At 41.8% G+C, this 72089-nt stretch overlaps 2 non-coding genes across 2 annotated transcripts; one reads left to right on the top strand and one right to left on the bottom strand.

Moving 5' to 3' along the window:
- Positions 1 to 53354: 53354 nt before the first annotated feature.
- Positions 53355 to 53545, bottom strand: LOC119930330. The gene has a single exon (XR_005451808.1). It is a non-coding gene; the product is annotated as a U2 spliceosomal RNA (small nuclear RNA).
- Positions 53546 to 53652: 107 nt separating this feature from the next.
- LOC119930206 lies at positions 53653 to 53786 on the top strand. The gene has a single exon (XR_005451694.1). It is a non-coding gene; the product is annotated as a small nucleolar RNA SNORA7 (small nucleolar RNA).
- Positions 53787 to 72089: the final 18303 nt, after the last annotated feature.

Here is a 72089-nt window from a genome sequence, read left to right as displayed (position 1 = left end):
ACCCGAGGGAAATAAGAAACTGAACTTATGGGGAAAAAAAAAAATCTCCAATACCCTAGCCGATGAGATGTAAAGCTGTGGGCTAATATGCCTTTGAGCTCTGCCCCCATTTAAAATAACAGCAGCAAAAACACAAAGCATCAGTTGCCGGGCAGCCTGCCACCTGCCTGGGCCTATCTTAGTGAAGCTAAACATTCCCCGGTGGCCAATGGATCCCATGTTATCTCCCTGACCACCTAATGGGTTAACCAGCCATCTGTGTCCGCTGCCATCACTAATCTACAGATCTATTGTCCTTGTGCATCTGAGCCTGCCTGCTCAGAGGGCGGGAATGCTTCTGTTACATCAATGCTGCGCTTGGCTTTGGCTCATTTCTCATCTGAAGCTGTGCTGATTTATCTGAACTTTCCAAAACACTCCCTCCGTGACCCTGCCCTGAAAGCTTCTCAGCTTCCCTCCAGTGGCCTCCCATTTTGGTTTCCATTTAACCATTAAAAACATCACAATGGGTCAAGGCAGCCTTTCCGGGACTCCATCTGCTTCCAATTTCAAAATTTCACATGTTCAGGAACTAGGCATACATACAAATCCTGTCATCTCCAGCCGGGAACCCTTGAAATCCACAATCATTTGGATTATCAAAAGGAGATACCAGAGCACTGAGTTCCTCGAGTGGAAGATTTAAGGGGAAAGGCCAGCGGCTGCGGGGGAGGAGAAGCGAAGAGATTGCGGGGAGGGGAGGAGGAAAATAAATGTTATCAAGCAAATTAGAAAATACATTTCTGGATGAGGAAATGATGCAGATTGTTCTAGGTAAGGTCACTAGAAAAGGATCGTGATATTCCTCACTAATAGAAAGTGCTTAGGGTGAAACGGCATAGAGTAGGCTCAATCCTATATTAGCTATAACTAGGGTTGTTGCCTCCAATGCAAGAATATAAAACATAATAATAATAATAATCGTGGCATCTGTTAAGCACTTACTATGTCTTAGATACTGTACTAAGTGCTGGGTTACATACAAGGTAATTGGGTTGGACTTAGTCCCTGTCCCACAGAGGGCTCTTTGACTTAATCCTCATTTTCCAGATGAGGTAACTGAAGCCCAGAGAAGTGAAGTGACTTGCCCAAGGTCACATAGCGGACATGTGGCAGAGCCGGAATCTGAATCCGGGTCTTTCTGATCCCCAGGTCCTTGCTCTATCCACTAAGCCACATGGTCTAATGAGTGGGGTTGTTTAGAGAAGCAGCGTGGCTCAATGGAAAGAGCACGGGCTTGGGAGTCAGAGGTCATGGGTTCTAATCCCAACTCCGCTACTTATCAGTTTTGTGACTTTGAGCAAGTCACTTAACTACTCTGTGCCTCAGTTACCTCATCTGTAAAATGGGGATTAAGACCCTGAGCCCCACATGGGACAACCTGATTACCTTGTATCTCCCCCAGCACTTAGAACATTGCTTGGCACATAGTAAGCACTTAACAAATACAAAAATTATTATTATTATTATTATTATTATTATTATTATTATTATTATTATTATTATTATTCATGACTGAGACAACAGTTTACCACCCTGATATCCATCCTGTGGGTGGGAATGTAGTAACATCTCTAAGGTTTTCCTCTATGCCCCATGCTTTCCTAGTATCCCATTAAGGACAGCTTCCCCATACTTGCCCATGCTTGTATTACTCCCTCTTGAAACTACTGATATCCTCAATCAATCAATTTACTTTCCTATGCTTAGGCTGTGAAGAAAGATTTTATTTTCCTTGTCTTACATTATCTTCAAGCTTCCTCTTCCTGTTACTGCAAAATCTGGTGAACAACAAGTTCTGCTTGTTGTCCTTCCCATTCCCATCCCAATTCTGTATATATTAATAATGCCTTTTCCTAGTCTTTATCTTTCCAGACTGAGAAGACTCAATATTTTCAGTCTATCCTCATATTCAGTCTTAGTTACCCTCCGCTCTACCTTCTCTGGAGGCTTCTGATTTCACTGGAAAACTCTCCCAATTCAGGAGGCTCTAAAGCATTATCAAAAATCCTACAGATGGTGACTCAGAAGCTGTTATATGTAAAGTGTGTGAGGGCACACACTTCAGAAGACAAGCAACTCCCCAAAGTCTCTTCCCCCCTTTCTCCAACCCCCCGGCTCTCAACACTCTCTGCTACTCTCCCATCCTTCCCAGCGGTATCCTCAGAGGAACTCTCCTCCCTCCTCTCAAGTGCTACTCCGGCCACCTGTGCTTCTGACCCCATTCCCTCTCATCTTATGAAATCTCTCGCTCCATCCCTTCTCCCCTCCTTAACTTCCATCTTCAACCGCTCACTCTCCACTGGTTCCTTCCCCTCTGCCTTCAAACATGCCCATGTCTCTCCCATCCTAAAAAAACCCTCTCTTGACCTCACCTCACCTTCTAGTTATCGTCCCATATCCCTCCTACCATTCCTTTCCAAACTCCTTGAACGAGTTGTCTACACGCGCTGCCTAGAATTCCTCAACAACAACTCTCTCCTCGACCCCCTCCAGTCTGGCTTCCGTCCCCTTCATTCCACGGAAACTGCGCTCTCAAAGGTCACCAATGACCTCCTGCTTGCCAAATCCAACGGCTCCTACTCTGTCCTAATCCTCCTCGACCTCTCAGCTGCCTTTGACACTGTGGACCACCCCCTTCTCCTCAACACGTTATCTGACCTTGGCTTCACAGACTCCGTCCTCTCCTGGTTCTCCTCTTATCTCTCCGGTCGTTCTTTCTCAGTCTCTTTTGCAGGCTCCTCCTCCCCCTCCCATCCTCTTACGGTGGGGGTTCCCCAAGGTTCAGTGCTTGGTCCCCTTCTGTTCTCAATATACACTCACTCCCTTGGTGACCTCATTCGCTCCCACGGCTTCAACTATCATCTCTACGCTGATGACACCCAGATCTCCATCTCTGCCCCTGCTCTCTCCCCCTCCCTCCAGGCTCGCATCTCCTCCTGCCTTCAGGACATCTCCATCTGGATGTCCGCCCACCACCTAAAGCTCAACATGTCGAAGACTGAGCTCCTTGTCTTCCCTCCCAAACCTTGTCCTCTCCCTGACTTTCCCATCTCTGTTGACGGCACTACCATCCTTCCCGTCTCACAAGCCCGCAACCTTGGTGTCATCCTCGACTCTGCTCTCTCATTCACCCCTCACATCCAAGCCGTCACCAAAACCTGCCGGTCTCAGCTCCGCAACATTGCCAAGATCCGCCCTTTCCTCTCCATCCAAACTGCTACCCTGCTCATTCAAGCTCTCATCCTATCCCGTCTGGACTACTGCACTAGCCTTCTCTCTGATCTCCCATCCTCGTGTCTCTCTCCACTTCAATCCATACTTCATGCTGCTGCCCGGATTATCTTTGTCCAGAAACGCTCTGTACATATTACTCCCCTCCTCAAAAACCTCCAATGGCTACCGATCAATCTGCGCATCAGGCAGAAACTCCTCACCCTGGGCTTCAAGGCTCTCCATCACCTCGCCCCCTCCTACCTCACCTCCCTTCTCTCCTTCTACTGCCCAGCCCGCACCCTCCGCTCCTCCACCACTAATCTCCTCACTGTACCTCGCTCTCGCCTGTCCCGCCATCGACCCCCGGCCCACGTCATCCCCCGGGCCTGGAATGCCCTCCCTCTGCCCATCCGCCAAGCTAGCTCTCTTCCTCCCTTCAAGGCCCTGCTGAGAGCTCACCTCCTCCAGGAGGCCTTCCCAGACTGAGCCCCTTCTTTCCTCTCCCCCTCGTCCCCCTCTCCATCCCCCCGTCTTACCTCCTTCCCTTCCCCACAGCACCTGTATATATGTATATATGGTTGTACATATTTATTACTCTATTTATTTATTTATTTATTTGACTTGTACATTTCTATCCTACTTATTTTATTTTGTTGGTATGTTTGGTTCTGTTCTCTGTCTCCCCCTTTTAGACTGTGAGCCCACTGTTGGGTAGGGACTGTCTCTATGTGATGCCAATTTGTACTTCCCAAGCGCTTAGTACAGTGCTCTGCACATAGTAAGCGCTCAATAAATACGATTGATTGATTGATTGATTGATTGATTGATTTGTGAACTGCCTTGCAGAGTTACCTCAGCAGATGACACGGGTAACAAATCCGAAGGAAGCCAAGGTAACCTATCACCTTGCACAAAGAAAATAGTATACACACCCAAATAACATCACGGGCATCAAGGAGCCAAATGCCACTGTAAAATTATTCTAATCAATCACTATATTGTCCAATGATGATCATCATCTATCTGGATTGGAGTGTCTACAGTGGGGCGAATATTGACTAGGTACTGCGAGACAGACGATAAGAGAATAAGGATTTCACAATCCAAAGGGGGACACAGATTGTCCTAAATTGCAAAGATGCAATAGAAATAAGAATAAGAGCACAGATAATAATAATAATAATAATGGTATTTGTTAAGCGCTTACTACGTGCCAAGCACTGTTCTAAGCTCTGGGGTAGAAACAAAGTAATTAGACTGTCCCACGTGGGGTTTACAGTCTTAATCCCATTTTACAGATGAGGTAACAGGCACAGAGAGGTTAAGTGACTGACCCAAAGTCACACAGCTGACAAGCGGCAGATTTGGGATTAGAACCCATGACCTCTGACTCCCAAGCCCTGCTCTTTGCACTAAACCACTCTGCTTCTCTGATACAAAAAATAGAAACAAAGGTAGGCAATTAAAAAAGTACACAAGGGGACTGATCAAATGATATAACTGGGATGGTGGGGATTAATTAGAAATTCCCTCTGGAGGAGGTCGGGGGGTTGTAGAGAAGGGGAGAAACACAGTTGGTGGATACGAGAAGAAATGGAATTGCGTGTAGGAGGAAAGGTGTGAACAAAGGATCAGAAACTGGAAAGCTGTGAGTGATGTACAGTTACAAGACTAGTGAGTGATGTACAGTTACAAGACTAGCTTTGGAGGAGTGCAGCATGTGGGTAACAGAGGTTAAGAGAAAAAAGAAATAGCTGATCAAGAGCCTGGTTCAGAGTATTTGTTTAATTAAAAGAGATGGGTAGCCACTGAAGGGTTTTGAGGAGTAGACTGATGCATCCTGAAGACTGTTTTGGGAAGATAATAATAATAATAATAGTATTTATTAAGTACTTATTATGTTCCAGGCACTGTACTGAGCACTGGGGTAGGTATAAGATAATCAGGTTGGACACAGTCTATGCCACATGAGGCGCTCAATCATCATCATCATTATCAATTGTATTTATAGAGCGCTTACTATGTGCAGAGCACTGTACTAAGCGCTTAGAAATAATAATGGCATTTATTAAGCGCTTACTATGTACTAAGCACTGTTCTAAGCGCTGGGGAGGTTACAAGGTGATCAGGTTGTTCCTCGTGGGGCTCACAGTCTTAATCCCCATTTTACAGATGAGGGAACTGAGGCACAGAGAAGTGAAGTGACTTGCCCAAGGTCACACAGCTGACAATTGGCAGAGCCTGGATTTGAACCCATGACCTCTGACTCCAAAGCCCGTGCTCTTTCCTACTGAGCCACGCGCTCAATCTTAATCCCCATTTTATAGATGAGGTAACTGAGGCCCAAAGAAGTGAAGTGACTTGCCCAAGGTCACACACAGACAAGTGGCAGACCGGGATTAGAATCCATGACCTTCTGACCCCCAGGCCCGAGTTCTATCCATGAGGCCAGAAGATAATCTGGGCAGTAAAATGTAAAAGATACTGAAGAAGGGAGAGGCTGGAGGACAGGATGGGGGGGCCAGTTAGTAGGCCGAGGTTGCTGTCCAACTGGGAGGATAATTAGAGCTTGAACCTTAATGGTGCAAATGGATGAAAGGAACCGAGAAATGCTGTGGAGGAAGAACTGGCAGGATTTGGAGGCAAAGCAGCCGAGAGGAGAAATGTCCAGGATGCCAATGGGGTTGCAAGCTTCTGGGAGAGAAGGATGGTGGTTTATCTGCATGTGAGCCCGTCTTCTAGACTGTGAGCCTGTTGTTGGGTAGGGACTGTCTCTATATGTTGCCGACTTGTACTTCCCGAGTGCTTAGCAAAGTGCTCTGCACACAGTAAGCGCTCAATAATACGATTGAATGAATGAAAAGAGAAGCAGCAGGCTTAGTGGACAGAGCATAGGCTTGGCAGTCAGATAACCTGAGTGCTAAACCCCTATCTGCCACTTGTCTTCTGTGTGACCCTGAGCAAGTCACTTAACTTCTCTGGGCCTCAGTTTTCTCAACAGCAAAATGGTGATTAAGTCCTACACTTTCCTACATAGAATGTGAGCCATACATGGGACAAGGACTGGATGCATCCTAATTAACCTCTATCTATCCCAATTCTTAGTCCAGTGCCTGGCCTGTACTAAGTTGTCTGAAGCCAGCCCTGCATGCAGGTGCCCAAAGGGAAATTTTATTTTAGTAGCACCATCCTAACTCAGCCCTATGATTTTTCTCTATCGTTCATTCATTGATTCAATCATATTTATTGAGCGCTTACTGTGTGCAGAGCACACCCAACACAACATGGTTGCCATTATTCTTTCCTTGCAATGAAAAACTCTGCCTGTGATTCTTCTGAATCCCTTTCCCAAACTTGAAATAACTTTATTCATTTTAAAATGATCTCAGATGCAGGTTCTTTTAACTACCTTAATGCCGCTTTCTTGCACAGAGAAAAGTGGTGTAAATATGGAACAAACTTCCTTCAAAAGACAGAGAAAATACAGTTATTGATGATAGTGATCTTTAGTCTTTCATTAGTCCTTTCAACAATTTTACCTCTCCTCCTCAATCCAAAATTCAGAATGTGAGTAAGCAATCTTAATTACCAGTTGCTATAAACCTACAATACATGGGAACTAGTTGACTACTGTGCCTCTTAACCACTTAACTTCTCTGTGCCTCAGTTACCTCATCTGTAAAATGGGGATTAAGACTGTGAGCCCCACGTGGGACAACCTGATTACCCTGTACTTACCCAGCGCTTAGAACAATGCTTGGCACATAGTAAGCGCTTAACAAATACCATAATTGTTAGCATCCAATGGCAGCATCACTATCAATGAGGTCCTGGATGAAATCAGTTTACCAGCACTGAGACGATGTTCATCACAGCTCAGCTTTGCTTAATGGGACAACAGAAGGGAATGTAACACTGTAGGATAAATTATACGTATATATGTATATATACATAGACATATTACATATACCTATGAATATACATATAAACACACACACACACACACACACACACACACACACACACAGTTGTTCTTCATTTTTGACAAAGACACCAGTCGATGGTGAAATTCCCCAGTGAGCATGTGTGTGGTAAAAGGCCAATGTGGAGCCCACGCTCCCAGCTGCAACTGCTGAAAGGTGAATTACAATAGGGAATTTACAACTGGATAAAGCAGAGGAACATGAAGACATAATTAAGCACTTTATATTGATTCTTCACTTCTATAGCCTTGTCTGAATTCACAGCAGGTTAGTGGCTGAGCTGAGACTAGAATCCATGTCTTTCAGGCCTATTGTCTTTCTCTTGGGTTAAGCATAATGTTAAACATGGTATTAAACAATCCAATGGAAAATTACCTAACAGCAAAGCAACTTTCACTGTGTCATTGGGCAAGGCAGGTAGAAAATAGCCTCTTGTTGAGGTATGTAAACTCAGCTATATCCTCCCCAAGCGTGTCCCATCAGCAAAGTCATTATATCAAGCAGGAATCAAGGGGTGTTCTCCATGATCAGAAAATTGGGAGGCCAAAGGGCAGACAAAAATAACAGCAGCCACTACGAGGGGTATCGCATCCATCCATGTGACAATAATCTCAACATGGAGCCTGGAGAGACAGTCCTGCAAAGGACTTTTCAGCCACTCCTAAATATATGAATCAAATTTCACTGTGAGAAGCAATATCTCTGAGTATGAAAGATAGAGATACACACACACACACACACACACACACACGTGTGCCTATATATGGGTAGTGCCTATTCATATAGTCATTACTAAAACACTCACTGAAGAACAGAGAGACCTTCATGGCGGTAAATTAGGTTTAAGCTCAACTAGGAATGCTGTTTTGGACAGATGAGTGGAACCCATTTCAGTCTAGCATTAGCATTTCCAAGCAAACCAGTTTTATGATGGTATTTTCTTTTTTTAAAAAAATGATGTTATTTGTTAAGGGTTTTCTGTATGCTAAGCATTGTTGCGTCTTTAAAATTATTACCTTATTAGTAATTGACTTTAAGCACTAAGGAGTGGCTCTTTATGAGATGGTAATGATCACTGATGAGCTTCAGAGAAAAAGTAAAGTTTAAAGGTCAAGTTTTAAAGGACTAAAACATAGTTAAAAAAGTTTGACTTATTAAATTTCACCGGATGTAACAGAAGCCATCAATTATTTTCAAAATCATTTCCTCAACCCCCTGTCCTCATTTGAAGCACTTGACTGCTCAATCTAATTTGGGGGTAAAGGGGGAGGTGGCAGGATGCAACCACTAAGCTGCAGGAAAAAGGACCAAATAAAATCAATCCATGTCTATCTGTACTGTGGTAAAACTGGACACTGACTAAATCAGTACTTTTGATACTATCAAAAATGGCTAGGTCATCTGAAAAGGGGTGAGATCAACCTAAACAACAGAAACAGTGTAGGTGGAGGCTGAGTAGCTACTACTTATTAATTAGGATGTTACTGCTGAAGACAATAACAACAATTGTTGAAGGAAAAAACAGTCATTTCCTGAGGCCACTGGGACCAATTGGACAAAATAAAAACCTCAAATGTGTCTTTGACTCATCTGAAAACCTCTCTTCCTGTCATTTGTACAGCTCCATCTAAACTATAAGATCCCAGTAGGCAGGGAAGCAGCATGGCTCAGTAGGGAAGCAGTGTGGCTCAGTGGAAAGAGCACGGGCTTGGGAGTCAGAGGTCATGGGTTCAAATCCCGGCTCCGTCACTTGTCAGCTGTGTGACTTTGTGCAAGCCACTTAACTTCTCTGGGCCTCAGTTACCTCATCTGTAAAATGGGGATGAAGACTGTGAGCCCCCCGTGGGACAACCTGATCACCTTGTATCCCCCCTCAGTGCTTAGAATCAATCAATCATATTTATTGAGCACTTACTGTGTGCACAGCACTGTACTAAGCGCTTGGGAAGTACAAATTGGCAACATGTAGAGACAGTCCCTACCCAACAGTGGGCTCACAGTCTAGAACAGTGCTTTGCACATAGTAAGCGTTTAACAAATGCCATTATTATTATTATTATGTCTACACATTCTGTTGCATTATACTCCACCAAGCATTTAGTACAGTGCTCTACACAAAGTAAGCACACAAATACCTTTGATTAATTGTTTGATTGGTTACATTTGTTCAGATAATACAGAAAAATGTTCCTTGGCTATCTGGGACAGTTCCTTGCCCAGTTGATTTGGGTTTTCAGGCTTGTTTTACATTTAATCTGAGTTAACCCCAAATGGGGTGTCTGTCTGGTTCAGATAACAGGCATATACATTATAATTCTACTAATAGTAGATTAACACACTTGAGCCTCTGTATCTGCCTTAGGGGAATTATTTGTTCTGTAACTGTGTATATATCTGTTTGACATAAAAACAAAACAATTTCTCTGATGAAACCCTATCTTCCTCACCTAGATTTATAAAAATCAGCATGCTGCCGTAATTCTGAAACATATCCAGGAATTTCCAGCGGAAATGTTCATCATCTGTTTGGAATATCAGTGAGTTTTAAAGATCAGGTCAGTCAACTACATGACTGCTCAATAGATACTTATTTAATTTAAAAATAATCTCCACCTTTAAGACTCTATTGGTCATATTTCTATTTGGAATGCAATATCTTTTTTTCCCCTCTAGCCAATCTATCTACTTTCTATTGTCCCCAACATTTCTCCATTGTTGCCATTTAAAATCTGTGTTTACTTGTAGCTAGTTTTAAAAAGTCAGACATATCAGAATCTATGACCCTTTGTTCTTATATTTACGTCATTTGTGGCCCAGTGAAAAGTATTTTATAAATCATACCCTATCAAATTGCTAGGAAGAAATACGGCAGCTTATTTGAAAACCTTTTAAAGTGCCATTTCTTCCACTCCCTTGGTATTCTCTATTCATCTTGTTCTACCAGTGACTTAGTGGCACTTAACTTGATGGGCACCGAACACCCCTGGCAACACTAATTTGAGAAGTTGCTCTGGAAGGATTTGGGTTAAATTACTGGGGGATTAAATGAGACTATTCTCACTCACCTCTAAATGTGTGCTTGAATCCAAAAGAGGAAATTTTAACCGCCTGCTATGGACAGAGAGCTATCCTGAAGATGACCAGGGAAGCCTCTATAAAATGCCAACCAAAGCATCTCCACAAACAGCAATCTTTGAGTGGAATTTACTTTAACCTTCTGCCCCTTTAGCTGGCTGTGGAAACTCTGTCAGATGCCTGGAACTGGGCAATAGAAGCACATTCAAGGGAAGATGAGCAAATTGCTCTGCAGACCGAATCCAGCACTATGAACTTACAGTAAGAAAACTGGAGTCTTAAACTCACCAAGACCCAGGATAACTGAGGTTTTTCATCGGAATTGTAACACAGAACTCAAAACAGTCATCTAAGTCTGCTACCTAAGCAATACAGTGTTTAATAATGCAGAGGAAGAGGCAGAGAACCAAATTAAAAAGCCCACCAGTGCCTTTGAAAAATGGCAAGACAGAATTAGGAAGCTCCTTGTGGGTAGGAAATGGGAGTACCAAGTCTGACACTGTACAGAGAAGCAGCATGGCATGGCGGATAGAGCATGGGCCTGGTAAGCAGAAGGTAGTGAGCTCTAATTCTGGCTCTGCCACTTATCTGCTGTGTGACCTTGGACAAGTCACTTTGCTTCTCTGTGCCTCAGTTACCTCAATCTGTAAAATGGGGATTGAGACTGGGGGCCTAATGTGGGACAGGAACTGTGTCCAACCCGAAGGGCTTGTATCCACCCCAACGCTTAGTAAGTTCTTAAAAGATATCATAATTATTATTAGCATTATTATTATTACTCTACAGAGGTCTTAGTAGAGAAGGAGTATGGCTTAGTGGAAAGAGCACGGGCTTGGGAGTCTAAGGATGTGGGTTCTAATCACAGTTCTGCCAATTGCCTGCTGTTTGACTTAGGCAAGCCCCTTAACTTCTCTGTGCCTCAGTTACTTATGAACATCTTGTATCTACCCCAGTGCTTAGAACAGTGCTTGGCACATAATAAGCTCTTAACCAAAACCAAAACTATTAGAATTTTTACAATTACAGTGATCTGCACAGAGCAAGCGCTCAATAAATAGTGCTGACTCTTCAATTCCAGTTTCTCTTCCCTACTATGCTACAAACTCCTTAAGGCCAGGATTCAGATCTGATTGTATTACACTCTCTCAAGTGCTTAGGAGAGGGATTTGCATTCAGAAGTTAGGTAATAAGTACCATTCATGGATTAATTGCTAGTCTCCCCCTCAAGACTGCAAGCTCACTGTGGTCAGGGACCGTGTTTACTAATCTATTCTGTTATATTGTACTCTCCCAAGCGCTTAGTACAGTACTCTGCACACAGTAAGAGCTCAATAAATATGATTGAATGAATGAATACAACTGATTGACAGATGTGTATTGTTTCTCTTAGATGATTTTGCATGTTTACAGACAATATGTATGATGGTGTTTTTTCCTGCCTTTTTGAAGCAGGAAATTTCAGGTCTGCTGCTATATGCCGAGGTGACAGATCACCCTGCAGTTCTGAGAGGGCATGAGGAACCACATTTTCCAGGAGTCAATCCAGAAGGACTCTAGCCAGGATTGGAGTTCAATGAAATATCATAAGTTTTCACAGTTTGGCTTCCCATCTGCCTACCTGAAATTGATGCAAATGCTGAAATCTTTGAAATCCTGTAGTGCCTGCTCTAGGTGCAGAGGAGAAGCTTACAGGTACTTGGAAAATATGCCCCTTCCTGCTTGTAGGTCCCAACAAGTACAGCACCATATTAGGTCTTTATGATTTTTTATGGCCTAGCTGGTGAAGTGACTCTCAATGTTCAAAATTATGGCCATGCCTGCTATGTTGCTAAGTGTTTGATTTTCTGATGGGCTTCATTTTGGATGAAGTAAGTGCTTTTGCTAGATCCAAGATATTGCTCTTGACCATGATGACAGGGGAGGCATTTACCCTCTTTGATTAGGCTGTGATAGTATTGGACCAATCCGGATTGCTCACCAAAGCCCTTAATTTGTCTATAAGTCAGATAATAATAATAATAATAATGGCATTTATTAAGCGCTTACTATGTGCAAGGCACTGTTCTAAGCGCTGGGGAGGTTACAAGGTGATGAGGTTGTCCCACGTGGGGCTCACAGTCTTCATCCCCATTTTACAGATGAGGGAACTGGGATCCCAGTGGTCTCCAAAGGCGAGCACTTTGGGGTTGCTTCATAGAGCACAGCAGCCTTCAGAGGATCCCCGTGCTAATCCCACCTCACTAAAAGGGTGCTTGGTGCCTAGTAAGTGCTTAGCAAATACCATAATAATAATTATTATGATTATGAAAATGACTATCTGGAGCCTGAGAAGGAGGCTACATTAGTTTGGGGGTGGGAAGGAGTGGTCAGGGAGAGCTGGCCCAGTCAGCACTTGAGATCCTATGGTTTATTCCTTTGAATTGAGTGTATGAGTTCTCAGGTGCCTTCAACACTATCCTTAGGCAGCCCTCTTACCCCAGTAGGACAGATGGCTAATGGGAGTGACAAACGTAACTGCAGAAAATCCAGGAACTACCCCTCTCAAATTGTACCTCACCTCATTCCTTCCAGAGCCTGCTTTAACAAAGGGCTCCCCACACCAGCTTGGAGAGGTCATAAATGGGTGGCTCAAGGTTGCTGCTCTCTGCTTGAAATGAAGACGAGACAGATCCCTTTGAGACACCTTCCTGATCGCAGACTCTGACAATGGCAATTTAGAATGATTATGGTATTTATTGAGCATTTACTATGTGCCAAGCACTGTACTAAGTGCTGAGGTAGATACAAGCAAATTGGGTTCGACACAGCCTTTGACCCTCATGGAGCTCATAGACTCAATCCCCATTTTACAGATGAGATAATTGAGGAACAGAGAAGTAAAGTGACTTGCCTAAGGTCATACAACAGACAAGTGGCGGAGCTGGGATTAGAACCCATGACCTCTGACACTCAGGCCCATGGTCTATCCACTAGGCCGTTCATTTTGTTCAGGTATGATTTCTTAATTATTCTTGGATATTGTTATTGCACAACCCGGCACTTAGAACAGTGCTTTGCACATAGTAATCGCTTAACAAATACCATCATTATTATTATTATTATTATTATTATTATCCCTATTGCCATTAGGGTTAAAGACCTCTGCAGCATTATATGTGATCACCTGACAATCATATGTATATATGTTTGTACATATTTATTACTCTACTTATTTATTTATTTTACTTGTACATATCTATTCTATTTATTTTATTTTGTTAGTATGTTTGGTTTTGTCTCCCCCTTTTAGACTGTGAGCCCACTGTTGGGTAGGGACTGTCTCTATATGTTGCCAATTTGTACTTCCCAAGCGCTTAGTACAGTGCTCTGCACACAGCAAGCGCTCAATAAATACAATTGATTGATTGATTGATTGATTTGGTGAGAGGATTAAGGAACAACCAGCACTTTCAACCAGTAGTTTGAATTTAATATTTTCAGATAACTTAATATAAGGCCTATCAATTCCCAGTAGAGCTTTGAGGAACATTCTTGGTTTGTGAATCACATTGCACTCATCTTATCATACATCCTGTCATACTGGGATATTTAGTCCTCGCGGTTACTTGACTTCCAAATTTATGTGGCGCTACAGTCGATCTGCACATCTGTAGTTTACAGCAGGGGTTGGTTTAATAGTAGCAAGTAATGTAAACTTTGTGTAACTTTATAAAGTAAAATAAAATGATTATGCCCATGCTGTGTCTTCAACTGTTTTATGGGTATATTATAAGAGCTTTTTATGCCCGGCTATTTAAAAGGAGGATTAAAACTGAGAGCACTGTTTTCTGATTCAGTTAGATGAATGCTCTGAGAGCCACCAGTTTTGAAGATGGGCAAACTGGATTAAGAAAAAGGCATTCAGAGAAACTAGAAAACTAGGCCAAAAATCCACGAAAATAATCATTTCTATCCAAAGAAATTGATCCAGTTTTTTCTGAGACACACAGATTTCTCAGTGTTTTGGAAGACTGATTCTTTGGAAAGAAGACTTTCGTACCCCTAAGTTGACTCTATCTAAATCCCAGAAGCTTGTAGAATATGATGTTGAGTCATTTTTGGCTATTAGTATGAGACCACTTAAATAGTCTCCATGCAACACTGTTTACAATCACAAATGAAATTATGTTGACATACTATCATTATCAGTGCCCTTTATTCAAAACAGATCAGGCAGTCTGAGTGAAGAAAACGCTGATATTGGTCTTCTCTCAGATATCATTTAGTGACGTGTTCTGTGGTGTAATAGCCTCATTCTTTCTAGAGTACTATAGGCTCAGTCCGAGATATTTCAAGTGCAGAAATTGACAATAATTGAAGCGAGATCAATTTTGCCAATGTTCATGAAGAACCCCTAAGGAAAATGTCAAATTCAGGATAAATGTAGTAGCGTAGAACGGGATTGTCTCTCATTGCAACTCTAGCCTCAAGTATATATCCACATATACCAATTCCTTCTGAACCACTACTTGACCAAGTGGAAATGGTGAATTGCTGAGAGCCATTCTGTCCCACCAGAATGGGAGAAGTCTATCCAGAAACTGTCTGACTTCCTGTTACTCTAGACTAAAAGCTTGTGGGCAGAATACAATATATATTGCTATATTGTACTCTCTCAAACACTTAGTACAGTACTCTGCACACAGTAAGCACTCAAATACAACTGACTATTTTTGACTCACAAATCTTCACGAGGGCCCCAGATGTTCAAACTGAATCACGTAAAAACAGGAGTAAGGTGCAAGAGGGCAGTCCATGGATGGGGATCAGTGGTATCTTCTCTCTCCTCTCTAAGCCTAAGGAAAGTGATCTTGCCAATGTCGTCCCTGTGGTGATAATCATCACCTGTAATAATGTGAGACTTTTAATAATGTGAGACTTTTTCCTTTTAGACTGTGAGCCCACTGTTGGGTAGGGACTTTCTCTATATGTTGCCAATTTGTACTTCCCAAGTGTTTAGTACAGTGCTCTGCACATAGTAAGCGCTCAATAAATACGATTGATGATGATGATGATGATGATAACAATGGCGAGGGGAGGGGGAAACTTAAGAACACTCAGTGCAAACCAGAGGACCCTCAGTGCAAACCAATCCAACTTGAACTGCGCTGCTGTCAGTGGGCTGGCTAAGATCTTCAAAAATTGGTTTTGGCAAGGTAAAAAATTGAACAGTATTACAAATAGTAAATCATGAACTCAAAACAATGGCCACATTTTCTTTTTTCTCTCTAAGGCAGCTTTCAAAGCAGCAGGTTGTCCTCTGCCCCGTCATAGAAAGAGGCTTCTAAAGCACTGTAGAGCAACAAGACTAGCCTCTGTGCTTCTTAAAATCACCACTGATTGACTGATAAAGAGAGGCTCAGGTTTTTCTTTTGTTGTTGTTTGTTTATTCTTATACTATTTGCGAAGCACTTACTAATACCATGGACTGCCTGAAAAACAAACAAATAGACTGTGGAGCAAATTGAACCAAAGTGGTCTTGGGAAGGCCAAATGACTCCACTTAGATTAGCATATTTTGGACACATAATCAAGAGGACTAATTCTCTGGAGAAGACACTAATGCTAGGAAAAGTCCAGGGAAAATGTGGAAGAGGCAGGCTAGCAGCTGGATGGATGGAGACCATAAGAACGATAATAGAATAACCATTAGAAAAGTTGTGGATTATGGCAGAAAACAGGACGTTCTGGAGAAAGTATATCCATGAAGTCGCTATGAATCGGAAATGACTCGATGACCGTTAATAGTAATGATAATAATGTGTCATGCACTTTTCTAAGCACTGGGGTAGATAGATATTAATCAGTCTAGATACGGTCCCTGTCCTACATGGAGCTTACAGTCTAAGTAGGTGGGAGGACAGCTATTGGATCCCCATTTTGCAGTTGAAGTAACAGGCACAGAGACTGGCCCAAGGTCACACAGCAGGGAAGAGGCAGAGCTGGGATTAAAACCCAGTCTCTAACTCCCAGGCCTGTGCTCTTCCGTTCATTCAATCCTATTTATTGAGTGCTTACTGTGTGCACAACACTGTACTAAGAGCTTGGGAAGTACAAGTTGGCAATATACAGAGACAGTCCCTACCCAACAGTGGGCTCACAGTCTAGAAGGGACTTTCCACTATGCCATGTTGATTCCTTTAGTTCTAACTCATGAACATTAGTAATTCATTTGTTTTATCATTATTATTATTAATAATAATGATAACAACTATAATAATAATAATGGCATTTATTAAGTGTTTACTATGTTCAAAACTGTTCTAAGCACTGGGGAGGTTACAAGGTGAAAAGGTTGTCCCATAGGGGGCTCACAGTCTTAATCCCCATTTTACAGATGAGGTAACTGCGGCACAGAGAAGTTAAGTGACTTGCCCCAAGTCACACAGCTGGCAATTGGTGGAGCGGGGATTTGAACCCATGAGCTCTGACTCCAAAGCCCATGCTCTTTTCCACTGAGCCACGCACAATAATAATGGTATTTATTCAGCGCCTACTGTGTGCCAGGCACTGTTCCAAGTACTGGGGGAGATACAAGTTAAGCAAGATTTATTTTGGACAGAAAGGTCATAGGTTGGGGAGGTGGATAAGGAGACTGGCTGGGGACATAGGAAATGAGGATTTGGGGAGGGGAGGCCTTGCTTTAAGATGCTAGCAATTTCACTTCTCATCCTCAGTGACATCAGAATACAGATCGAGACTTGATCTCCATGTCACCTCTGTGCCATCCTGAGTTCAAAAGGATGGGAATAAGATTAGTTTGAAATTGGAGAGCAATTTTAGCAGAAAAAATAACCCAATAGGAGGGTTCCAGAAGTGGTCCAGAAAATTTGGGTAGGGTTGGCGATGAAAGGAAATCCCCTCTCCCCACAACTCTTAGGACTCATTCTTAATTTAATCAAAGCTAGGTGGGAGGTACGAAGGGCTAGATATTTTCTTGGTGTAGGCTCATATGGAAGCTGCTCTGGCTGGGACTTTGCTGGACCTAATGGAGATGTGTTTTCTCTAGGTCCCTTCCTATCTCACTCTCACCTGGGGTAAAGGCCTCCCTAATCTCAGAAACCTCAAGGAAGCACAGGTATTACATAGCGATAGACCATAATGTGGAGGAGAAGTGAAAAAATATTTAACTTGTGGCCCCTATCACTTAATTATGGGCCTCTTGTCTTTATTATATTTCATCCTTTTTTATGGTATTTGATAGGTGCTTACTATGTGTCAATCACTCTACAGGGGCAGATATGAGATAATCAGACTGGACACGGTCCCTTGTCCTTGTCAGGAAGCAGCGTGGCTCAGTGGAAAGAGCCCGGGCTTTGGAGTCAGAGTTCACGGGTTCGAATCCTGGCTCTGCCAATTGTCAGCTGTGTGACTTTGGGCAAGTCACAACTTCTCTGTGCCTCAATTACCTCATCTGTAAAATGGAGATTAAGATTGTGAGCCCCCCGAGGGACAACCTGATCACCTTGTAACCTCCCCAGCACTTACAACAGGCCCTACTGAGAGCTCACCTCCTCCAGGAGGCCTTCAGACTGAGCCCCTTCTTTCCTCTCCCCCTCGTCCCCCTCTCCATCCCCCCATCTTACCTCCTTCCCTTCCCCACAGCACCTGTATATATGTTTATATGTTTGTACATATTTATTACTCTATTTATTTATTTATTTATTTTACTTGTACATATCTATTCTATTTATTTTATTTTGTTAGTATATTTGGTTTTGTTCTCCATCTCCCCCTTTTAGACTGTGAGCCCACTGTTGGGTAGGGACTGTCTCTATATGTTGCCAACTTGTACTTCCCAAGCGCTTAGTACAGTGCTCTGCACACAGTACGCGCTCAATAAATACGACTGAGTGATTGCTTTGCACATAGTAAGCACTTAATAAATGCCATCATCATTATTATTATTATTATTGTCCCACATGGGGCTAAACAGTGTAAGTTGGGAGTAGGAGGATTTAATGCCCATTTTACAGATGGGGTAACTGGCACAGAGAACTTCAGTGACTTGCCCAAGGGCACACAGCAGGCAGGTGGCACAGAGCTTGCCCAGGTCTTCTGATTCCCAGGCCTGTGCTCTTTCCATTAGGCCATACTATTTCTACTGCATATGTTCTCCACTGTTGAGAGTTTCAATCAGTCCTTAGTATTTCATTCATTCATTCAATCATATTTATTGAGTGCTTACTGTGCGGAGCACTACGTGCCAAGAGGCGAATCCAGTTTATCAATCAATCAATGATACTTATTGAGTGCTAACAATGTGCAGAGCACTCTAATAGGTCCTTGGGAGAGAACAATAAAACGGAATTAGCAGACACATTCCCTGCCCATAATAAGCTTACAGTCTAGATGTGATACCTTCCCTCAAGAAGCTTACAATCTAGTAGGGAATACACTCGTTGAAATGCATTGCAGGTAGGGAGAAGCAACATTGTTTAAAGATATGCACAAAAGTGCTACCAGCAAGGGGAGGCTGGGAGTCAATGTTCAGAGACCTGGGAAGGAACACAGTATTTCTGGAGCAAGTGGGAGGGGATGGACAGGAATGTTACCAAAGAAATTATCTAAATTCAGAAGACCTTGGCATAATTGCACAAAATGGCACCTATGTCATCGTGTTACACTTTGCGCTTGGCGCAATGCAGATGAACCTATGTGCATGTCTGTACACCCTCCAGTACAACCAGTGGCCACTCTACTCACAGGCGCGACAATTTGTGTTTCTCCCGTGAAAGCTGTTCCTTCTCATTACAGAAGTTAATAATAATAATAATGGCATTTATTAAGTGCTTACTGTGTGCTTCGCACTGGGGAGGTTACAAGGTGATCAGGTTGTCCCACGGCGGGCTCACAGTCTTCATCCCCATTTTACCGATGAGGGAACTGAGGCCCAGAGAAGTTAAGTGACTTGCCCAAAGTCACACAGCTGACAAGTGGCGGAGCTGGGATTTGAACACATGACCTCTGACTCCAAAGCCCGGGCTCTTTCCACTGAGCCACGCTGCTTCTCAAGTTACAGGGTAGCTAACAATTGAGGACCTCCCTCAGAATTTTTTTATGGTGTATTTTATGTTGACGTGGAGCAAGAATAATCCGCTGAAGGATCAGTTATGAAGACCACAAGACACCGTTTCCATTTGTGACTCTGCTCATGTAAACACTACTAAGTTGAAGAGCTAGCGGTTTAAAGGCTCAAACCACTTTCAAAAGCACACCCATCAACCCAAACCTCACCCCAGGTAGTCCGGACGTCATTGCTTGTGTTTTCCAACCCATACACCTTCCTGCTGCCCGTTAGAACTGTCTGATTTAGGTGATACAATTTGCATAGAACAATTTCCACGGGAAAAAAAACCCCCACAAAAGTAATTTTGTAGATAAGTTTTCCCTATTAGGGAGATCTGATAATGGGTAAAAGTTGTGAAACATTTTTCTGCCTAAGAAAATATACCCTACCAGTATTTTCATTTGCCGCAGAAAAGGTCTCACTCTAATGTTTTGTCCTTTACTTTGGGAGCTCCATTTTAAAGATCCTACAAAAATACTAACGCTCCTTGCCAGTTTAAGCAGGTCACAGCTTAAATGAGCTGAGATCAAGTCTCCCCGGGGAATGAGACTGTGTCACGCTTTACCTGTTTTCAACACATATAAATTCAAATATTCTGAAACTGAGCATTGTTCACTGGAAATGGTACTGACAATAACATAAAGATTGAGGAAAGAGTTTATTAGCATCAGGTGGCTTTATATGGTCGTTTATTGTATTCCAGTCAGGAGCTACAGACCAAAAGCAGGCATAAGATGGAGTTTTTAGTTTTTACAGTGGATCACGAACCGCATTCATTAAAGAAAGTAAGGCAGAGAGAGCTAGTGATTTCTCCACAAAACCTCACAGTCATCTCCTTTTCTGTCAGAAGGAAGGCTCATCATCAGATGCTTCTTGATTCATTGGTAGAAGTGGGCTTTATAGGGTGTTCCACTAGCTCTCTTCCTGACAGGAAGAAATTCTAACCTAGTTAAATTGGTCATATTCAAAAACAGCCAAAAGGGCAATTCATGACATCTCTGGGGGTCAATACAAAAAATTAGAACCATAGAAACCATAGGGAAACTCACTCCACCTATACAAATCTATTTCATCAGATTGTATTTCAGTAGAATTCCATGTCTGTAATATGATGATAATAATAATAATTGTGGTATTTGTTCAGCGCTTACTATATGCCAGGAACTATACTAAGAGCTGGGGTATATACAAGCAAATTAATGTGGGCACAATCCCTGTCCCACATGGGGCTATCAGTCCTAATCTCCATTTTAGAGATGAGATAAAAGGCACAGAGAGGTTGAATGACTTGCCCAAGGTCACACAGCAAGGAGGTGGCAGAGCTGGGATTAGAACCCAGGCCCATGCTCTTTCCACTAGAGCACACTGCTCTGTGTGCTCCTGATCAAGTGTTCCTAAATCCTTTCTGAATTGTCCCAAAATGATGGTCATCTCAGGAGGAGCTTCTCTAGGGACATAGGGAAAGACAATTAAACAGTCTAAACCAAACTGCAAAAACTCCAAACACTAGTATTTACTGAGCATTTACTGTGTCAAGCACTTAGTACAGTCCTCTGCACATAGTAAGCGCTCAATAAGTATGATTGAATGAATGAATAGAGCATTATTCTGCATGCTTAGCACTGACACCTAAATAATGGGGACAAAAAGTAGAGAAAGTTCTGTTTGAGAGAGGGAGTTCCAATACTCACAGCTGTATTATGCTTCCCAAAAGGAGAACACATACACTCCCTCTTCAAAGAGGCAAAAACTGTACTCGGAGTGACGGTAAATATGCATTTTTCTAAAAGAATTCTTAACAGGAAACATTTACTATGAAATCTGCAGTGGAAGTCCTTTTTAAACAATAGCCAGCTGTAGTTATTTCACGAGTGTGAATGCAGAGGAACGGAACTGCTACCGACAGGCTGGAAATCTTCACGAGGCAGACCTTCCACTGAGAGCCAGGGAGGATACAAGCACATGCTAAAACATATGCTTGCTTTAAATTAAAAAGATATCTGGCAGCCTCCGGGGGATAGAATTCCTTAAATTTTGGGATACCTACTGGAGAGCAGTATTCATTCACTCATTCATTCATTTATTCATTCAATTATATTTATTGAGGGCTTACTGTGTGCAGAGCACTGTACTAAGTGCCTCGAAAGTACAATTCAGCAGTAGAGAGAGAGACAATCCCTTCCCATAACGGCCTAGACTTCTACTAATGGAGAGCTACTAGAAAATAATAATAATAATGATGGCATTTGTTAAGTGCTTACTGTGTGCAACACACTGGTCTAAGCACTGGGGGAATAATAATAATAATAACAGTAGCATTTATTAAACGCTTACTATGTGCAAAGCACTGTTCTAAGCACTGGGGGGGATACAAAGTGATCAAGTTGTCCCACGTGGGGCTCACTGTCATCATCCCCATTTTACAGATGAGGTAACTGGGGCACAGAAAAGTTAAGTGACTTGTCCAAGGTCACACAGCAGACAAGGGGCAGAGCCGGGATTAGAACCCATGACCTCTGACTCCCAAGCCCGTGCTCTTTCCACTGAGCCACGCAGCGTAGCATAGTAGAGAGAGTATCGACCTGGGTTCTTATCCCAGTGCCGCCATTTGTCTGCTGAGTGGCTTAACTTCTCTGTGCCTCATTTTCCTCATCTGTAAAATGGGAATTAAATCCTACTCCCCCTTCCTCTTACGTCCAACCTAATTATGTTGCATTTATTCCAGCCCTTAATATAGTGTGTGGCACATAGTAAGTGCCGAACAAATACCACCATTATTATTAGAGGGGAGACAGAGAGACCTACACCCTGAAATTACCCCTTCCCCTGAACAGGAACCCCATGGCTAAACTGAGGCCTCACCTCTGGTAGTACCCAAGATGCACCAGTGTCATTGCCAAGCAACAGATATGTGAGGAGAGCCTGTGCAACCTATGCTTCAATCAATCAATGGTATTTATTGAGCATTTACTTTGTGCAGAGCACTGTACTAAGTACTTGGGAAAGTACGTTATAAGAGAGTTGGTAGACATGCTCGTTGCCCACAACGAGCTCCAATGCAGAAATGCAGGACCACCTCACAGTGTGGTTGTTGCCTAAGATGCAACTGTCCCAGCACCTCGGTATTAAGAGGATACATTAAGAGCCCATCATCCCTATCTGTCCACACACCAGAGGAGCCTCCAGTTGTCTGCAATACCGGGATATGCATACTTTGCTCCTTTAGGAATCTTTACATACATTCCTGCCTGCCTCTTCCTCCACGCCTCCCTCCCAGTGTCCTTCGTCGACTGGGGAAGTACAAGTTGATGCATTCAATCCCAAGCGCTTAGTACAGTGCTCTGAACACAGAAAGTGCTCAATAAATACGATTGAATGAATGAATGAATGAATGAATACACACCCAGCATCATCCACTAGCCATCTAGGAGCCTGCCAGTGTGGTAATAATGTGGGGTTTTTAATGTACTAGGCACACTTTCTAGACAATAACAGCATGGCTCAGTGGAAAGAGCCCGGGCTTTGGAGTCAGAGGTCATGGGTTCAAATTCCAGCTCCACCGCTTGTCAGCTGTGTGACTTTGGGCAAGTCACTTCACTTCTCTGAGCCTCAGTTACCTCATCTGTCAGATGGGGATGAAGACTGTGAACCCCCCGTGGGACAACTTGATCACCTTGTAACCTCCCCAGCGCTTAGAACAGTGCTTTGCGCAAAGTAAGTGCTTAATAAATGCCATCATTATTATTATTATTATCAGGGCAGCAGCGGCATGGGTCGAGAGTCGGGGGTGGAGACTCGAGTTTACTGTGCGGAAGGAGTCAAGGATAAACCACTTCCATAGTTTTACCAAGAAAACTGTCTGGATACACTGCGAGAGGGACTGCAGATGGAGAGCCGAGATTTCTGGGAGAGATGTGTCTGTGGTATCGCTATGGGTCAGAGATGATGTGACATCATAAGACAAGAGCAGATATGAACTCACAAAGCAGATACTTTTAGGGGGAAAATGAAGCCAGAGAGCTGAAAGGTACTCAAAGAGGTCATCTGAAACAGCCCCCTGAGAAGGAGCGTGGCTCAGTGGAAAGACCACGGGCTTTGGAGTCAGAGGTCATGGGTTCAAATCCCCACTCCGTCAATTATCAGCTGTGTGACTCTGGGCAAGTCACTTAACTTCTCTGTGCCTCAGTTGCCTCATCTGTCAAATAGGGATTAGAACTGTGAGTCCCCCGTGGGACAACCTGATCACCTTGTAACCTCCCCAGCACTCAGAACAGTGCTCAATATGTCGAAGACTGAGCTCCTTGTCTTCTCTCCCAAACCTTGCCCTCTCCCTGACTTTCCCATCTCTGTTGACGGCACTACCATCCTTCCCGTCTCACAAGCCTGCAACCTTGGTGTCATCCTCGACTCCGCTCTCTCATTCACCCCTCACATCCAAGCAGTCACCAAAACCTGCCGGTCTCAGCTCCGCAACATTGCCAAGATCCGCCCTTTCCTTTCCATCCAAACTGCTACCCTGCTCATTCAAGCTCTCATCCTATCCCGTCTGGACTACTGCACCAGCCTTCTCTCTGATCTCCCATCCTCGTGTCTCTCTCCACTTCAATCCATACTTCATGCTGCTGCCCGGATTATCTTTGTCCAGAAACGCTCTGGGCATATTACTCCCCTCCTCAAAAATCTCCAGTGGCTACCAATCTGCGCATCAGGCAGAAACTCCTCACCCTGGGCTTCAAGGCTCTCCATCACCTCACCCCCTCCTACCTCACCTCCCTTCTCTCCTTCTACTGCCCAGCCCGCAACCTCCGCTCCTCTGCCACCGCTAATCTCCTCACCGTACCTCGTTCTCGCCTGTCCCGCCGTCGACCCCCGGCCCACGTCCTCCCCCTGGCCTGGAATGCCCTCCCTCTGCCCCTCCGCCAAGCTAGCTCTCTTCCTCCCTTCAAGGCCCTGCTGAGAGCTCACCTCCTCCAGGAGGCCTTCCCAGACTGAGCCCCTTCCTTCCTCTCCCCCTCGTCCCCCTCTCCATCCCCCCATCTTACCTCCTTCCCTTCCCCACAGCCCCTGTATATATGTATATATGGTTGTACATATTTATTACTCTATTTATTTATTTATTTATTTTACTTGTACATTTCTATCCTATTTATTTTATTCTGTTGGTATGTTTGGTTCTGTTCTCTGTCTCCCCCTTTTAGACTGTGAGCCCACTGTTGGGTAGGGACTGTCTCTATGTGTTGCCAATTTGTACTTCCCAAGCGCTTAGTACAGTGCTCTGCACATAGTAAGTGCTCAATAAATACAATTGATTGATTGATTGCTTTGCACATAGTAAGCGCTTAACAAATACCATGATTATTATCATTAGACCACAATGTGTGTGGCCTAATGCAAAGAACACAGGCCTGGGAGTTGGAGAACCTGAGTTCTAATCCTGGCTATGCCACTTGCCTGCTGTGTGACCTCAGGCAAGTCAATTAACTTCTCTGGGCCTCAGTTACCACAACACTAAAATGGGGATTCAATACCCATATTCTCTCCAGTTTAGACTGTGAGTCCCTTGTGGAACAGGGACTGTGTCAAACTTGATTGAGTTGTCTCTACACTCCAGCATTTGGAACAGTGCTTGACACATTTGAAAAAAAGCTAAGTGAATGAAGCATGATTCTGGGATTGAGGAATAAATGTCTAGAAGAGGTTGGGAACCACCTTTCCCTCTTTGTTATAATACTCTGTTGAGTTTTAAATCCCACAGCTGACTCCAAGAAGAATCTCATTAAATTAAGCAAGTCTGAAATGGGGAAATGCATTCATTAAATGGTGTAGGTTAAGATGCGAGAAATATATTGGCTCCAATGAATCCAGCACCAGACTTCATAGTTACTACACTGGAGCAGTGGGAAGGATGTAACAGTTTGTACGGGTGATGATACAGCAACTCAGAAGAGGAGTCTTCTGGACCTTGAGCCCATTTCTGGGTAGGGGCCATCTCTACATGGTGCTGACTTGTACTTCCCAAGTGCTTAGTCCAGTGCTCTGCACACAGTAAGCGCTCAATAAATACGACTGAACGAATGAATGAATGAGTCTATCAAATGAGAGATCAAATAATCAAGAGGAGCGAAACTTCGATACTGGCCTAAATTCTCATTACTTTCAATGAACTCACCACCACAACCTTTCTCATCTGTTTTCCACGTTTGTAGATAAGCTTACCACCTTTCTTATCAAAGACATGTTTAGAAGTGAGAGAATACATGAAAAGGGCAGCTCATTCTTGTTACACCACATCCAATTTATGCTCAAAGCTCTTCTGTTTTAAGGCCACGTCTCATCTCCACTAGCATATGATAAATGACAGTTTGAGGTGAGAATACAGTATGCACCACTCTCTGTGTCGTTAGACAAGCGGTTTTAACAAAAACCTCCTAATGAATTTTGCTGGCGAACCCCCTAGGCTCGTTCATCTTTGCTAAACATCTTAGGCTCTTAGCTGAAAAACTAAGAGAATACCTAGTATTCATACTTGATGCGATTTCCTTGTTATATAAAGGATGGAAATTAGAACATTAGTTTCAGAGTTGCTGTGATTTAGGATTTGGGTGTTTTAGTTTGTTTATCCTTATACATATTCTTTTATTTATTCTTGCAAAGATAGTTAAGGCACTAGAAAACTCATTTGTGGGGTCCAAACTTCTCTATGACTGTGAGACCAAGAGCAAGACTGTGAGCCTGTTGTGGGCAGGGGTTGTCTCTCTATTGCTGTATTGTACTTAGCTTAGTACAGTGCTCTGCATACAGTAAGTACTCAGTACATATGATTGAATAAATACATAGGGGTGACTTCCAGCTCCTCAAACAGTTCCACCAGCATCACTTATTGACCAGACTCAATATCAAATGGCAAGATCATCATCATCAATCGTATTTATTGAGCACTTACTGTGTGCAGAGCACTGTACTGAGTGCTTGGGAAGTACAAATTTGCAACATATAAATTCGCAAACAGTGACACTCTGCAATGCAGGCAGCAGTGCACTGGGCATGATTAAAAGTGGCTCAATACCCCATGAATTAATCAGAAAAGTGAGTCTTAATTATGGCATTTCATTAAATGCTTACTATATGCTTAGCACTGTATTCAGCACTAGGGTAGATACAAGATAATCAGTTGGAAGCAGTCCCTGCCCCACAAGGGGCTTAGCGTCTAAGTCAGAGGGAGGGGGATTCAATACCCATTTTACAAATGAGGAAAGTTAACAGAGAAATTACAGTGACTTGCCCAAGGTCACACAGCAGACAAGTGGCAGAGTTGGGATCAGAACCCAGAAACTCTGACTCCAATGCTCATGCTCTTTCCACTAGGCAGCACTACACTTGCTTTTTTCTCATTTGGGATCGAAGAGAGATAATAATAATGAGAATAATAATGATGATGATGGTATTTGTTAAGCGCTTACTATGTGCAAAGCACTGTTCTAAGCGCTGGGGGGATATAAGGTGATCAGGTTGTCCCACGTGGGGCTCACAGTCTTAATCCCCATTTTACAGATGAGGTAACTGAGGCACAGAGAAGTTGTGACTCGCCCAAAGTCACACAGCCGATGAGCGGCAGAGCCGGGATTAGAACCCATTACCTCTGACTCCCAAGCCCGTGCTCTTTTCACTGAGCCACGCTGCTTCTCTAAGATGAGCTTTTTCCCATAGTTCAGGTCAATCACGCAATGGCATTTAGGCATTTAGACATTTACAGGTATATCTAGGTACTCTACTATTGGTTAACTTATCCTTTCTCTTATCCATTTTGTTATAACTAGTTGGGCCTCTGTTTTTGCTCTTAATAGTAAACTGTGTGGCCTAGTGGAAAACGGGGAGACTGGGGAGTTAGGAGACCCAATTTCTACTCCTGGCATCTCTACTTGCCTGCCTCGCGACCTTGGGCAATCAGCCTTGTTTCCTCATCTGTAAAATGGGGATGAAATTATATATGCTGCTTTGTCCTTAGACTGAGAGTCTCAAGTGGGATAGAGTGCTCAGCACACGAGGAAATGTTCGCTAGAGACTGTCGATGGACTGAATGGGTTTGATTTGATTGTAATGTCTTTAGTGCTTAACAAATACCATGATTTCATTATCATTGTTATTTATATTTATGTGTGTTCTGCACTGCATTGTAAAATCTTTGAGGGCAGGGATCAAGCCTTTTTTCTTGTCTTAAGCCATCAAGTCATCTCCGACCCATAGCGACCTCCGTTATAAACACCTGAGTATTTATTACAGCACTTTGCATACTGTAGCATTCAATACATACCATCGATGGATTGATTGATGCATTCCTTTAGTTCTTTAAGTCTCTGTCAGGGGCTGTTTATTAGTCAAATTATAGTCTCCAGTTTGGAAGTGATTTCGTATGTAGCTCACTTTGTATAATATCTAGAACAGTTTCTGATGTAGACAGGAGCTTTGAGAATGATTGAATATAGAAACTCTCTACTGCACTTTTTCACTTTTCTGTTCTGAAGTTCTCCCCGAAGGAACACATATATCTTATATTATTGCATAATACTTACCCTCCTAACGGGATGAATGTGTTCACACATTCCTACACAGTTTCACTGAGTTTTCTAGTGGAGTCCAAATGTGACATATTAGCGAAGCTATCCAAAATCAGGTGAAAATAGTCCTATGTGTTGCAGCAGTGAGAAGAAATTGTGGCTCTCGTCCCCACAGCTCTAAAGAGAAGGAATAAGAAAAGGACTCAACCTTACAGCTTCCTGTTCTCTCAGGCTGTTTGACACTCTATTTTAATTCTAAAAGACAAATTTTTGTTCAAGAGCACAATTTCTTCTGTGAGAATCTGCCTGCAGTAGAGTAGGAACTTAAGGAAGGCACATTGACCTGGTGTCCTCACTGTATCACCCTGTGCTTAGTACAGTGCTCAGTAAGTACCATTATTGGTGACCCCTCTATGGAAAGAGATTTATGGTGCTTCACTCTTAATTTGATGGAAGGAAGAGGATTGGCCCTTCCCACTCATCCCTAAACCGTGGAAGACTGCAAAACACTCCTTCACTCTTAATTTGATGGAAGGAAGAGGATTGGCCCTTCCCACTCATCCCTAAACCATGGAAGACTGCAAAACACTCCATCTTCTAGCACAGTCAGTTCTGGTAAAGTGCAGGAGTTGTGTCTCCATAGAAGCCCTCATTTATGGCCACCCTGTCTTTCATTCATTCAATCATTCATTCAATCATATTTATTGAGTGCTTACTGTGTGCAGAGCACTGCACTAAGCGTTGAGGTAGATACAAGCAAATCGGGTTGAACACAGTCCCTGCCCCAAATGGGGCTCACAGTCTTAATCCCCATTTTACAGATGAGGTAACAAGCACAGAGAAGTTAACTGATTTGCCCAAGGCCACATAGCAGACAAGTGGCAGAGCCAGGATTAGAACTCATGACCTTCTAACTCCAAGGCCTGGTTTCTATCCACTACACCATGCTGCTTCCCCTAATTCTTTCTGCAAACAATCCTGAAGACTAGGATGGAAAACTGAGAACCAGCAATAAACAACTTGGCCCGTGTCTGGCAGTGGAAAAGCTGGGGTGCAAATTCATAACCCCTGAGCTTTCAACTAACTGCTGAGGCTACTACACTTTCCCCTACTTACCTCCTAAGTAGAACAGTTTAGAGACATTTCTCAATATCGAAGTTGACAACCTTGTCATTCACAAAGAAGAGTTGTTAGAAAATGAAAATAAAATGGTTCAGGTGCGTTAAGCCTTAGTCCTTCATACCAACATGTCTCATTTAATGGAATAAAAACTCAGTTACCAAGAGACCAAATGAAATCCTGTAAATGGGCACTGACACTCCAACTGAACACAAATTAGTGAGAAAAGATCCAATGTGGAGATGTGTTTGCAGAACCTTCCCGGCTGACTTTTTGCAACAACTGTGACTGAAGGTAGATATAAGAATATTGATCTAAGAAGAGCCCCAGCAAAAGTGAAAACTGAAGATTAAATAACATTTCTTTAATCCAAAGTGGGACTTCAAAAGGAAAATCACATTTTTTTTCTAAATGGTACCTCTTTACATTCTAACCTGTAAACTTGACTGTAAGCTCCTTATAGGCAGGAAATGTGTTTACCAATTCTGTTGTATTGTACTCTCCCAAGTGCTTAGTACAGTGCTCGACACACAGTGAGTGCTCAATAACTACCACTGATGGATTGATAACTGTCCAGAAATAACAAGTGTCCAAAAGGCAGAACATACTTGCAGGTATTGACTAAGGCTATTAGATATGGACACCAAGGGATGTTTTCACCCTCTGATGGGTGTAAAAGATTAATGGAGACCACTGCTGTACTATCATTATAACCCCAAGATGTACTGGGCCTGTTTGTGACTGGATGCAATTTTTCAGGAGGTAGATGGGCTACCCCACAGACACACCTCTGATCATGGTCACTTATCTGTGATGAAACTTTCAATTTACACAACTTCTATTACTTCCTATGGTTAGTCCTTGAATTTGAAAGACAAGGTAGATAACCAGGGAGAAATAAAAGTGGCGGACTTTGTGGGAGCATATTCAATTTTAAAACGATTCGGCTTTGAGTTTTTATTGGAAATTATTTGGTGAAGAAAGAAACTGAATCAGCTATGTCTGTCTAGATAATTCCATTTTTCTGGTTCTTTTGGATTTTGCTTTCCAGAATCCTGGAAGTAGGGAAGACGTTTTTTAACAACATTACATGATTGGACAGTTTGATTCTAGCTGTCACTGACATATGAGTCATTAACTTTTCCCCATTTTAGACTTGCTACACATTCCTTAGATTCTCCTGTAGATGGTATACATTCTTTTTCTTTCTAATGTGTTTAAGTTGAGGAGTCAGAGTTCAGTCACTTTTAATGGAGTTACTTGTTTTGTTTTGTTATCTGTCTCCCCCTTTCTAGACTGTGAGCCTGTTGTTGAGAGTCAGAGTTCAGTCACTTTAATGGAGTTGATTGTTTTGTTTTGTTGTCTCTCTCCCCCTTTCTAGACTGTAAGCCCGTTGTTGAGTAGGGATTCTCTCTATCTGTTGCCGAATTGTACTTTCCAAGTGCTTAGTACAGTGCTCTGCTCACAGCAAGCGCTTGATAAATATGACTGAATTAAATGAAATCAGGTGTGTTCCTTTAAGCAAGAGGGAGAGACATTATCCTCTCATGGATCTTCTCATCTCTCTGGACACTCATTCTTATTCACCACCTCCTCCTCTGACTCCCACCCTCTGAGAGTGGGGAGTTCCTCAAGGTTCAGTACTTACTAAGTACTTACTACGTGCCAGGCACTGTACTAATTGCTGGGGTATATACAAACTAATCAGGCTGGATACAGTCCATGTCCCATATCGGGCTCAAAGTCTACATCTCCTTTTTACAGATGAGGTAACTGAGGCACAAAGAACTTAAGTGACTTGCCCAAGGTCACACTACAGACAATGGTGGAGCCAGGATTGGAACCCAGGTCCTCCTGACTCCTAGTCTCTTGCTCTATAATTATGCAACACAGCTTAGCAATGGTGTTCTCTGCTTTGCTTTCATAATCATCCTGGGAATCCTGAAAACTGAGGTAAAGTCCAGGAAGGATGAGATGATGCCCTCCAACTATAAAATTTAAGGCCATGGGGCTCTGTGGTCAACCCTTTAATTTGGGTTTTTTTTTTATTTTGAGGCAGATACAGAGAGCCAGACATCCATCACTTTGCTGATACTGTCCCTCCTTCCCTTCCTAAATTTGGCAGATTACAGCCCTTCCCTTTTTGAAAGAGCTCCTGAAAGCCCATATCCTCTAACGTCCCTTCCCTGAACGTAATTTCCATAATCCCAAGCCATCTTCTAGACTGTAAGCCCTCTGTTGGGTAGGGACCATCTCTATATGTTGCCAACTTGTACTTCCTAAGTGCTTAGTCCAGTGCTCTGCACATAGTAAGCGCTCAATAAATACAATTGAATGAATGAATGAATATAAACCCACCAGTCAACTCCAGTACATATGTAATTATTTATAACCATATTCAGTATTGGGTCAATCATATTTGAGTGCTTACTTTGGGCAAAACACTTTACTAAGCACTTAAGAGAGAACAACGAACAGACACATTCCCTGCCCACAACAAGCTCACACTTATGCATTTACATCTATTCGATTGTAAATTCAATTAGAAAACCTGTATGCCCAAGTGGGAAAAAAATGGGATTGGGAGTCAGAGGAGCAGGATTTTAACCCCAGCTCAGCTGCTTGCCTGCTGTGTGACGATATGCAATCATTTCATCTCCCTGTGCCTCGGTTTCTTCGTCTCTACAACTAAAATGGGGATTACAATACCTGTCTCCCTTCCCCTCAGACCGTTAAATGCATGAAGCACAGGGATTGTGATCTGATTGTCTTGACCAAAGGCATTTATTGAGTGCTATGTGCAGAACAATGGAATAAATACTAGGGAGAATATGATACAGAGTTGGTAGACACAGTCCCAGCTCACAAGGAATTTTATCTACCCCAGAAGTATAGCACAATGTTTGGACTTGCTAAGCGCTCAACAAATGTGAAAATATTAATTGTAATTGGGGTCTGTGTATGGCTTTACTACCAATCGATTGTATTCATTGAGTGCTTACTGTGTACAGAGCACTCTAAGAAGCAGTTGGAAGAGTAGAGTATAACAGAGTTGCTAGACAGATGCTCTGCTCATGTTTTGTTTTGTTGTCTGTCTCCCCCCTCTAGACTGTGAGCCCGTTGTTGGGTAGGGACCGTCTATATGTTGCCAACTTGTACTTCCCAAGTGCTTAGTACAGTGCTCTGCACACAGTAAGCACTCAATAAATATGATTGAATGAATGAACAAGCATACAGTCTAGAACCGAAAAGCACTGTGCCATACACTGGGGTAGATCCAAGCTTCTGCTGCAGCACCAAACTTCACACTGACAGGAAAAGGGAATCAAAGGCTCTGGGTTAAGTGGAAGCTTGGAGGTGGAAAAATCTGCATCCATTTTCCAGAAAGTGCACCTGTGACATTCCCATGCAATATTCCGTGCCTGGCCGAACGCACCAGGACACAAGCATCTCTAGGTCTTAGAGGAGTGAAAATGAGACAAACAGAAGTGTTGGGAAGGATGAAAAGGGAGGCAAACTGGCATACATCGAGGTGTATGGAGACATGCCAAAACTTATTTATTTATTTATTTTATTTGTACATATTTATTCTATTTACTTTATTTTGTTAATGTGTTTTGTTTTGTTTTATTCTCCGTCTCCCCCTTCTAGACTGTGAGCCCACTGTTGGGTAGGGACCATCTCCATATGCTGCCAACTTGTACTTCCCAAGCACTTAGTACAGTGCTCTGCACACAGTAAGCGCTCAATAAATATGATTGAATGAATTGGAGTGCTGCAGCCCATGGGTGACTCCATCCAGAACCTGGTGCCCGGCAAAGTCTCGTTAGCTTATGGCCATTCTAAAATTGCTCAAGTTGGTGGGAGAATGATATTTAAGACTACACTTCCATCCAGTCCCTGTAGCTTACTGCAGTTAGTTGGTATTTTAAATCTTGAGGCTTCAGAGGGTTGAAATTACCAGCCATCTCATTAAACCCTTCTTTGGGGAATTTGTGTTGATGGGCATTCAGGGAGCACTTATTCTCACCCACAACACAATATTTCATAAAGAGACTTTTAAAAATTCCTCCTCTGGTATCCTGTGGATAGTCATTCAGCATTCATCCATGCATCATGCATATTTAAAGCATTCAACACGTTTGATTCACGTAATTTGACAAACACGAAATTCACTCTCCCAATGCCGATGCTCACAATGAAATAAGGTATACGGTCAGCAACAGTACACAAACAGCTTCTGAGTACTCTCAAAGAGTCTGGGTTCCTCCCAAAGTGGCTACACTACAAACAAGCGGACATTTTAAGCACCTGGAGAATCATGCTCAGTGTGACTAATTTGGAACACATTCTTGTCTTATTTGACATCGTGATATTAAATGGCTTTTAGCTGAGCACAGTACAAGGACAAACCCTCTGTTCCTTTCAGGTTGAAAATTGGAAAAAAAGAATTGAACATGAAAGCTCTAAGAATCTTTCCTCACGTGTCTCCACCAGAGATTTTCTTTTCAAGAACATGTTTAAAAACATGTGAAGACCTACTTAATATCTGTAAAGTACATTAGAATAGAATGAGAAAAAGTGATGAAGTAACGGCTTGCGTTTGTGTTTTGGAAAAGGCAACACATCAAATACTGACACTCTGAAATTTGTGAAAAATAACAATGATTCTAGCAAGAATGAACACAGGCAAAGATATTCATTAGTCCAAATCTGTTAGTCATTTCCTCAAAGCAATAGTTTCATTTAAACCAAGAAGAAAATGGTAATCTACTTTCCTGATCCCTCTTGAGAAAGGACCACCCATTACGTTATTACTAACAGTAATTGATAATGATGGTATTTATTAAAGCACTTACAGTCCCTATGCTTGTAGGACTTCACAATCTAAGGGAAAGAAAAGGAGAACAGGTGTTTAATTCCCATTTTACCGATGGGAAAACTGAGGCACAGAGAAGCCAAGTGAGTTACCCAACTAGAATATGTAATATATTCATTAAGTGCTTACCATGTGCAGAGTTACCCAACTAGTAGATGTAATATATTCATTAAGTGCTTACTGTGTGCAGAGCATTGAATTTGGCCCTGGGAAAAAGTAAATAGATGGGAATTATTCACAGACCCTGAACTTCAAGGCCTCACGAGCAGCGTGGGTCAATGGAAAGAGCACGGGCTTTGGAGTCAGAGGTCATGGGTTTAAATCCCGGCTCTGCCAATTGTCAGCTGTCTGACTTTGGGCAAGTCACTTCACTTCTCTGTGCCTCAGTTACCTCATCTGTAAAATGGGGATTAAGACTTTGAGCCCCCCGTGGGACAACCTGATCCCGTTGTAACCTCCCCTGTGCTTAGAACAGTGCTTTGCACATAGTAAGTGCTTAATAAATGCCATCATTAATTAATTCATTAAAATGGTTACACAGCAGCAACTGGTGGAGCCAGGATTAGAAGCCATTAGATCATGCTGCTTCCCAATGTACCTCTAGATTTAGTCTTTGAATAATGCAGAACACCACTTTGGCTGACACCTCCACTTTTCGTTATCCTCCATCTGCTACCTGGTATTGTTGGAATTAGTGCTTCTGGAGGGAGATAGCAGGGGTGGTAGCCGAAAGTCAGATTGCTTGATTTCCACTGAGCTCTATATTAGTGCTTGGAGAACATGCAGAAGGAATTCAAAATTTGTTACTTTTCCTTGAAGAGCTTAAAACTATGGAATAGATAACAATGGGAGACATTTAGGATTGTTAAAAGAACAATTTGATTACAGGAACTTCAGGTTGATTAGCCGCAGTTTGAGGAAGGTCTTTATGAGCTCAAAATATGGTGTGGGATGGATTGTCTTATTTGACATCGTGATATTAAATGGCTTTTAGCTGAGCACAGTACAAGGACAAACCCTCTGTTCCTTTCAGGTTGAAAAGTCTTTTAGACTGTGAGCCCACTGTTGGGTAGGGACTGTCTCTATATGTTGCCAACTTGTACTTCCCAAGCGCTTAGTACAGTGTTTTGCACACAGTAAGTGCTCAATTAATACAACTGATTGATTGATTGATTGTCTAATGGGTAGCTCTTTACCACACCCACAGTCATAAATAACTTCTTGTCACCAATACTATCACCTCTGGAATTCATATTCATATAGATTCACAGATAAATCTTTAGCTTATGCATCGATGGAATTTTCAGGGGTTAAAAGATAACCCTGATTTCTGGATTGAGCTGCCACTTATCATTAAGTTGTATTCATGGAGTGCTTATTGTGTGCAGACCCCTGTGCTATGCACTTGGGAGAGTACAATATAACAGAGACACATTCCCTGCCGACAAGGAGCTCAGAGTCCCACCAAATGGAAAGAACATGAGCCTGGGATTCAAGAGCCCTGGGTTCAAATCCTGGCAACTCCACTTGCCCTTTCTGTGACCTTTAGTAAGTCACTAAATTACTCTATGTCTCAGTTTCTTCATCTATAAAATGGGGTTGAGATACGGGTTTTCCCTCCTGCTTACACTGAGAGCCCCATGTAGGGTAGGGACAATGTCTGACCTGATTATCTTGTATCTAACCCAGTGCTTGGTATAGTGCATGTACATTGTAAACCCTTAACAAATGCCATAATAATAACTCAGAGGTAGTTGTTATAATTATTATTATTCCTATTTCCAGGATAATAGCTGTGACTCTGAGGCCCAGGTGGGACAGAGACTGAGTCCCACCTAATTCACTTGTATCTACGCCAGAGCTTAGACCAGTGTTTGACACACAGTAAACTCTTAATACCATAAAAAAAGCTAAAGCTCACCCACCACATAGTGAACTCTGAAAATCTGTACTTTATCTTCCACAAAAATTTTCAAGCCTAAAAAGCAATATTTCACAGTTCAGATAGATTTTTCTACTACAGTTCAAAAAATAAATCCCTCATGGGCCAAGACAGTACATGGAAAATTTCAGCTTAGAAGCACATATCCTTGGAAAATTTGTTCTGTTGTAGCAAACCCCTACAATAGAAATTGATTTGCATTCTGCAATATTGATATGGCAATTCAACATCTCGTAATGATTTCTTCTCCTGCATGGAATACTTTCATCTGAGCATCTTGACAATTTAGGAATAGTAGTGAAATAAATTCACTTAAATCATCACTATGAACAAATATTTACTAACCTTCCACTTCAGCAAGTCCCTGTACTGAAAGGGGTGGTAATGTTCATTAGAATTAGGATGATTTAGCAGGTTGAGAAACTGAGAAATAAAGAGTTTTCTAATGTTACCCCATAGGGCTGATCTCTCCCCTCATGCAACTGAGAAAAGGAATTTCCCTGCATAAATCTATAGATGTGGCTTTGTACTTCCCCACCCAATTGTGAGTAAAGAAGCACATCTCCCGTGATCTGGACGTTCAAATGCAGGGAAAGAAAAAAACAAAAACAGAAAGAACATGGGCTTGGGAGTCAGAAGGACTTGGGTCCTAATCTTGGCTCCACCACTTGTTTGCTGTGTGACCTTGGGAAAGACATTTAACTTCTCTGTGCCTCAGTTACCTCATCTCTAAATTGGATGTTAATATTGTTAGCCCTACGTGGAACATGGACTGCGTCCAACTTGATTAGCTTGTATCAACCTCAGTACAGTGCAGTGCCTGTCATATAGCAAGAGCTAAACAAATACCACAAAAAAAACAAACAAACAACCTCCAAGAGCCCCTTCCCCACTAATCCCCATCTCCCCAATCAGGGCATCTCACATACACACATACATTGGTTAGTTCCATTTTTAAAAGGTGTTTGCTTTCTGTTTTTTCCAACTGTGACTTTTCCCTCTGTTGTCACTGAAGGTATACTATTCATACTCTTTGCCTTCTCCAATAAGATTTTAAGCTCCTGGAACAAGGTGTCATATCTTCCACTTTACTGCATGCTCACATGACCTTAATGCAGTGCTCTGCACACAGAAAGCCAAAAAAATATTGACAAGGAGAATTCAGACCTGCCACATCATTTTAATTAGACTTCTTGGGAAAGCCCACAGAAAAAAAGAGTTTCTGTTTTCAGTCTCCTGGGATGTGGTTTGATTCACGTCCGAGTGAAGAACAAACTTTTCACAAGAGAAAGATTCTAATAAGATGTGGAGAGAAGGGATACTAAGTTTGAGATCAAAATCTTGTTTTGGGGCTTTTATGAGTCCTCTACTGAGTCTTGTTCATTCCCGCTGGTCAAGACTAGGAACACTACTGAAATTTCGATGCCAGCAGAACTTCAAGTAGAAGGCACAGCGAGCCTCCTAAAAAATGAAAATAAAGCTGTGAAAACGGGCTAGGAGAACATGGAACACTCTCCTAACTTTGAACTCTGCTCCCATAGTTCCCAGACTTACAAACAGCTGGGAGGTCAAGCAATACGCTGACAGAATGCTTCCATCAGCATACATACATAAATCACAGCCGACCCTGGGAAGAAAAGTGCTTTGCAATGACAAGGTCAGAAATCTGATTGAAATTCTCATCGAGGGCATTAATCTCCAAATGATTCTGCTGCGGACGGACAGGGCTATTTTTCCCAGAGTCAGAAAAAACACATTTCTAAACTAATCAAGATGTGAATTTCGTGCTCCACAAGCCTTTTCTTTTGTATTTTTTTCCACCCTATAACAATTGTGGTAGTCTCTCTTTCTAGTTTACAGAAGTGACAAATCCATTTCTGGGCATAGAAGCAAGGCTCCTGTGGGATATGAAGAGGTGTCTTCATGTGACTGGCAGGACTGAAATTATCAGCATTTTAGAAGGTTAATAATGCCAAAAAATTATGGCTTCTTCATAACCATATAAGTTACAGAGTTTAAAGTATTAATGACAGAGTGCACCAACTCTATCATGTCCGTGGATTTTATTCTTAGAGGTAAAGTTTGACCATCATTAAACATTTCTTGTTTTGGAAGGTGCTTTTGACAGCCGAACAGTTTTCTTACTCCTCAATTTTAATCCAAGCTATAATGAATCAAACAATAGTAGTTCTTGAGTGCTTACTCTGTGCAGAACATTTGACTAAAGGCTTGTGGGAGCTCTATAGAGTTAGCAGACATGATCCCTGACATTGAGGGATTTGCGAACTAAAGATTATATGTATATTATGCCACACAAGCTACAGTTTTGCTAGATTTCATTTCTTACTCAAAAATGACAGATCAAGCTGATGCTCTCACAAAAATGGCTTTCTTCACATGGTCCTCATGACAAACATACAATTCTAATTCCTGGGCAACAATTTATTTATTTAATAATAAGAAGAATTAATAATCATGGTATTTGTTAAGTGCTTACTATGTGCCAAGCACTGGGGGAGATACAAGGTAATTAGGTTGTCCCATGTAGGGCTCACAGTCTTAATCCCCATTTTACAGATGAGGTAACTGAGGCACAGAGAAGTTAAGTGGCTTACCCAAGGTCAAACAGCAGTCAAGTGGAGGAGCCGGGATTAGAACCCACATCCTCTGACCCCCAAGTCCATGCCCTTTCCATTAAGCCACGCTGCTTCTCTGGGCTTGTTTTCCCCTCTAGACTGTAAACTTGTGGGCAGGGAACGTATCTAAAACTCTGTTTAATGGCTTAGCACACTGCTCCGAACACAGTAAATGCTCAATAAATTCCCGCGTTGAAGAGGAGGATCAACAACTTTGCCAGAAACTAATCTTATTATTCTCTGGGTCACAGAGGAAGGAAAAAGAATAGGAAATGTAAGGGAAAAAGAAGTATAAAACTGTAAAACACAAAATGAGAAAATCTTTGTGTCCCTGTGTACAGTTAGGTTTCAGAAAAAGTGAATAAAAAATAGTGTCTATGTGCCAGTGGAAAATACTTTGTGATTCATCTGAGATTGTTAATCAATGGCAAAGCAGAGAAGTTTTTTGATGGTTTGTTTGTTTGCTTTAAGATCACCCAGAGACTAATATTGAGAGCTTTGGTCTGCATCACCAGGAACTATCACATTCAGTTTGACCTTCATCCAGAAAATTCTATACTTCCTCCCTTATGGACTCTAATATTTGTGTGTCTTTGTATACCTAAATGTGTAATTTCTAAGTATTTTTATTTCTCTTCCCTGCATCCTTTACAATATCATGTTTAAATAAATTACATGTATCTCGGGAAAATTCCCAACAACCCCAGACTTATGAAACCAATTTCATGCTCAGTTTTTTTTCTTTTGATGGTTTATTCCTTTGAAAGATGCTTTTTCCCCTCATTAGCCTTCACTCAATTGTCATGATATAGCCAAGGTCCAAATATATTTTTCATTAGAAAACTCAGAAAAAGAAAGCAACTGCTTCCCCATTCCAGTAACTGAGAATTAAAGTAATGTTTATCAATTTACTTCTCAAAGTTGTCTTTTCATTGCACGAATATAAATTTTATCTATGTGTACACATACATATTTATGCACACATATATAGATAACATGGAGAGAGAGAAAAGTATTGATAATTATCACTAAACCTATTCTATTTTGGAAAGAAGAAATGACTAGGAAAGCTTTTTATCTGTTAAAATGTGCAAAAATGAAAAACAATCATTCCTTAAATTCAACATTAATCTGGTCCTGGGCACAAACAATGAACATCCCTAAAACAAGGATCCTAATAACATTATATATCCTCTCAGTATTTCTCCCCTTTTTATAGCCTTCTTACTGGCTCTGACATTTTCACACACATAAAATACAGAATCATCAAGTTGTTTGTAACCAGGCGTACAGAGGGAAAAATCTTTCAGTAGTAAGGGGCTGGTAAACACTAGAAGCCAATATTTGTTTGGGATTGAGTATTTTCTGTTTCATTTTGATTAAAACTGCATGCACTGATGAATCTGAGGGATATTTCCTTGCATTAAGGAGCATATAAAGACATTGGGAGTAGAAGAGTCATGTAAATAACTGGTCATCATGTAAATAACAGGTCTTATATCATGAGCCCCTTGTGGGAGCGGGACTGTGTCTTATCGAGTTATCTTGTATCGATTCTAGCACTCAGCCCAGTGCCCAGCACTGAGTGAGCACTTAATAAATACTATAATAAAGGTCAACCTAGGTGATCGGAAAATTCCCTTGGAAAGGTAAACTGTTTTCTGTAATGGCTTGAGGACTGGTAGAGGTAAAGCGCTAACTGCTCTGATTTGGCTTTCCACCACTTCCAGCTTCTTCTTAAGGAAATGGCAGCAGGACATTATCATATTATTATTAAGTACCATCGAGTCATTTCCGATTCATAGCGACTCCATGGATATACTTTTTCCAGAACGTCCTGTCCTCCGCCATAATCTGCAACCTCTCTAATGGTTCTTCCATTATCACTGTTACGGTCTCTATCCATCTAGCTGTCGGGCTGCCTCTTCCATGTTTTCCCTGGACTTCTCCTAGCATTAGTGTCTTTGCCAGAGAATTAGTCCTCCTGATTATGTGTCCATAATATGCTAATCTAAGTCGAGTCATTCAGCCTTCCAAAGACCACTTTGACACGCTCAGTTCTTTATCCTTTCCGGTAACAGAAGAGACAGTGTAAGCTATTGAAGAAACAGCAACAGCACTGCAGAGTTTTATGAGATTTCCACTGAAGCAATGCTCGCATTCTTTAACCTACTGGAAATCTGCAACATTCGCTGATATTTTATCGAAGGGACCGTTACCATGCATCACTGAGTTCCTTTGCATTGAGTGTTCTTTGGGAGATGGATGTGATGCTTGGCCACAGTGGGGCATCCAGATTCAACTCCAGTTCACACAGTACAAAACTGTAGTTTTGTAGTTTTGTTTTGTTTTGTAGTTTTGTAGTCCACATAGTGACTGAGCCTTTGATCTATGGAAGGAGGTGCGTTGGTTTCTGAACATTTTCCCCAGTGAAGCAGTGCGGCCAAGGTGGAAAGAGCACAGGCCGGGATGTCAGAGGACGTGGGTTCTAATTCCATCTTCGTTACTTGGCTGCTGTAAGATCTTGGGCAAATCACTAGACACAGCATGGCCTAGTGGAAAGAGCCTGGGATTAGGAGTCAGAGGATCTGGGTTCTAATTCCAGCTCCACCCCTTGTCTACTGTGTGATCTGGAGCAAGTCACTTCACTTCTCTGTGCTTCAGTTACCTCCTCTGTAAAATAGGGGTTAAAACTATGATCCCTATATGGGACAGGGACTGTGTCCAACCCGATTAGCTTGCATCTCCCCAACACTTAGTACAGTGCCTTCAGAGCAAATAAGCACTTAGCAAATAGCACGTTATATTACTGTCTTTAATAATAAGCTCAGAGGACATGGGTTCTAATCCTACATGTCTGCTTTATGCTTCAGTTGCCTCACTTGTAAATGGGGATCAAGACTGTAAACCCTATGTGGGACAGAGACTGTGCCTAATCTAATTACCTTACACCAGCACTTGGAACAGTCCTTGGCACATAGTAAGTGCCCGAATACCATTATAATTATTATTACCAATAATAATAATAATTTGCCTGAGTTTCCTCACCTACAAAATGAGGATTTAATACCTGTTCTCCCTCCTACTTAGACTGTAAGCCCCACGTGGGACAGGGACTGTATCTAACCTTGTTATTTGTATCTACCCCAGCACTTAATGCAATGTTTGACCCATAGTAAGTGCTTAATACTGAATTAATATTATTAACAATGCCACCTGTGAGTCACACTGGATAGAGAAGCAATGTGGCTTAGTGGAAAGAGCACGGACTTGAGAGTCAGAGGATGCGGGGTTTTTTAATGGCATTTATTAAGCGCTTACTATGTGCAAAGCACTGTTCTAAGCGCTAGGGTGATTACAAGGTGATCAGGTTGTCCCACGGGGGACTCACAGACTTAATCCACATTTTACAGATGAGGGAACTGAGGCGCAGAGAAGTTAAGTGACTTGCCCAAAGTCACACAACTGGAAATTGGTGGGTCGGGATTTGAACCCATGACCTCTGACTCCAAAGCCCGTGCTCTTCCCACTGAGCCATGCTGCTGCTCTAATCCCGGATGGATGTAATTCATCTAATTTTCTAACTCATCTAATTCTCTAATCCTGGATGAAGGTTCTAGTCCCGGCTTCTCCACTTGTCTGCTGTGTGACTTTGGGCAGGTCACTTAACGTCTCTATGCCTCAGTTACCTCATCTGTAAAATGGGGATTAAGAATGTGAGCCCCCCGTGGGACAACCTGATCACCTTGTTACCTCCCCAGAGCTTAGAATAGTGCTTTGCACATAGTAAGCGCTTAATAAATGCCATCATTATTATTACTCTTTACCTCAGTTACCTCATCTGTCAAATGGGGATTAAAAGTGTGAGCCCCATGTGGGACAACCTGATTGTCCTGTATCTACCTCAGCATTTAGAACAGTGCTTGGCACATAGTAAGCGCTTAAATACCATAATTATTATTACTACTATTATATTGGCTCAGAGATGTTTCAAAGTAAGAGTAGCAGCAGACTATTGGAAGAAAGTTTCACAGGGTAGAAAAGTCTGACAACAATTAGGAGAGGAATTGCTTCAGACACACTCAAAAACAGCAAGGGACTCAGAAAGCTGCAAATACATCAGCCAAGCCAAGGCCAAGCTCTACAGATGCACCTTGTCCAATGAGGTTATCAATTCATCCAAGTTTTCCAGTTGCAATAGGTCATCTGTTTTTTCTCTCATCTCACAGTAATGATGATGATAATGGTATTTGTTGAGCACTTACTATGTGCCAAGCACTGTTCTAAGCGCTGAAGAAGGTTACCTATTCATTTAATTTCAATATTTTCTTTCCTCTGTGTCTCTTTTCACGTCTTCCATACACAGCAATGAAATTATAGACTGGAAGCAAAGTAGAGGGGTTTTGGTGCAGGGTGACAATTGTGGGTTACTGAAGTTGCTGTAGGTAACATACACTTTTGGAACTATTTATTCTTGTTAGACTTTGATACTTCTTCCCTATTCAGTGATTCTTTATCCTCTCCATATTCTTTAGTCAGAGTTGATGGACTAGGAGTACTATATTCCTTCAATCATATTTATTCAGCGCTTACTGAATGCGGAGCACTGTACTAAGCACTTGGAGAGTACAATTCAGCAACAGAGATGATCCCTGCCCACAGTGGGCTCACACTCTAGAAACTATATAATACTCAGCAAAACTGCAATGGTAACTGTTGGGAATTTAAATGTCTTTCTAATTATCTGAATCTCTTGAGTTTAGCAAACTGGTCTGAGAATTTGCTCAATAATAATAATAACGATAATATTAAGCACTTATGTGTGAATCACTGTAAATCTGGAGTAGATACAAGATAACCAGGTCTCTCGTGGGGTTCACAGTCTAAGTAGATGAGATAACAGGCATTTAAACTTCATTTTGTGGGTGAGGGAACTGAGGCTCAGAGAAGTTAAGTGATTTGCCCAAGGTTGCACAGCAGGTAAGTGGTGGAGACATGATTAGAAGCCAGGTCCTCTGATCCCCAGGTCCATGCTCTTTCCACTAGGCCACACTGCTCCCTATGGCCTAAGCCCATCTCTCTCTTACTCCCCATCGTAATTCTTTTCATTATCCATTTCCAGTATGAACTTTTTAGGCATGGCTAGGGGAATATGACATTGGAATCATTTAGTAATTGCTGAAGCCACAAAATGCATAGATGCACAAAATAATGCACAAAAGTTGCTTGCATAATTAAATGTAATTCTGGTCTAACTTAAAATGAAATATTGAAATATTGTCACCTGAAACAATGGTCCGCAGATTCCAAACACTGCTTTTGACCACTTCTAAAATTCAGAGTGGAAAAAAGTTTGGATCACATCTCACTATTAAAACTATTCTAATTAAACAAGTAGTTCAGAGTTTTAGAAGCTTCACACACAATTTATTTCAAAAACAAAGCAATCCAGACCATCTCTTAACCCTAAATCTATTTTATGCTAAATCATTCTAACTAAGGGGATTCCCTCTGGAGCTTGCCAAAATTGTTCAATTCCCAAAACAGACCAATTGCAGGCCTCATTATACTTACTGGAATGTAAACTGGAGACTATGTCTTCTAAAATTATCAACTTAGATGGGTGGATGAGCATGGTTTCAAGACAGATGGTGTTGGGAGCACACTATTTCTCATTTCCAAGAAACTCACCCTCAAAATACATAAAAAAAATTAGAACTGTCCTTGTAGACTTCCTGACTATAGGGTCTAAAACCACTCTTAAAGCCTAACCCACAACCCTGTCCATCCCCCAAAAAATTGTTAAGCAAAGAAGACTTTGACCTCTTTGAATTTTGCAGACAAATTAAAATTGTCAAGATCTTTGAATCAGCTGTCTTTGCAAAGGAATTCAATAGACATTGTAAAAAATGCTCTGCTATCCCACTGTGAAATCCTGTGGAGCAGAATGAATAGGGACCACATCAATAATAAGGATTTCTCAGATGAGACATGAGAGAGATTCTTCAACACATACAGTAGAACCAGGAGAAAAGAATCCCTTTTTCTTTGGCTTTTAAAGTATTCTGTCTTTCTTTTCTTTCATATGAAGTCAATTACCCACAGTAAAAGAACAGCTCTAGCAAGGTAGGTAAGAAATGTCCTATAATTGTGGCATTATTGCCAATTGGGCACGGAATATGAATTAAGACCACAACTGTATTTTTTTACAACAATGAGCTCAAGAAATTAAGGTAGTTTAAAGGTAATGGTCCTCAAACTAAGAGAGGTTTCACTTTTTTTCATCTCTAGCTCACTGACTCTTCTCAAATGATTAACATGTGCTAATACACAAATTTTTTAGAGCCAAACCTGCTTTTGTCGATGCATGGTATTTTGTAAAAAAAATGACATTCTGTCCCATTTTGCTAGCTCTTGCACATGTACTAGGCCAGATGGATTCTATTGGTTTTTAGTTAATTTTCATGTGTTCAAGTTTTCAAAAAACTCAGTCACTAGGAGTCACCTAGACAGTAGCTCTACAGCTTGAAGGTTTTCCCAACATTGATGCCAGATGGATTCTATTGGTTTTTGGTTAATTTTCATGTGTTCAAGTATCAATGTTGGGAAAACCTTCAAGCTGTAGAGCTACTGTCTAGGTGACTCCTAGTGACTGAGTTTTTTTTTCCAGCTCTACCTTTTCTAAGTCCCCCTCTATCCCATTTCTTCCTATAAAAAGCAGGACTCCCCATTCTCTTGAAGAGCCAAGCCAAATGTGAAAAGCTGTAGCCCCTGAGCTTTGAACTGAAACTCTTTGGTACATACTGACTCTCAGGCTGTTTGAGAACCTGATTAGAGAGGGATAAAGAGGGGTGAGGTATAGTGGAGACTGCCCAGACTTGGGAAGGGTAAATATAGCTGACTCTGCCGGGGACACCTGGATGAATCCCGATTAGCTCATCTCTCTGTTCCTCCTGCTCAACTTCCTTATGGGCTGCAGCCGGCTTTCAAGACTCCCCTCCAAGAACCACCAGTGAGTCGATCGGGATTTGAAAGAGTTTTAGGGGAGTCATGCATGAAGAGAGTTGACCCATGCTCAGTCCCTGATAACCAGACACTCATCAGATCCACGCTTAGATGAAATTCTCGTAAGGGTGTGGCTGAACATAGAGGGATGCAAAAATTTCAAATTCAGTCAACACGCCAATGTTTTCTTCTGCCTGCACTTCTTGGCCGAGTCCTAAAACTCCACTGAGTTGTCATAGAATGTGAAAACCCATTTGAAAGCACACAGGGTTTTGGCAGAGTTTCTTGACTGTCTGCCTCTCCAGCCGATCTGTTCTTTCCCTGACAGCAGGGCAGTCACAGCCCATGTAGTGAAGATGGACTGCATGTCCTGTGTCCAGCAGACAACTCTGCTTTTACTAAATTAAAGCCTTAGGAAAGGAGAAATGAAGAACAGGAAGAGAGTGAGAGACACAGAGACACACTCTTTACCTTTCATAATAAATGAACACTCATCAGGCCACAGAGATTCTTCAAGTATCCAAGGGCACCTTCCACGAAGTTGTGCCAAGACTTGCAAAACCGATTAAGGAACATTCTCGAGAAGAGGTGAGCTGTCCAAGTAGAAGAGATCCAGGGCTATGCAGAACTCGGCGAAACTGAAAACTATTAGACATCGCTGATTTGTCCATGCCTTCATGATACCTCTAAAGATGGAAGATAGTTTCTGTGTAATCACAGACAAGGAGGGGATTCTGAAAGGATGGCAAGAACACCTTTTACGATTGAAGATGGGGCTCAGCTAAATCTACATGACAGTCACCGCGACAGTCATGAAAAATGGAAAAAATACCCAGACCCTGTGGCATACCAGCTGAGATATGGAAACGTGGAGAACTCCCCATTTACTCAAGCTCTCTCACACATATGGATCCCTGAGAAATGCCACAGGATCTCAAAGATGTCAACACCATTCCACCCTCAAAAAGAAAGATCAGTTCATGACAATTAAAGCTGCATTGCATTGCACTTCATTGCAAGCAAGACTCTAGTTCGACTATTCCCAGATCAGCTACTAAAGGCTACTATTGACTGAATGTGGCTGAAGCCAAAATGTGACTTTGATCCACAAAAAGACCCAATGGACATGATCTTTGCTGGGCATCCGATATTGGAAACATGCAAAGGACAGCACCCAAGATCTCTATACAATTTTCATTAAACCTGACAAAAGCATTTCATCCCATTAGGAAATCTGGAAAAGATTTAGGAAAATTGGTTTCCCTAAAAAGTTCACCAAGGTAAATTTATGAAGACTTGGCTGTCCAGGACAGAGCCAAGGTGCTCTGTCTGACCTATTCCCACTGACAATGGAGTAAGCCACACCCTTAAGAAAATTTCATTGCTTTGGCTATGGGTATACCATGACTCTGAATCACGAGGAGCCTGAAATTCAGCTCCTCTAGCCAGAGCTCCCTACTGACTTTTGTTTGTATTTTGTATATTGTGTATTTTTCCTTGTCCTTATGCTGCTTTAATTTTTTCAACAAAAAATGGTATTTGAGGATTTACTGTGTGCAGAGCAGTGTACTAAATGCTTGGGAAGGTACAATAAAATAGCTGAGAGACATCATCCCTGCACACAAGGGGCTTTAATTACTCCCTATGTGTCTGTCTACAGGACCACTTCATTCATTCATTCGTTCAATCATATTTATTGAGCGCTTACTGTGTGCAGACCACTGTACTAAGCATTACTTCCCCACCTGTATTCATAGATTATGGTCCTTTGAAGGACAGGGTCCATGAGAAACAGAGTGGCTTAGTGGAAAGAGCCCAGGCTGGGAGTCAGAAGGTCCTGGGTTCTAATCCTGACTCTGCCACTTATCTGCTGTGTGACCTTGGGCAGTCACTTAACTTCTCTATGCCTCAGTTACCTCATCTGTAAAATGGGGATTTAAAGTGTGAGCCCCAAGTGGGAGAATCTGATTACCCTGTATCTACCAGCACTTAGAAGAGTGCTTGGCACATAGTAAGCACTCAACAAATACCATCATTATTATTATTATGTCTAATTTCCACCCATGTACTCTTTCCCAGAATTTAGGTCAGTGCTCTACACAGTATTTATTTTTATTAATGTCTGTTCATTCATTCAGTCTACTGCAATTTTTGATCACTTACTGTAGCCAGAGCACTCTATGCAGCACTTGGAAGAGTACTATATAACCATTAACAGACACTTTCCATCTCACCCTCTACAGCGCCAGCTCGATGTGGGTTGGGAATCTGTCTGTTTATTGTTATAGTGTATTCTCCCAAGCGCTAAGTACAGTGCTCTGCACACAATAAGCACTCAATTTGATTGACAGACAGTAAATCCCTAAATACTATTGCTACTAGTACTACACAAACCACTTGATTTTATTTGCTAAAAAAAATGGTCCAAGTCCTATTTATTCACAATGTGTTCCTTATAATTAAAGGTAAGACTGTGGGTTTTTTTTTCATTCTATGAATCTGATCCTTCTGGATGGCTACATCAGCATGGATTCACAAACCAGTTTTGTTTCATTATTGAATTTCACATTAGTGGAAGGGATCTGCTTGGCAGATCCCGAGAAACCTTATTTCTCGGCAAAACACCAGACACCCCCCTTCTCCCTCTTCCAACTTAAAGTCCTTTAGTTTTGACCCCTTAGGGACACCTCTAAAAATCCCTTTCTTTCTCAATTGCCCAGTCAATTCTTGGCCTTTCTGCTTAGACTGTCAAGAGTTTGGGCTTCAGCTTTCTGTGGCCTGGACTTTCCTAGTTTTTAATCATTCTAATTGCCAGGCTTCCTGCTTTGGCATTATTATAATTGCTTTAGTTTTTACATTTCATGTTCCTCTGCACGAATCTTTGATAGATTACCTTCTTGCCTGCATATATGGAGGTAAAGAAATGCCAGGAGCAGATGTATAATATCTGCTTCATGGGAGATTAACACGCTTTCTGATCCTTTAAATCACTATTTTTATCTATCTATATAATTATTCATTTATATAAATAATATATTAATATAGAATATATTAATAGACTTTAATATACGATAGAAAGACAGATACACACATACAAAGTATATAGGGTTTGTACTAAATACTATTTTTTTTTATTAGGTTACAGAACTCATTGATTATTTCTCATTTTTTATCTACTATAACATATTTAATTTCTACTTATATGGCCTTATTTATCATGGTTTGAATTTTATAATTTTTTTTTACTTTAATAAACCTGCTTCCTAACCTTCCACATTCCTTTCTCCTCACTGTTTTTAAATCTAGTAAGATTATATATTTACCATAATCACTTGGCAAGCTTCTTCATCAATCTTTATCAATTTTCATACAGCAGGTTATTTTTACCCATGCCATCCTTGTTACTAATTGGAAAACACAAGCTTTGGGCTGTAGGTGTATTTGTTTGTATTGGTTTGCCCTCTATTTCTCCTCTGCTTCTCTTTTTCCCCCATGAACCTCATCATCCTGTATGATTTTCATATTTATCAAAGTTTGTCATTTCAGAGGTAAACGTTTTCGTCCTTTCTACCTTTGACGTTCACATCAGTCACAACATTGTCAAGCCAGAATCATTTTTTTAATCCATAAATATTATGCACATGGTTGAGAGGAGTTCATAAATATTCAAAACACACACGCGCGCGCGCACGCACACATCAGTGAAAATATTAGGTGAGTGTTTAATCAGCAGCCCAACCAGACTCCACTGAATCACAAACACAAAAGGTCTTGGGCAGCAAAGTAAACACAAACTTCCAGTCTACCTTTAAACAATGCAAAACTTAGCAAATTAGGGGCATCCAATTAAACCTAAGGCCAGCATTAACAGATAGGATGAGTAAAAACTACTGGGAAATTATATCCATGCAAAAGGCTTAAAATTACTCATCTGAAATGTTATGTAAGACACCAGCAATGCAAGATTGATGAGGCTGGCTGGGAGACTGTATATTTTTTTTACTTTGAGGGAAGTTGGTGGACAGAGAATGTGTCTGTTTGATGTTACATTGTGGTTTCCCAAGCGCCTAATACAGTGCTCTGCACACAGGAAGTGCTCAATAAATATGACTGAATGACTGAATGAATGAACACCGCAGTGCTCCTGTAAGAGTTGGCTACTCAGGACGGAAATTCAAGTAGTCAGAGAAGAGCTGAAATCCTGCACATTGAATCTTTTTATCAAATGCCCCTAACGAAAGAACTATTTTGGTGATATTTATGCCCATCCATGAGTTATCCCATCACCCTCCCAAATGTGCCATGGGCAATCACTTAATAATAATAATGATGGCATATATTAAGCACTTACTATGTGCAAAGCACTGTTCTAAGTGCTGGGGAGGTTACAAGGTCATCAGGTTGTCCCATGGGGGGCTCACAGTCTTAATCCCCATTTTATAGATGAGGTAACTGAGGCACAGAGAAGTTAAGTGACTTGCCCAACATCACACAGCTGACAAGTGGCGGAGCCGGGATTTGAACCCATGACCTCTGACTCCAAAGCCCGGGCTCTTTCCACTGAGCCACGCTGCTTCTCTGTGCCTCAATTCCCTCATCTGTAAAATGGGGATTAAGACTGTGAGCCCTCCATGGGACAACCTGATCACCTTGTAACCTCCCCAGTGCTTGGAACAGTGCTTTGCACATAGTAATTGCTTTATAAATGCCATTAATATCATTATTATTATTATTATAGATTTATGAGATCCTCAGAATATGGAGGCCTTTTGCAGGGCAAATGTCCATAACCCCAGATATCCAGAGGCAGAGAAAATAGAGGGAACCAATCACAAACTGTCCACTCAGCACAATTAATTAGAGCTCCAACTTGAGTTACTTCCCTATTGTCATCTTCATTGATTGACCTAATTACTTCCTCCCGAGTCTGAAAGAATTACTTCTGGAGGTGACACCCTTTCAGGATTAAAGAATCAGAACCTTTTATGAAGTGCAAGAAGAGAATTCATGAAACTATCGAGTCTTCCAAAGCAGCATTTAAAATGCAGCCTGATTGTTGAAGTCATTCAGAGGCAATTATAAGATCCATCTTGGGAGTACATGTGGATTTGGAAAAGTGTATCGGTAGCAGACTGCTAAAGCTGAGGAAATTAAACTGATTTTGACTACTATTGCATCAACCTCCTCACTGACTTCCATGAGTCCAGTCTCACCCCTCTCCAGTCCGTACTCTGAGACTTTATGTTTTGAAAAAAAATATTCTCCACCCCTCTCTCCACCTCTCAAAAACCTCCAATGATTGCCCATCCATCTCCACATCTCCTCACCATTGATTTTAGGGCAATCATCTCTTTTCCCCCTCAACCTAAGTTCACACGTCTTGCTCCTCTAAAACCAACTGATTCACCGTGCCTTGCTCTGGTCTCTTACTACCAAAACCTCGCCAATGCCCTCCCTCCTGAAACTCTTGCTTCCTTCAAGTTTGGTTCATCACCATTCTCCCCATCTTCAAAGTCCTGCTAAAATTAAATCTCCTCCAGGAACCCATCCCTTACAAATCATTTTCCTTCCCTTCTGCATCAACTATGAAATTGAGTCCACATCCCCCAAAGCACTTTGGTACTTGCCCCACTACACCACTTTTATAGGTAGTATTATATTTGGTGGCTTCCCCTATGGGTAGCTCATTTTAATGTCTGTGACCCTGACTAGATGGTAGGACTAGTAATTATTTTACTGAGGGCAGGGATCACGCCTCCTCACTTTAGAGAAGCAGCATGGCTCAGTGGAAAGAGCAAAGGCTTTGGAGTCAGAGTTCAAGGGTTAATATCCCGGCTCTGCCAATTGTCAGCTGTGTGACTTGGGGTAAGTCACTTAACTTCTTTGTGCCTCAGTCACCTCATCTATAAAATGGAGATTAAGACTGTGAGCCCCCCATGGGACAACCTGATCACCTTGTAACCTCCTCAACGCTTAGAACAGTGCTTTGCACATAGTAAGCACTTAATAAATGCCATCATTATTATTTATTATTCTCATTTAAACCCATAACATGGTGGTCTCCTTGTGAGCCCGCCTCCTGGACTGTGAGCCCACTGTTGGGTAGGAACCATCTCTATTTGTTGCCAACTTGTACTTCCCAAGCGCTTAGTACAGTGCTCTGCACATAGTCAGCGCTCAATAAATATGATTGAATGAATGGTAAATGGATTACAACTCAAGTCTTCTGACTCCCAAACCCATGTTCTTTCCACTGCTGTTTCCCTGAGGCAGTGAAAGAAGAGGCTTCTCTGATACAGTGCAGGACATTAACTGGTGCTTTTTTTCATGGTATTTCATGGCATTTGCTTACTATGTCCCAGGCAGTGTACTAAACACTGGAGTAGATACAAGGCAATAATGGGTTCACAGTCTTAATCCCCATTTTGCAGTTCAGGTAAGTTGAGTAACTTGCCCAAGGACACACAGCAGACATGTTGCAGAGCTGGAATTAGAACCCAGCTCCTCTGATTCCTAGACCTGTGCTTCATCCACAGTGCCAAGCTGCTTCTCCCCCTTCTAGACTGTGAGCCCGCTGTTGGGTAGGGACCATCTCTATATGTTGCAAACTTGTACTTCCCAAGCACTTACTACAGTGCTCTGCACACAGTAAGCACTCAATAAATATGATTGAATGAATCTAAACCCACACCAGGTCATCACGAATGAGAAGGAACTTCGCAGAACTTGTAGCAATGCTTCCGTGATGCTAACTTCCTGTCCAATGGCACAGGAACTTTAGAAACATCAGGAATGGCACAGAGAAGTCTTTAGCTTCTCAGTCCCTAAGGTCTGCACTGATTATAAGAGTAGGCACAGTGAGGGAAACATTAATTCTTTTAGTCCACTAGAGGTTTTGTTGTTACCAACATTGTGTATCTCATTAAACAAATCATTTACTGGTATCATTTAAGGACCTACCTGGGAGTCAGTGCCTCATGTGCATTTTTTTTGGCCGCTTTCTGCAGCTAGTGATAACACTTCTTACCCCCTCTGAAACTTTTCAATCTAAAAATTAAACCAGAGTACTTAGGTAACAACAGATCTCACATAGAAGGTTGACCACAATGTGAAAACATAATTGCATTCCATCTCTTGATGGAGTCAGTACTGTGACCATTAAAGATGTGAAACTTCTGCACTTCTTGGTGCAAATGTTGATATATTTAAGAAGTGATAGAAGCTGAGCTCTACAATAGGTCTAGTTTCATTCAGCCTTTTTACAGCTGTGCTTGATATGATAAGCTATCATATAATGTAAGAACTAAATAATAATAATAATGATGGTACTTGTGAAGCGCTTCCTATGTGCCAAGCACTGTTTTAAGTGCTGAATTTCATTCATTCATTCAATCACATTTGTTGAGCTCTTACTGTGTGCAGAGCACTGTACTAAGTGCTTGGGAAGTACAAGTTGGCAACATATAGAGACAGTCCCTACCCAACAGCGGGCTCATAGTCTAGAAGGGGGAGACAGACAACAAAACAAAACATATTAACAAAATAAAATAAATAGAATAAATATGTACAATCAATCAATTGTATTTATTGAGTGCTCACTGTGTGCAGAGCACTGTACTAAGTGCTTGGGAAGTACAAGTTGGCAACATATAGAGACGGTCCCTACCCAACAGTGGGCTTACAGTCTAGAAGAAGTAAAATAGAGTAATAAATATGTACAAACATATATACATATATACAGGTACTGTGGAGAGGGGAAGGAGGTAAGGCAGGGGGATGGGGAGGGAAACCAACGGGGAAAAGGCACCTATCCTGGAAGTACTGCAATACCAGGCCGATGTATGGAGGGGATGGAGCAAGCTCCCAACCCACCTCCTTTCTCCAAAAAGCTGCTTAACACAATGTCTTCACATAGAAGACTCATCAGATATTAAACTGATAAGAACAGATACTACACTTGATCCTAGCCAAAAGGCAGAGAAGCGATGTGAAATGTGAATGTGAAATGCCATGAATGTGAAAGATGTTTCCACCTCAACACACAACAGTAAAATTCTCCAAGGCAGCCTATTTTGGAAGGACTGCATTTCCATGCCCCTCTTAGGATTGCACCTGGAGAGTTTCCAGTCCTCTACCAGTCTCGGCTAGGGGACAGTCAAGCAGAGGCCTACCCATTTCATTCCTAGCTTGGTCAGTGGCTAGTGAGTGGAAGGCAATCTGCTACAAGTCGAAACTCACCTGTGCTAGGCAGTAGCAGCATGGGAGAGAGTCTAGGGAGGAGACTCAAGTTTACTGTGTGGAAGAAAGCAAGAAAACACTTTTTTTTCACCAAGAAAACGCTAATGATACACTACCAGAATGATTGCAGATGGCATTCGGGGAGAGATGTTTCCATGGGGTCGCTATGGGTCAGAGGCGACTCGGCAGCATAAGACAAGACATTCGCATGGCTTCATCCTAGATATGCCTCAGATTTTGTATCTCTAATAGACGTCATTATCACTTGTAAGCAGAAGTCCCCTATGTATTTGCTCTCCTCCAATTTCCCCTGCAGTTGAATGTTGTCACTGAAATGTCCTCCGAACTTATTCTACCAACTCCATCGCACTGTACTTTCCCAGGCATTTAGTACAATGCTCCGCACACCGTAAACAGTAAATACCATTGAGAGATTGATTCATTGTGTGACAAAATGGCAATTTAATAAGCAAGAAGATGGAAAAGCCTATCGAGAAAGGTAGAGTGTCTTTTAAAGTGATGTAGTCAATCTAGGAACAGCCAAGTATGTGCCACCCTCATCCTGCTCCAGTTTGTCAGATTGAACCCATTTTAATAATCATGTTCCTCTAGACTGTAAGCTCCTTGTGGGCAGGGAACATATCTACCAGCTCTGTCATCTTGCACTCTCTCAAGAACTTAGTACAGTGCTTTACACACCGTAAGTGCTCAATAAATATGATATTCACTTTCAGGGAAACGTTGTATCTGTGGTTTCCTCATGTCGAGTAGAAAGAAAGTGTTTTGGATGAGTCATTCCACAAGTTGAAACCATGCTCTGAGGAAATCACATGAGGGTGGGAAGGATAGTGAGATGAGAACAGCAGATTCATGGTCACCTGCAGAACTAGCCCCCAAATCAGATGAATTACATAAGTCTTGAAAACTGGGAAGTGCCTGCTTAAGACCCATCATTTCCCCATCCAGAAGTCAGGGGCACAGGGCTGACTATGCCAGTTTTCAAAAATGAACAGCACTAGAAATTTGTTTTAATGACGGCTCTAGACGTCCAGTTTCTCACACTGATTGTAGTTACCAAATCGGTATCCTTATCTTCGAAAAAGGCCAATTTTATTTTTAAATTCAGCTGTGGTAGAATCAATTCTGCTTACTTGGAATTGTTTTCCATATCTAACGTTTACATCCAATTCATTAAAATGCTCTCAATGCTATTTATTGAGTGTTTACAGTATGCAGAGCATTGTACTAGGTGCTTGGTTTGGGAGAGTACAATATAAAAGAGTAGTAGACACAATCCCTCCAAGATCTTGGAAAAAATATACTTGAGACAGCAAAATATTGTTTTTCTGCCATTCATTACGAGACACCAAGAGAAACAACTTAAAAATACAAACCTAGGTAATTGGGCATTGTTAGATACCTCCTTTCCACACACCTAAGCTACATATTGATTGCTGTTTGTTTACCTGACTACAGGATCCATGCAGATTTAGTGATTTCTTCTCTGCAACATGTGGTGGTGTCAGCTCGGGGGCTGTGTTCTTTCTTCTTGCTGTCCCATACATTCCCCCCGCACCCATCCTTTATCTGCTAATGTTGTTCAGCTTGGAATAGCCTGCATGCTAATAAATAGTGATCGGTAGATTCTCTCTGATGGGAATTCATTTGTACAGGTTAAGTGTTTGAACATTATCACAGACAAAATTTGAATGCTTAGAAATAAACTGGGTTGGCTGGGCACAGTTAACTCCTGCAAAAATAACCACCAGTTGCTATAGAGTGATCACTGAAGAGATAATTCCTCCAACCAAAATCTATAATCCAATCTGACAATGAGAAAGCAGGCTCTGTTCTGTCATAGACCCCTTTTTAAAAAATGAGCAATCCCTTGCTAAAATTCTTCAAATATATCCACAATAATAATAATGATGGCATTTATTAAGCGGTTACTATGTGCAAAGCACTGTTCTAAGCGCTGGACAGGTTACAGGGTGATCAAGTTGTCCCACGGGCGGCTCACAGTCTTAATCCCTATTTTACAGATGAACAATCCCTTGCTTAAATTCTTCAAATATATCCACAATAATAATAACAATGATGGCATTTATTAATCGGTTACTATGTGCAAAGCACTGTTCTAAGCGCTGGGGAGGTTACAGGGTGATGAGGTTGTCCCACGGGGGGCTCACAGTCTTAATCCCCATTTTACAGATGAGGTAACTGAGGCTCAGAGAAGTTAAGTTACTTGCCCAAAGTCACACAGCTGACGTGGCGGAGCCAGGATTTGAACCCATGATCCTGATCCAAAGCCCATGCTCTTTCCACTGAGCCACGCTGCTTCTCAATAGTGATGGGGGGAGAGTTCATTAATTTGGGAAGAAGGAGGGGTGCACTATGCAGACATGTTTCACCAATATATAAAAAAAGATAGAATATATGGAAATAAGATTATGCAAGGACTCAAGCAATAAATCACTTCATGCCAAGCACTCCACAAAATGAGGTTTGCAGGCAGTAAAATGGTAACAATTGAGCCCTTAGATAAAGGTAAGCAACTTCAAACCAGTTCCTAATCAATCAGTGGTATTTATTGAACACTTACTGCATACAGAACACTCTACTAAGCTATTGGGAGAGCGCAACAATAGAGCCGGTAGACATGGTCCCTCCCCTCCCCTGGTTCAACTCCTCCAGGAGGCCTTCCCAGAGTGAGCCCCCCCTTTTTCTTCTCCCCCTTCTCCTCCCCTCCCCTTCCCCTCTGCCCTACCCCATTCCCCTCCCCACAGCACTTGTATATGTTTGTACATACTTATTACTCTATTTATTTGTACATATTTATTACTCTATTTTATTAATGTGTATATAGCTATAATTATATTTATTTTGATGGTATTGACACTTGTCTACCTGTTTTGTTGTCTGTCTCCCCATTCTAGACTGTGAGCCCATTGTTGGGTAGGGATTGTCACTATATTTTACCGATTTGTACTTCCCAAGCACTTAGTACAGCGCTCTGCACACAGTAAGTGCTCAATAAATACAATTGAATGAATGAATGAATACCCTCAAGAAGCTCACAGTAAGGAGGATGAACATTTTGCTTCTTAGAAAGGAGGCTAACCATTTTATAGACTGGTCCTAGAATTTTAAAAGTGGCCTAGAACAAGGACTCCCCTGGCTAAAATTTCCTTTGCACTAACTCCCAGATGCTCCTCATGGTTGGGCTTGGGCATGTTTTTTTACAGGTTGAGTTTTAAGATCTGGAATTTGTAGAGTGGACACCTATCCCAAAGTGCTGTGCTGGAGGGGTAATCACTGGAGGTTCTCGGGGAATGGGAAAACTTGGAATGAACATTTCCGTAGAATGATCTGGCTAAGAATGATAATTACAGACCACTTAGTGAGGCTCGTTCTACTAATTGATCAGGATCCCATATTCCCAGGCTTCTGGAACATCATTTCTTCCAGGAAGAGGTATTTGAGGAGTTTAGGAATCTTCATGTTTCTTCTAAAGTGACCGAGTCAGGCCTTCCTAAAGAGGAGCAACATGGCCTAGTAGATAGAGCACAGCCTGGTGCTAGAAAGACCTGCATTCTAATCCTTGTCTGCTCTGTGACCTGCTGTGTGACCTTGGGCAAGTCACTTAACTTCTCTGGACCTCAGTTACCTCATCTTTAAAATGGGGGTTAAGACTGTGATCCCCACATGGGACAGGGACTGTGTCCACACCGATTATCGTGTATCTATATCAGCACTTAGCACACTGGCACATAGTAAGCATTTAACAAATACCATTAAAAAAGTTTAAATAGCTTTTAGAGCAACCGCTTGATACAGTCTTCTAAACTAGGCATTTGGGAAGTATGTACTATCATATCTACATATGAAGTACAAGACTAAAAAAGTTCTTTCCTTGTCCCAAAGGTAGGGACAAGGAGGCAGTGTGAGATAACCAGCATGATATAAACACCAAGAAATTAAATAACTAATCCAAATATTACTGAAAAAGCATCCTAAGATTATTAGCTAATTATAGGCAGGGAATGTGTCTATCAACTCAGTTGCACTTCCCAAGAACTTAGTGCTCTGCACACAGTAAGCACTCAATAAATAGCACTGAATGATTGATTAGAAAGGTGATATGTATGAGTATATCAACACAGACTGAAGAACTTCCAGGGAGAGTTTTAAGAAGGGGGAATGTAATTATTATTATTATTTTTTTACTAAGAGAGATGGTTCCTTTATCAGTCCTGATGATTCCAAACTTTATCATGAACCCATTAAGCACTTAGTACAGTGTTCTGCACAAAGTAAGCACTCAATAAATACGATTGAATGAACCCACCCCCCCTCAGACCCCACACACACTACCTTTACCCAAACCTACCTCTCTATACAGAGAAATGTCCCAAACCCTACACTCTGCCAGCTTTGGAGTCAGAGGACCTGGATTCTAATCATTAGTCAGTTGTTTGACCTTGGGATAATCATTTAACTGCTCTGTGTTTCAGTTTCCTTATTTTTAACTGGTGATAAATACCTGGTTTCCCCCTCTCTTATACTGTGAGCACTATGTGGGACAGGGAGTATGTCCAATATATATTTTATCAACCCAGCATTTAGCATAGTAGCAGATACCACATTTATTACTATTAATACTAATTATTGTTATTACCATTGGTATTATCCTTTTCCCTGACCCAAACCTGGCCCAGGTGAGGGGCACCTGATGACAGGATTATGTGGACAGGTTTCTGGGGGGTCCCAATCTGATTATTATGGTATTTTACATTTATTTAGTACTTATATGCACTTGGAGAAAGTACCTGGGGTAAATAGAAGATAATTACATCAGACATAGTACTTGCGATGCATAAGATAGTAAGAGCTCAGTAAGAACCTTCGGTTGACCATCTAAGAAGTAGAGAAAGCAGCGATTTTGTTTTCATTTGCAAGTGAGGAAACAGACCAGAGAGGTAAAGTTGCTTGCCCAAAGTCACACAGTAGGCCAGTGGCAAAGATGGGACTAGAACTCCAGCTTCCGACCCCTTTATCTTTCTACTTGCCCCGCTGCCTCCTATAGGTTTGGATTGTTCTGATATGAGCCATCTCAAAGGTCTTTATAAATATCATCTAAGTCTTCTAACCTTGCATGAAATCTCTTACTTCCAACTTATAGATAGGGAGTTAAAGAGAGTAAAAAGGTGTCATTTAGCTTAGAAAACGATGGAATCCATATCTCCTGCCTCATGCTATACCTTTGCAGGCCCCTTGGACTCCTGGATTTTTCGTTGAAAGATCAAATATTTCCTTTTGGAAACATCTAGGCCTGAAGAGTTGCAGTAGACTTCTGGGCTCTAAGTTACATACCTCGATAAACCCCAACTTGCAGGTATCAAGTGGTTAAAGCATTTTGTTTGAAAGTATTAGGGAGAAAATATGACAGTGGCACCAATAACAGATCCCACTGGGTCCTGCTTAAAAGTTTCTAGACAGCTTTGATTTTAATCTGAGGATTTTATATTCTATCAACTTCTGCATCAACCCAGGGCAAATTGACAATGGACAGGGTAGGACTTCAGTTTGGGGTGATCCAGACAATCATAACACTTTCAGCAGAAATGGGAATGATTTGGTTCCATCAAAAAGTGTAATTCAGTGGCTTGGATCACTCTCACACAATAAGTATGCAGACCTGCATTTGTCTACTAGAGAAATTTTGCAGTACTTGAGGTTTGCAAGGGAATTGGTTATTATGCCACAACTTTATTTTTCCCCTTGACTGAACTCCCTAATGTGTGCATATATTCAAAGGCTTTCTTACAGCATATGTTAATGACATGGTTTTCTTGTACACAGAAAAGTCAGCTGCGGCTGTTCAGAATGAATGAGCAGAATTTTCAAAAATTACTGAGTAGTTAGAGAATAATCAAGTTACTCTGAATCTCAACAAAACAATTACAATTTCATTTGCTTACAGTCAGGGACTTGATAAAAAAATTCCGCTAGAAAATAATGTTAATGCTACTGTAGTTTACTTCACTTTAGAGCATTAGCTTAACAGTGTATCCAGGCTTAAAACTAAACCAAATTCAGTCATACAAAGACCATTTAACAGGTCTAATTGTGGAAACAACACCAAAATGGATTTTTCCCAGAGTTGTTAGACAGCGTTTATCACACAAAACAGCCTATAAAACATTGATTCTGTTTCATCATAACTATAATCAGAGTGTCTGGTCAGTGTTCCCACAGAAAGTTGAAAATAAAATGGAAGACTTGAGATAGATTCACCGTCAAGCTATGCAGAACAAGAGAAAATATATTTGACCCCTTCCCACCCCTCCCTCTCCCATTCCCCCACAACAAACACATCCCTTATGGCATCCCTTAAAGACCACTATAAAAAAATACTATTCCATTCTTAGAGCAACAATTAAGCATTTAGAAGCAGCAGCATTGGTAGTCTAGGCTAATACAGCCCTTAAAGGATGTAAACTTCAATAACCTGAGCATGGCATTTGCCTGAGGTTTCAAAATTTGTTACCTTTTCAGTGCTAGCCCACAGTTGGTTGAATTTGCACTACTTAGCAAATTTAGCAGAGTTTTTCCCACCACTCCTGAACTTCTGCTGCACCTGGTTTTTCCATTCCACGGATAGGATTTATTGAGCACTTTCTGAAGGTGTGGCACTGTACTAAGCACTTGAGATATTACAACAGAACCATGACACATGATCCCTGCCCTTTGGGAGCTTATAATCCATCTCCTCTTTCCTCTAGTTTCCAGGTTGATGATATGAAATACATAAACAATATTTATGGCTCTCTAAACCGATCAATATAGTATTTATTGATTGCTTTTAGTGTGCAAAGCACTGTACTAAGCACTTGGGAGAGTACAATGAAACAGGTACTGTAGACATGTTACCTACCATGAGAAGCAGCGTGGGTCAGTGGAAAGAGCATGGACTTGGGAGTCAGAGGTCAGGGGTTCAAATCCTCCTCTGTCACTTGTCAGCTGTGTAACATTGGGCAAATCACTTAACTTCTCTGTGCCTCAGTTACCTCATCTGTAAAATGGGAATTAAAACAGTGAGCCCCCCGTGGGACAACCTGATCACCTTGGAACCTCCCAGTACTTAGAACTGTGCTTGGCACATAGTAAGCGCTTAACAAATGCCATCGTTATTATTATTACTATTATTATTTAATTATATAATTATAATAATAATAACGATGGCATTTATTAAGTGCTTACTACGTGCCAAGCACTGTTCTAAGCAATGGGAAGGTTACAAGGCAATCAAGTTTTCCAGATGAGGTAACTGAGGCCCAGAGAAGTGAAGTGACTTGCTCAAAGTCACACAGCTGGCAATTGGCAGAGCCGGGATTTGAACCCACAACCTCTGACTCCGAAGCCCGGGCTGTTTCCACTATTATTATTATTACCCTCAAGGAGCTTACAGGACTGTAAAACAGCACCTTCTGTTCTTTTGGAAAAAAGGAGCAATACAAATGAAATAAATAGATCAATAATCTTGTAGTCTAAATTCCTATCTTTGAGAAGGGCAATGCATTAAAGATGTTCTGCATATTCATTCAATCGTATTTATTGAGTGCTTACTATGTGCAGAGCACTGTACTAAGCGCTTACTGTACTAAGCATATGCATTCAGTATATTGAGCTGACGCACACCTCACCCAAATAGAGTGATATGATGGATTAGGAAAGGAGCCTGGGGAATCCAAAACTCCAGGAGGACATTCTAATTTGCCCCCTGTATGGCTTCACTCACATGTGAGGGTAAGGGGGGAGGTGCTTATGACAGTGCTCAATAAATACCACTGATAAACAGTGAGCTGGCAAGTAGGGGGTGTTCAGCACATCATGAGGTGGATGAAATAACCTTACTTTCAAAACCCGTTTGTTGCCCGAGGGATGGTAGCATGAAACAGCGTGATCAAGTGGATAGACCCCAGTCCTGGGAGTCAGAAAGACCTGGGTTCTAGTCCTGGCTCTGCCACTTGTCTGCTCTGTGTCACCTTGGGCAAGTCACTTCACTTCTCTGTCTCTTAGTTCCCTCCTCTGTCAAATGGGGATTGAGACTGTGAGCCCCATGAGTGACAGGGACCGTGTCCAACCTGTTTTGCTTGTATCCATCCCAGCCCTGAGAACAGTTTCTGGCACATAGTAAGTGCTTAATAAATGCAACAATTATTATTATTATTATTATAGTTCTGGTGCTGTGCTAATGCAGTGTTAACTGGCAATGTTTGCCAGTTCTTTTCAGGCTTTCCACTGAACCTGCCCACCAAGGGAAGTGCCATGGATGCCTGTGGTCAGAAGCCTGTGGCACTGAAGTCATAACCCAGCTAGCTTTCTCCTCCTCACTCCCACGGCCCCTCCAAAATACCAAAAAACCACAACGGGTTTTGCATTAAACTCATTGCCTGATGTTCAGAAGGTAACATAACTGCTCTGGGTCAGTGTTCCCCATCTTTCATTTGAGTTGGGCTCGGTATCTCCCAGCCTTTGAAAATATATATGTGATATTTGTTAAGTGCTTACTATGTGCCAAACACTATCATCATCACCAATCCCAAATCTTCCCCAAAACACCCTGCAAGTAACCTGTGAAATAAGGGCAATTTAAAAAATACAAACTCTTTCCTTACTCCTGGGCAGCTAAAGTGATGACTGGAAAGAAATCTGATGATAATGAAAAGGGAAGTATTGATGGAGTGGGAAAGGCTGGCCGAGAAATCTGCTTCTGAATCTCCTTGAAATTCAGTTTGACCTCATGTCAGTTTGGGAAACAGCATGGCCAAGTGGAAAGAGCACAGACCTGGAACTTGGGTTCTAGTCCTGGCTCTGACACTTGTCTGCTGTGTGACTTCGGGGCAGTCACTTCACTTCTCTGGGCTTCAGTTTCCTCAACTGTAAAATGGGGAGTCCCTCCTATTTTGATTGCAAACTCCATGTGGGACAGTGACTGTGTCTGATGCATTCATTTTGTATCTATCCCAGAGTGTAGAACAGTGCTAGAGGCATAGAAAGCATTTAACGTACTGATACTTCTATTCATTTATATTAATGATGTGTATATTTCTATAATTTTATTTATTTATATTGATGCTCTTGATGCCTTTTTACTTGTTTTGATGTCTGTCTCCACCCCTTCTAGACTATGAGTCTGTTGTGGGCAGAGATTTTCTCTTTTTGTTGCTGAATTTTACTATCCAGGCACTTAGTATAGTGCTCTGTATACAGTAAGCACTCAATAAATATGATTGAATGAATGAAGTGCTACCATAATAATAAAATCCCAGGGAGATTCTTTACCACTTGTTTGCTGCTTCTCATTTTTAATCAGACCACAGTCCCCCTCCATGCCTCTGAACACCAAGCGGCCACACCTTGCTGGAGTTCCTAGCAGAGTATCAGCAGAGGAACACAGAAAGCCTCTTTCTTCCCCTCCTGGGTCTTAGGTGATGGACAGCTGCCACAGGGATTCCCTCTGGTTGACCAAATACATCATTCACAAATATAAGCTGTATGTCTTTTAAACACTCTGAACTCTTGAAAACAATCGGACATCATTTCAAAAGGGCGTTTTCTCATTGTAGATGTAATGACCTCAATATTTTCTTATCAAAGCTGGATTTCACATGATGTCTGAAATGTAAAAAGACCTAACAGCTCTATCTAGAGAGTAGCTCGTGGGGCTGACATTGAGATTTTCTTTGAGACAATATTCCATCTAATCTGGCAATGTTTATGCTAGGTTTGAGCCAGAAACGATGTAAAATGTTTGTGCAATAACTCGGGAAGAGGATAAAACAAAAGTAGATAACAAAAATGCTGACAAGCCTGGAACCATAGAATAATGTCCAGTACCTCCCACTCTAATGCAAGCCTCCCATGCTGAGAGATTTCCTAGCAGAGAAGATTCTGATGGGAAGATTCACTTAGTGCTCAAAAAAAACCCATTGAATGCATTGTAAACATTCTTAGTAAATTAATTGTTAATGTATTAGATAAACCATTGCTGGTTTAAAATAGGTGATAAGCCTTATCTCGAGTCCTATGTATATTCTCTGGAAAAACTCCCAGATTTTATTTCATGAATAATGCATGACCTCTCTATATGTGATTGAGTTGACTGGTTGCAGGGGATACTTTAAATATTTCTGAGACGTTCTTAAACAATGCCTCGTATGGTAAAGAAGTATTACTGGATATAGTTCTTAGCAACAGTACAGTGCTTTCTCCTCACATTTCAGACAGCATCAATGATGAGAGCAATATTACTTTACGGCCTGAGGGCGTCTTAAAATCAAAGAGGTGAAGTGATGAGATCCAGGATGCTCTGACTGCTTAGCCCCCTTGTCAAAGAATGGAGATGATGCAGTCGACTGAGTCGTCAACATACAATCCATTTTTACTATTGTCAGATTTCACGTGTCATGGTGCTATTTACTTTACCCCGCCTGGATAACGTAGCTATTACAATTTGTTGGCAACAAAGTTGACTATTTTATCCATTACTGCATTCACTGAAATTTTTTAGACATGGAAAACATTCAGCTGATATATGAGGTAAGTGCACATACTCTCAAGTCATGCCTTTGTGTATAGGCTCACAGATTTGAGAACATATGCAGAGCATGTACATAGGCTATCACTTTCCTTTACTCTCCCCCAGCACTTAGTATACTGCTCTGCACATAGTGAGCACTCAATAAAATTGACTGATTGATGTTAACCTCCCTTTGTCTCATTTATTTTTCCATCTTTCTGGATCCCTTATTTTTCCATATATTTGTTATATTTTCAAGATCCTTTAAAATGAATTGCTCTACTGATTTGTCTGCTCTTGGATATCGTGACAACGGTTTTCAGTTCACTATATCATCAAACATTTATCAAGCTTCACCATAAGATTGTATTATTAGGCACTGGGGTTAGGTTCCTATTGTTTAGCTATTGAGCAAGTGAATTTACAGTATATGCTATAGGTTTTTTGATTGGGGGTGGGAAGCAAAAGGAGTTACTTGCCCACTTCCTTATGCCTAGATCCTTGTCACTCAATCCCCGACTTTCCACTGGAGTATTTATGAACACACTGTTTTTATTCTGTTGTTACCCTAACCGGCAATTGATTTTGTTGTCCATCTCCCCTTGCTAGCTTGTAAACTCCTTGAGAGCAATAATCATATCCACTAATACCACTGTACTCTCCAGATGGGTAGGGACAGTAATAATTGTTTTATCTGTTACATGTTTACTATCTACCAACCAATGTACTTAGCACATGTGTCGATACAAGATAATCAGGTTGCTCACATTCCCTGTTGCACAAGGGGCTCACAGTGTAAGGAAGGAAGGAGTACAGGAATTTTAGTCCTTCTTTTATAGATGAGGCACAGAGAAATTAAGCGACTTGCCCAAGGTCATACAGCAGACAAATGGTAGAAACTGGGATTAGAACCCAGGTCCTCTGACACCCGTGCTCCTTCCACTAGGCATCACAGCCTCTAAATACTTCTAAGCACTCATAAATACTTTTGATCGAGTAGAGACAGTTCACAGCACTATCACAACTGGGAAATGAAATCAATCTATGTCCTACCAGCCAAAAGAGACTTCCCAAATGACAGAGTGAAAGGAATGGTCTTCCATCAGTCTTTAAACACATCCTCCTTTCAATAATGCTATCCTCAAGCCCAAAGCCCGCTTCAACACACACACACAGGCGTATATCAAAAACCCAAGACTTTCAAGCATGAGGCCTCTGTTTATCAATCCAGCAACAGCATTTGAGCGCTTACTGTACTAAGCACTGGGGAAAGCATTATCCCACACAGTTGGTAGATGCAATCCCTGCCCACCAGAATCTTACAGTCCACAGTGTGGCCAGAGATCCTCTCACTATTCTACCTCCACACTCTGGGTGGGAGATAAACCCTCTGGGGTGATGACACAGGAGGGGAATGAGGAAGCAAAGCAGTATCCCTTTAACCCTGGCCCTCAACAGGGATGCTAGGCATTCTGCTTTTGGGCAGAGAACGGGCTGAAACCACCTCCCTCTTTTCTGGAGATGGTGGGAAGGGGGCTGCATTGAAGTGAGGTGGTGGGGAGGCAGTAGGGTCATGGCTTCTCCATTGAGTGCCATGAGGATCTGCTCAGCAGCTGGCGTTTTGAAGGAGTCAGTGCAAAATATTTTCCACATAGCACAGGGACTGGAATTTCCTGAAAAAGAGTGCACCCATTTTTTTAAAGTTATTTGTTAAGCACTTACTATGTGCCAGGTACTGTACTAAGCACTGGGGTAGATACAAGATAATTAGGTTGGAGACAGTCCATGTCCCACATGGGGTTCACAGCTATTTGTATTCATCTTATTTATTTGTATTGATGTCTGTGTCTCCCCCACTCTAGACTGTGAGCTCCTTGTGGGCAGGGAATAATAATAATAATAATAATAATAATAATAATAATAGTAATGGCATTTATTAAGTGCTTACTATGTGCAAAGCACTGTTCTAAGCACTGGGGAGGTTACAAGGTGATCAGGTTGTCCCACGGGGGGCTCACAGTCTTAATCCCCATTTTACAGATGATGTAACTGTGGCACAGAGAAGTGAAGTGACTTGCCCAAAGTCACAAAGCTGACAAGTGGTGGAACCGGGGTTAGAATCCATGACCTCTGACTTCCAAGCCCGTGCTCTTTCCACTGAGCCACACTGCTTCTCGTAGCGTGGTTCTGAGAAAGGTGGTGCCATCTTGATGGTGTTTGTTTCCTTCAGCATCTGTTCACCAGGTGGGGTTTCCACAAGAGCAAGCCCGCACATCCTTTGCCGACAGGTGGTAAGAAGTTGAAAAAAATATATATAGGTACCTCGCACAGCCCAATCAAAAACGTAAATCCTCTTACACTTAGTTTTACACATTGCTCAAACAGACAGCCTCCCGCCGTCCTGATCACAGGAGCCTGAGTCAAGGCAGTTATGTCTGGTGCTGCTACAGACCAGCGGTCCCAACATTTTGTGTACGGATTTGTGAGACCGTGGTTTCCACAAGCAGATGGTCTGGCCTCAGGTTGGCCGTGGCGAGCAGCCAACTCTGCAACCTCCAATGCCATTTCTTAATAATAATAATAATTTGGTCTGGCCTCAGGTTGGCTAAAGCAAGCAGCCAACTCTGCAACCTCCAATGCCATTTCTCAATAATAATAATAATAATTACGGCACTTGTAAGCCCTTATTATGTGCCAAGCACTGTTCTAAGTGGTGGGGTAGATACAAGTTAATCAGATTAGACACAGTCCCTGTCCTATACAGGGCTCATCCACGTACCCCATTTTACAGATGAGGGAACCGAGGCACGGAGAAAAGTGACTTGACCGGGGCAAACAGCACACACGTGGCTGAGCCGGGATTAGAACCCAGACCCTTCTCACTCCCAGACCCATGCTCTAGCCACTGAGCCATGCAGCTTCTCTTCTTCTGAGGAGATCCTCTCCCTTCTTAGCTTTCCAACTCCAAATGACATTTTCCCTGCTGTAGCTTTGTCATTTAGGATGCCTGCTACCTAGCCTGCTATGTTTACAATACTCTTCCAAGATAGGTCCACCTCCTACATAGGATGAAAATTCCCTCATGGGCTTCTTCCGCTAACCCCAGTTAGGTTCAAACTGTAAAGGAGCTCAATTTTAGGTAGTACTTTAAATTCAGCTTGGCCAAAATGATGTTGGTGTTTTTGCATATTATTCATCCCCACAGATAATAATAGCAATTGTGGTATTTGTTAAGCACTTACTATGTGCCAGTCATTCTACTAAGCACTGGGGTGGGTTCCAGCCAATCGGGTTGGAGACGGTGCCTGTCCCAAGTGGGGCTCCACAGTCTTAACCCCATTTTACAGATGAAGGAACTGAGGCACAGAGAAGTGAAGTGATTTGCCCAAGGTCACAGAGCAGACACAAGGCAGAGTTGGAATTAGAACCCATGACCTTCTGATTCCCAGGCCTGTACTCTATCCACAAAGCAGATGTGTGAGCCTCAAACAGATGCTCCATGTCTTCACTGTGGGCTGCAGCAAGATAGCTTCATTCATTCAATCGTATTTATTGAGCGCTTACTGTGTGCAGAGCACTGTACTAAATGCTTGGGAAGTACAAGTTGGATAGCTTCTTTGGTCAGAGGCTTGCAGGTGTGAATGGACAGATAAAGGGTGACAGCTTGCTTGTGCAGCATTACTGAGTGAGCGGCCAGCACCACTGACAAACTGGGAACCCAGCTTGAAATTTCAACTGAAGCAAACCAGGTGAGTTGCTCACACGGAGCACAAACTAATAAAAATAATACTAATAATAATAATAATGGAATTTATTAAGCACTTACTATGTGCAAAGCACTGTTCCAAGTGCTGGGGAGGTTACAAGGTGACCAGGTTGTCCCACGTGGGGCTCACAGTCTTCATCCTCATTTTGCAGATGAGGGAACTGAGGCCCAGAGAAGTTGTGAGTTGCCCAAAGTCACACAGCTGACAGGAGGGGGAGTCAGAATTTGAACCCATGACTTCTGACTCCAAAGGCCGGGCTCTTTCCACTGAGCCACGCTGCTTCTCTGCTTACTTATATATATAAGTAGCTTCATGCCTCCCTCTGCCTGGGCTCCTGCCCGCTGTTTCCCACAACTCAGAAACAATATTTGTGTTCAAGGGAGATGTTCAGAGTGCTAAGGCCTTGGAGAAGGGGGACTTCTCGGGGTCAGATGTCCACCAACAAGAACTTCTAGACTGGGTTGAACTATGATATGAGAACTATGATAGGAGAAGCAGCATGGCTCAATGGAAAGAGTATGGGTTTTGGAGTCAGAGGTCATGGGTTCAAATCCCGGCTCCTCCAACTGTCAGCTGTGTGAACTTTGGGCAAGTCACTTAACTTCTCTGTGCCTCAGTTACTTCATCTGGAAAATGGGGATTAAAAATGTGAGCCCCCCGTGGGACAACCTGATCACCTTGTAACCTCCCCAATGCTTAGAACAGTGCTTTGCACATAGTAAGTGCTTAACAAATGCCATCATTATTTATTATTGTTATTTATGATATAACACATTTGGATACTCAACCCAGCCCCACAGTGCTTCTGTACATAGCCTCATACTCCACTATTTCTTCTTTCTGAAATTTATTTTAATGTCTCATAGTAGACTATAAGTTCCTCATGGGAAGGAATGGAGTCCACTGACTATTACATTGTACTTTCCTTGACCCTTAGTACAGTGCCTTGCACACATTTAACAGATGAGATAAATGAGGCACAGAGAAGTTAAGTGGCCCAAGGTTACAAAGCAGATAAGTGGGACCAGGTCCTCTGATGCGGAGGCTCACGCTCTTTCCACTGTTTCTAGGACGAGCTGTTTTGAAGGGACAGTACTCTTAATTCTTAACCAATACAGAATTACAACCCCCAAAATAGGCAGATATCACAGCTATAAAGAACATTAGGCCCTATGACAGCTTTGTCGACTTTTGATTTGGTAGGAAACACAACCTATTTTCACCACACTGTCCTTTGAGTAAAGGACATGCTGACTTCCTTGATTAGGTTTTTTTTTTTTTTCCTTTTATATTTGTGCATCATTATACGCTCTGCTCCCTAGGTAACATAATTCAATAAGACCATTCAGGTCTTCCTTGCTGATGGAAATCTTTGGTTGAATGAATGGTGACCTTCATGTGAGCTGACCCTCTACTTAACATGAAAACTTCAGGAAAATACAGGGAAATTACAGGGAAAAGTTAGAAAAGACATTTGGATCAAAGAAGGTAATAATAATGATGGTATTTGTGAAGTGCTTACTATATGCCAAGCACTGTTCTAAGCAATGGGGTAAACACAAGGTAATCAGGTTGTCCCACGTGGGGCTCACAGTCTTAATCCTCATTTTACAGATGAGGAAACTGAGGCACAGAGAAGTTAAGTGACTTGCCCAAAGTCGCACAAAATCCTGCATCTCTGACTCTCAAGCCCATGCTCTTTCCACAAAGCCATGCTACTCACTTAGAAGCAGATACAATAATAATAACAATAATAATGGTATTTGTTAAGCACTTACTATGTGCCGAGCACTGATCTAAGCACTCTAAGTGTAATTATCACCTTATTTCCTTAAGCATCTGTGTTGCCTCTACTGGAGACAACTCTTGAGGTTGGGTGAGCTATTGGTTGGAAAATAGTTACACGGTTCTTCTGTTCATGGTTATTGTGTCCATTAAATGTTCATGGTATGTCAAGCAATAGGGTAGAAATAAAATAATCAGATACTGCACAATCCCCACCCCACACAGGGCCCATAATCAGAGAGTTCAGTACAGTGCTCTGCACACAGTAAGCACTCAATAAATATGATTGAATGAATTGAATGAATGAATGGGAGGAAGAACAGGAATCTTTTCTCCATTTTACAGACGTGGAAACTAAGATCCGAAGCGGGTAAGTGCCTTGCCCAAGGTGACAACAGGTCAGAGGCACAGTTGGGATTGGAGTTCATATCTTCTGATTCTTAGTCCCATGTTTCTTCTATCAAGTCACATTTGGCCCATGAAGCATTTTTTTAATTCCCTAATGCACCTTCATATTTTCTTTCACTCACTCACCCACTAATAAAATGATAGTCATCCATTCAATTCTTACATTTAATAACATTAACCCGAGTACTGTTGTTACCATGTGAAACAAAATTACAAAGAAGTTGAGAGTAGAGCAGATGGGAGTAGTTGAGAGAAGAAGCAGATGGGACTACATTATTCCTGGTGTGCCCTGCTGATGAGGATGAACTTCATGAATAGCCTATAATCTAATAGATGAGTAGTCCCTACAGAAGAGAAGGCACAATAATAATAATAATAATAATAACAATACTAATGGCATATATTAGACACTTACTATGTGCAAAGCACTGTTCTAAGCTCTGGGGAGGTTATAAGGTGATCAGGTTGTCCCATGGGGGGCTCACAGACTTAATCCCCTTTTTACAGATGAGGTAACTGAGGCACAGAGAAGTTAAGTGACTTGCCCAAAGTCACACAGCTGACAATTGATGGAGCGGGGATTTGAACCCATGACCTCTGATTCAATAGCCCGTGCTCTTTCCATTGAGCCATGCTGCTTCTCCAAGAAGTGATTTTCCACCACACCTCAAAAGGATAAGATGTTCATTCATTCATTCATTCAATCGTATCTATTGAGCGCTTACTGAGTGCAGAGCACTGTACTAAGCACTTGGGAAGTACAAGTCGGCAACATATAGAGACGGTCCCTACCCAACGACGGGCTCACAGTCTAGAAGGGGGAGACGTGTTGTTTGTGGGGTGGAGGGGAATGTTCCAGTTGATGTGAGCCCACTGTTGGGTAGGGACTGTCTCTATATGTTGCCAACTTGTACTTCCCAAGCGCTTAGTACAGTGCTCTGCACACAGTAAGCGCTCAATAAATATGATTGATGATGAATTACACGAGACACACAATTTCATCTGCAGTGCTAGAAATTCAATGTGAACAAGCGTATAGGTATGCATCTAGGGAAAAGTAATGTGAATTACAACTATCGTTGTACAACTTGTGACAGTTATTGGAGTTACTGTGGAATGAGTTCCTATACTTGGTGAGTTCAGCATGCCACAGCTGCTAAAAACGCCCATCAAATAGCTGGCAATGGGAATGCTGACAAGACCTGCAGAGCGTGATATCCTACAAGGTAGCCCCATGTATCACACCTTCACTGCAGAAGAACACGAGAGGAGAAGAGCAGGAGAACTGCAGGTTACCCAAAGATTTGTTTTAAAGGGAGCTAAAACATCATTGGAAAACTTTAACAAAAGGGACTGAAACAATAATAATGACAATAATAATTAAAATAGCATCACTACTAATAAAACTGGCAATACTAATAATAGTGCCACTTGCTAAGTGCTTAGAAATAGCACAGCCTAATGAATAGAATAAAGGCCTGGGTGACAGGAGGGCCTGGGTTCTAATTCCACATCTGCCACTTGTCTGCTCTGTGACCTTGGACAAGTTACTATACTTCTCTGTACCTCGGTTACCTCATCTGTAAAATGGTGATGAAGACCGTGAGCCTTATGTAGGACAGAGATTGTACCCAACCTAATTATCTTGTATCTATCACAGCACTGAATACAGTGCCTGGCACAGAGTAAGTGCTATGATTTAACACAAATATTATTATTTTAAGTGCTTTCTATGTTCCAAGCACTGT

Source organism: Tachyglossus aculeatus, chromosome 6, assembly GCF_015852505.1.
Source record: "Tachyglossus aculeatus isolate mTacAcu1 chromosome 6, mTacAcu1.pri, whole genome shotgun sequence".
Classification (NCBI taxonomy): Eukaryota; Metazoa; Chordata; class Mammalia; order Monotremata; family Tachyglossidae; genus Tachyglossus; species Tachyglossus aculeatus.
This window is presented reverse-complemented; position numbering and strand designations above follow the sequence as displayed.